Source organism: Lygodium microphyllum, chromosome 19, assembly GCF_053477565.2.
Source record: "Lygodium microphyllum isolate KBCC chromosome 19, Lygodium_microphyllum_v1.1.10, whole genome shotgun sequence".
NCBI lineage: Eukaryota > Viridiplantae > Streptophyta > Polypodiopsida > Schizaeales > Lygodiaceae > Lygodium > Lygodium microphyllum.
Window position 1 is genome coordinate 127,066,361 of NC_141153.1, and position 72,089 is coordinate 127,138,449.

A 72,089-nucleotide genomic window follows, 5' to 3' on the forward strand; every position below is an offset into this window, starting at 1 on the left:
GACTTTAAATAACTATTTGGAAAGGACTATTTTTAATTTTCTTTGTGTACACACCCAAATAGCATCCAACAAATATTGTATAAAGGGCTAATTAAGGAATTTGTTTTTATATGTCTTCATAGTATGGTGGGATTCTTAATTAGAGAACTAAAGATGATAGGTGCTAGGTGGAAAAGGGCGAATAGTATTCTTGATGACACTATCTTAAGGATGGGTGGATTTGATAAGTTGGGTGGCTTTTAACATGTTTAATTAGGACCAGAGTCCATTGATAGTGATTGCCTAAGTGCTAGGTTAGAATTGAGTTGATACGACTTAGGGGATTTGTGACTATTCTACGATAGAGGGCCAAATGTGTGAATAGAGGAATTGATGTATAACTCCCATCATTTTGCACTCTCTTTGAGCCAAGTGCAATATTAATTGCTCTTATATTTGATTGATTGCAAAGTGAACCCTTCTTAAATGGGTGTTAGATTGTTGTTAGGATGATCATAGAATTATAGGATTGCATAATGTATGAATTTCACGTATTATTGCACGTCTTCATAGTTCAATGGTGTATCATTGATTTTCATTGGTTAGGCAATGGCATTCCCCAAACTATTAAAAATGTAAATAAACTTTTGCCTTAGAAGGAGAAGTTTCTGAAAGAGAATGTAGTCCCTTATAACATAGTAAATTAATCCACCACATACAGGTGGTGGGCATTGAATAATCTCCTTTTGGCCTCCCAAAATACATCACAGAAGGCCCTCTTAGGTGTGGGGGACTGGGGTTTATAGGGTTAGTAATGGAAGTGTAGTCACGGGGAAGTCTATCTTTGCTAATCTCATGGCCACACTTAGAGTCTTTCAATAGTATTATAAGCTCGAACCTATAGTTTGTTAATGAATGTTTGTTGCAAGGATGTGATTGGTCGAGGCTACATATACTATCATTTCTAGCTAGCCGATAAAAAGTAATAGCACTCTTATGACTCTTGTAGCATGCATAACCTTTTTTCGTAGTGCTAAGAGGGGTATTAAGGATTTGGCGTGAGTAGTGAGCCTTGCTTGCCCTCCACACGATAGCATACCAACCGCCTTTACGTGTGCTGGGTGTGACGCGGCCCTTAAGGAGGACAAAAAATGAAAGAAATTTCATACTGGCGAAAAAAAGAAAGACAGAAAATACAATCCCGTTTAATTGCCGCCGGAATTTGAACGTTTCAATCGACAGGCCATGGTGATGGAGGTGCTATTCTCCTGCAGCCGTGGAATGCATTACCGAGGGCCTCTTCTTCTGCCCTTCTTGATCGACCTCTCTGCACAGCAAAAAAGCTCGGAGCCACCACGTCCTCAGGAATTTACGCACTTGCACGAATGTGAAACAGCCACAGCTCGTGTGGAGTGCCCGCAGTGTGGAGGCTCCGGTGAACCTCCGCGTTACTTCTGCTCAAATTGTTCGTCTGTCCTTCACTCGACAAAGGCACGGGCGCATCATGAAGTACGTCCCGTCTGCGGGTCGACTGTAGAGGGCCTGCAGGAACATGTGGACGGTCAGGGTAACGAAAAACCTAGGATTAAAAGATGTAAACATGATGCTGATGCCGAGAAGGGAGCAGCTACTTCGACCGACTCGCAGGATTCGCATGCAGTAGATTTGCAAGTACATGGAAATGGCATCACACAAGGTGGTTCTCACAGGCGGCCTTTGCAAGAAAGGGACCTACATTCTAACCATAGTGCAGGATGCTTGCATTCTGAGAAGTTAATCAAGAAGAAAGTGCCTCACAGTCATCAGAATTATGAAAATAAAATTGAACACAGATCCACATGCCAGTCAAATCGAAGGTCATTGCATCCTGACCCAAGTAAATCACCTTTGATAAGCCAAAGACAACGAGGAAACTTACTCAGATTACGTCAGTCCCCAGCAAACCAGGGCTCTTCTTCAAGCCAGGAAGATGAAGATGAAGATGATCTCAGTAGTGAAGAAGATACTAGTGCAGATGATGAGACTTATGGCACCAAAAATACAGGAAAGGTTCAGTGATGCTTGAAGCGTTTCTTGTGGATGCAGATGATCTGATCAAAGAGTGTGGTGATAAAGGTGAAGCCCTCCAACACCTCACTACTTTGTGTTCTAATTCTGCTTTAAATAACTTCCCAAGGCTATACTAACCACTTCATGATTTTTGTGACTGATATATGAATAGACACACTGTCTGAGCCACACCAAGATCATGAAGAAGAGGGTTTATTAGGAAGGATACGAAAGTTACTAGAGCTAGGACTTCATCCAGATACTCCTGATTTTGAAGCTCAACAGGCCCTAAAAAATGCTCAGAGATTTCTTACAAAACACAATCTTCAACAGGTAAGGGGCATTGTATGGGATTGTTTGTCTTAGACTTAAAGCTGTAGGCTCCTTGAAAGTTTGATTCCCAAGCAAGAACTTGTTTTAACTCTGTCTGTTTACTGAGGATGAAAAGAAAGCTGATTCTCACTTTTGATGAATGGGCACTGTACATTTGAGGAAGTAGGATGAACAACATCTTCCAAGTTAGGTCCAGCTTTCTGCAAGTCCTTCTCTTTTATCCACAGCATTTGCTACGGTTATGATGTACACTAGCAAGCATGCATGGGAGTTGCTGATGCAATTCACATGCTCAACTTTTAGAGGTGCTCCAGGTCAGTGAGAGTTATGTTCATAAGATCATTGTGCATAAATGTTAGTGGAATTCAAGTATGCTATCCTGAAAATGTGCTGGCTGAAGGCAAGTGATGCTGTCCACTGATGTGTGTTGACTGTCTGAAGACAAAATGCTTGCCTGTAATCGAGAGGACAAGCTAAGGTGGAAACAATATATATCAAAATATAGTTTGGTCAGTGATAGGGTAGCTAAAACTCAGATGAAATAATATGAGATTATGGGATGAGGCTAGGCTGGTCTACATACAGATTCTAAATGCTGAAGATGTAGCTGTTGAGCTAAAATATGCTTTACAGCTGATTAGCATTTTTAAATAGCCCCAAAACATGCTTAATTAATGAAAAATGCAAATTTGGTGTGTGGTTTGAGAGAGTCTCCGTGGTCCCCCAAAATCCTAAATTTTTGGGGCATCCTTCAACATCTATAAATAGACGGGCTGCCCACCATTCAGCCTCATCCTTTTGTGTAGGTTTCTTACTCTACCGTGCAAATTTTAGCCATTAGCCACCCACCATTTGCTGTCTAGCCATCGCCAATTGCAACCCATCACTATCTAGCTCTAGGTGGTCTATTTTCAATCATCATCATGTTGGTTGGAGGTCTCTATTTGTTGTGTCAACATAGCACTTGATCAGCCTACGTTTTTAGCACCTTGTGCTAGACAACAAGCTGTTGTTATCTCTCTTACAACTCTATAGAAACATAATTTGTATCCTTTTTCATTAATTTGTCTATATAATGATTTATTAAATTTGTTTCCTTTGCACTAATTAGATATAAAAAAAAGTGCATTGGAGCTGGCCACTGATGTGTGGTCACAGGTTATGGTGGACCCACGCGGTGGGTTAGAGAAAAGATAGTTCACACTTCCACGTATATGGCCCGATTGGGCGCCTGTGACCAGAACTCACGCATATCAGGGTTAGACTCGCACACAGAAAGGATTGATGTCTTGAAGTGTGGGCTAGATCCACCAGAACAGACAGTTACAATCAACAAGATGGCATGATCATGAAATGCTTGTACAATGTGTATGTGTGGGCTGAAAGCTTGAAATACACATTTCTTTGCATAGGAAAGTCACATGAAGATTCTGATACCGTTTTTGTGATGTACATGGAAAAAGCTTTCATATGACACCCATATTGGGGGGATCCCTAAATTTTAGGAGGTCCCTAAATTTTAGGAGTCTCGAATTAGCCTAAAAATGCTAGTCCTAAAAAATAGAGATGCCATTCTAAAAATAGTAAATTCTTTACTCTGACTGTGGTTACTAAATTTGGTTGTTTCTATTCTTGACAGTATTCAGTCCAAAAAGGAAGGCCATAGAGAAGAGACAAGTGTTAAGACACTTGTCACACAAGTTTTCAAGTGCTCCACCACTTGTCACATCTCATGACATGTGGCTGGAGTTGGACACTTGTCTTGTGCTACTTCACTTTCCCTTTTGTACTAGCTCTTCCCTCTCCTATAAATAAGAGCTCGTTTTTCTTCATTCAACATAATTTTTCTTTGCTGTAAACTCATGTACAACACCCAGAAATAGCCAGAAACTGGCCCATCCATCCCCATCATTATCTTCCACTTCTCCATTATCATATTAAATCTCAAAAACAAGCGAATATCATAATTGTTAATCATACTACGTAATTCGGGGTGTTTACAGTTGTATCAGAGCTTTGGCTCAGTCCTCACCCCAACACTGGTAGTGCTTACAATTATAAGTTTGTTTGTTTTCAGCCCTTGCATTGAGTGCTTGAGCATATTTTTCTTAGAGTCTCAATGGATCAATCGAGTGCTATCCTTCAAGCCATTCAAAGTCTTGGAGAGGAAAATCAACAAATTCGTGAGCAACTTCTCAAACTAGAAAAAGTTGAGAATCCCAAAGAATTCAAGGAAAGAAGCCCATCTGCTTCAAGGAGACAAAGCCATACCAATGAAAGGAGCCGATCAACAAGTCCAACTACTTCTAAGAGGCAGTCCCATTCTACTTCAAGACATGCGTCGAAGCTCATCCTCTTTTTCAAAGTCATATGGCGCCTACTCTGATGGACCCTCTTCTAAGGACGAAGAGTCACACCCTTCTCGGGGAAGACCTCATCATCGTCAAAGGCGTCGACATTCTTCACCCTCGTCTCCATCTTCATCCCCATCAAGCACTTCATCATCTTCAACCTCAAGATCCGGGCATGGACGAAGGCATAAGAAGAAGAAGAAGACTAAGTCACTATCTCAACTTGAAAAGAAGATCAAGTTCAGTATGTATGATGGTTCTCGAAATCCCGATCTTCTTTTGAAGTTTATTCGTCAATTTCAAATTTTGTATAGTCGTGATAAGAATAAAGAAAAAGAAAAGATTAAGTTTGTAGCTTTACATTTGACCGACTTAGCCCATACTTGGTGGACGGGATTGGAATATGATCATGTTGTCCCAAAATCATGGCGGTTCTTTGTTCGTATGATACAAAGCTAATTTCTTCCTGTTCATTTTAAAAGAGATGTAAAAATGGAATGGGATCGGCTTTGGCAAATGAAAAATGAGTCACTTGGGTGACTATACCAAGAGATTTTGGGAGCTACTTTTGAAGGTCCAACATTTCAAGAAGATCAGCAGTTCGGAAAAGCTTAGGAAGTTTCAAGGAGGTTTGCATTTTAAACTTCATACTGCACTTAATTATTATCATTGTTCTAGTCTCAGGGAACTCATTGACCATGCTGAGATATGCGAAATGGAGCACAATGGCAACAAATCATTCCAAAAGAATGATAAGAAGAGAGTAGCTGATGATGAGGAGTATTCAGCCCCAAATGAAGGACAAAAACAGTGGCAAAAGCAGCCATCAAATCAAAAGAAGATGAAGCCCTATGCACCTCCTAATGCTTCTCAATTTCGCTCCAATCTATATCCACAAGCAAAGCAACTTTTCGAAGAAGAAAAGCAGCGCTTCATGAAAGAAGAGAAGTGCTTTAAATGTGGACAAACAGGCCACATAGCGAAGCAATGTCCAAACAAAGGACAAAGCAAGGTTTCTGACAACAAGCCTAAGTCGCCAGTGAAAATCAATGCTATCAGTGATGTAGTTGCAAACACAACTCACACTCCAGAGATGCGCAAATTATTAAAAGCTTGGGGACAATTGCAAGGTAAGCAAGCACTATTCTTGATAGGACTTGGGGTGAATGAAAATGTCATTTCCTTGCAATTAGCTAAAGAGCTTGGATTAAAGAATGAAGAGATGGACACTCCGGCAGAAGTTCGCCAAGCTTTAAATGTCGATAAAGGTGACACAGTGAAGACCGTGACACTCTACATTGGCAAGCTCAAGTTTCAAATTCAAGGCTACAATGACGAAGATACCTTCTGTATCAGAGACCTTGATGGTTGCGAGTGAAAACCAAGAGCGACTTCAGCTCTTGGAAAAGTATAAAGATTGTTTTTCGGAAGATCTTCCTTATCAACTTTCCCCAGAAAGGCCAGAAGACCATCATATTGATATTATTCCGGGCAATTCTCCTCCTAATATAGCACCATAGTCCTCAACAAGAAGAAATCAGAAAGCAAGTCGAAGACCTACTCAACCGTGGGCTAATTAGGCCAAGTAGCTTACCATTTTGTTCACCAGTTTTTCTTGTTTAAAAGTAAGATGGCACATTCAAGATGTGCATTGATTATCGAGCCCTCAACAAAATCACTGTGAAGAATCGATTTTCTATTCCTAGAATTGACGACATTTTGGATCGTCTAGGAGGCTCAAAGGTTTTCAGCCGCATTGATCTAAAGAGTGGTTATCATCAAATTAGGGTAATACCACAAGATGTATACAAAATTGCTTTCCGCACTTCATACGGTCTTTATGAATTCTTGGTGGTTCCTTTCGGATTAACCAATGCACCACCCACCTTTAATCGAATGATGGAGCACATCTTTAGAGAGCATCGACAATATGTCGGTACTTTCTTTGATGATATTCTTGTCTTTAGCAAGAATGAAGAGGAGCATCATCAGCACTTGGAGATTGTTCTATAATTACTTCAACAAAATCAACTCTTGGTAAATGGTAAAAATAGTGATTTTTTCATGCATAAAATAAATTACCTTGGGCATGTCATCTCTTCTGAAGGGATTCAGATGAAACTTGAAAAGATTAAGATAATCTAAGAATGGCCTCATCTTCATGATGTACATGAGGTGCGATCGTTTCTTGGCTTATGCTCTTATTACCGCCGCTTCATCAAGTATTTTGCACATATGGCTTCTCCACTTCATGACCTTACAAAGAAAAAGACCTCTTTCTAATGGAAGGAAAAAGAGAAGGCAGCCTTCATAAGGCTGAAAATAGCTCTTACTTCTGGACTTGTTCTTATCATTCCAGATTTGGTAAAACCATTTGTGGTGGAAGCAGATGCTTGTGGTGATTGTATTGGTGCAGTGCTAAATCAAGAAGGCCATGCCGTAGCCTTTGAAAGTCGCCGTCTAAATGATATGGAGAAAAGGTATGACATTTATGAAAAGGAGCTCTTAGCAGTGGTTCATGCTTTGAAGATATGAAAACATTATCTTTTAGGCAATGAATTCCTTATTAAAACTGATCATCAGAGCTTGAAGTATTTCAAGACTCAAAAGCATTTGCAGGAGAAATATGCAAGATGGGAAAAGTTCTTATCTATGTTTCATTTTCAAATTATGTACACTCCAGGGAAACAAAATGTAGTTGTTGATGCACTAGAGTGCCTTGCATTGCAACTATTACAGTGGCTCATCATGAAGATTTTCAAACGATGAAGAATACTTATGATAAAGATACTGATTTTGCAGCAATTTGGTCAAATTTATAGCAAGGAGGTTCTCATCTAGATTATTCCATCAAAGACGGTTACCTTCTCATGAACAATCGCCTTTGTGTCACTCTTTCTGTTCGACAAAAGGTGCTTAAAGAAAGTCACGAATCCCCTTATGCAGGGCATAGAGGGAGGGCAGTTACTCTAAGTGCAATTGAGCGCTACTTTTATTGGCCAACATTACGAAGAGATACACATAACTTCATTGAGGCTTGTCTAGTATGCTAAAAATCCAAGTATGATAGGCAGAAGACTCCAGGATTGTTGCAATCTCTTCCAGTGCCCAAAGATCCATGGGAATCCCAGAACATCTCAAGGTCACGATTAATTATGATTTGGGTCATAATTAATCGATTCAGCAAGCAATCACATTTTATTCCATATCATAAAATATTGAAATCAACACAAGCTGCAAGACTTTTCATTCAACATATCTTCAGATTACATGGTATGTCTTTTGAGATCATTTCAGGTAGAGACTCTAAATTCACAAGTAACTTTTGGCGTGCTTTATTTGAGAATTTGGGAATCACTTTAAAGTTCTCCTCAGCTTTTCATCCTCAAACTGACGGCCAAACAGAGGTGATGAATCTCACTCTTTTGGATATGTTGAAAGCTTATGTTAGTGAACATAAGTCACAATGGGAGAAATATCTTCCATTATTGGAGTTTGCTTACAACAATACATTGCACTCATTCACAGGGAAAGCTCCAAATGAAATAGTACAGGGTAAAGTGATTCCTCCTCCAATTATTCGCACTAAAGATAAGATTTTTACTGCTGATGAGTTTGCTTCAGATTTAAAAACAACAATGGATCAAGTTCGAGCCACTATCAAAGTTGCCTAAGAGCGACAAAAGAAGCAAGCAGATAATCGAAGAAGACCTTTGGCTTTTGAAAAAGGTCAATATGTCTTGCTAAAGTTTGATAAAAGCAGGCTCAAACAAAGTTCCGGTCAAAATTCATCTTTTCCAAAGCTCTCCAGTAGATACTTTGGACCCTTCAAAGTGATTGAGAAAATAAATGAAGTTTCTTATCGACTTGAGCTTCCTGCTCATTGGAAAATACACAATGCTTTTCATGTAAGTTTGCTAAAACCTTACATAGGATCAGAATCAAAGAAACCCATTATTGAAGATCCCCTAGAAGTTGAAGAAATAGAGCAACTCTTGGAACCTGAACAGATTTTGTTTCACAAGAATCGAACCACGAGAAGTGGCCTTGTGACACGAAAATTCTTACTAAAATTCAAGAATCTACCCACAACAGATGCATAGTGGGTAGATGAAAAATTCATGAAGGATTACCCAGACATTCTTCAGCCATATCAAGAAGCTTTTCAGCTGAGGACAGTTGAATAAAAGCCAGAGGGCTGTTACAACTCTATAGAAACAGAATTTGTATCCTTTTTCATTAATTTGTCTATATAATGATTTATTAAATTTGTTTTCTTTGTATTAATTAGATATAAAGAAAAGTGCATCGGAGCTGGCCACTGATGAGTGGTCACAGGTTATGGTGGATCCACGCAGTGGGTTAGAGAAAAGATAGTTCACACTTCCACCTATATGGTCCGATTGGGCGCGTGTGACTAGAACTCACGCATATCAGGGTTAGACTCGCACACAGAAAGAATTGATGCCTTGAAGTGTAGGCTAGATCCGCCAAAATAAACAGTTATAATCAACAAGATGGCATGATCATGAAATGCTTGTACAATGTGCATGTGTGGGCTGAAAGCTTGAAATGCACATTTCTTTGTATAGGAAAGTCACATGAAGATTCTGATACCGTTTTTGCGATGTACACGGAAAAAGCTTTCATATGACACCCATATTGGGGGGGGGGGGTCCTTGAATTTTAGGAGGTCCCTAAATTTTAGGAGTCTCGAATTAGCCTAAAAATGCTAGTTTTAAAAAATAGGGATGCCATTCTAAAAATAGTAAATTCTGTACTTTGACTGTGCTTACTAAATTTGGTTGTTTCTATTCTTGACAGTATTCAGCCCAAAAAGGAAGGCCATAGAGAAGAGACAAGTGTCAAGACACTTGTCACACAAGTTTCCAAGTGTCCTACCACTTGTCACATCTCATGACATGTGGCTGGAGTTGGACACTTGTCTTGTGCTACTCCACTTTCCCCTTTTGTACTAGCTCTTCCCTCTCCTATAAATAAGAGCTCGTTTTTCTTCATTCAGCATAATTTTTCTTTGTTGTAAACTCATGTACAACACCCACAGATAGCCAGAAACTGGCCCATCCATCCCCATCATCATCCCCCACTTCTCCATTATCAAATTCCTCCATATTCCCTCTTCTATCACTGCTGTTTTACAGGACAACAAGCCTGTAGATTTATTACAACACCTCTTTTTGGAGCTCTTTCTTCCATTTTAGCAACAAGAAGCAAGCCCTATCCATGTATTGCTGATCAACGATGGAGAAATGCTGATTTTCCCTCTTTCTTCTCTTATACTGTAAAGAAAATCAGTTCTTATCATTGCATAATAGATAATGCATGTGTGTTTGTACATCTTTACATGATCTTGTGAGAGTGAGAATTACTTCTCCCTCTCAGGTTGATTGTAACTGAGCTCTTCCCTAAGGGACTTAGGTTAAGCAGAAATACATTCCTTCGGGGGGGGGGGGGGGTTTGCCCATCTTCAACCCTCAATCTTGTCTCCATTACTTTTACATTTTCATGGCTGTAATTTTGTGAGTAATTTTCATTTTCAGCTTTAAGTGTTCATTCTCTTTTATATTAAATCTCGAAAACAAGCGAATATCATAATTGTTAATCATACTACGTTGTTCGGGGCGTTTACAATCTCTCCCATTGAGAGCAACTACTGTAGCATTTGTGTTTTTGTTGTCTAGTAAGCTGTCTACTATTTAGTCCTAGGTGGTCTATTTTCACCCATGGCCCTTCTATTTGGAGGTCTCCATCTGTTGTGTCATCATAGTACTTGATTAGCCCACGTTTTCAGTATCTAGTGCCAAACGACAAGCTGTTGCTATCTCTTTCACTGAGGGCGACTATTGCAGTATTTGTGTTTTTATTATTTAGTAGGTTGTCTACATTGATAAATGTCTTTCTTGTTTTCGCCTCAATTCCTTGACACTTTGGTGATCAGTGTTTGGTGTTTTTCACACTATGACACGCCGATTGTTAGTCATAGCACTTGGGATTCATCTTTGGTGGATGTCACTCTTTGACATTACATTGCTCTGTCCTTGGGGATTTTGCATACTCTTACATTCATTTACAACATTCATTCACTTCAGAGTTTCTTCTCTTTGTGTTTGTCTTTGTGTTTAAGTTTTGAGTTTTTGCATTTTGCGTTTTGTGTTTAAAATTTGAGTTTTTCTTGTCTCTGTTTGAATCTTTGTGTTTCAGTCTTAGTCGTATATGTGTTTTCTCAGTGTAAACCCTAGCATATCTTCACATGGTATTAGAGTCAATGCTCTTCTAAAGAGTATCTTGTGGTGATAGTGAAGGCTAGTCTTTGTGCAAGACTCACAAGTGACTTGATTTTGACTCATAATGTCTCAGGCACCTTCTTCGGATCATATGATGCCTTGTCAGAGTTCTCCATGATGCAAATCACATTCTTGGCATGCGAATACTCAGAGATGAGTCAAAAGGATTACTCTATCTATCTGAGCAGGAGTATATCTCCAAGGTTTTGCAGCGTTTCAATATGGAGGGGGAAAAAACAATTGGGGTTCCATTGCCTTCATATGTGAAACTCAGTGCAGAGGAAAGCCTTACATTTGATGATGAGAAGGTTGAAATGACCAAGATACCATATGCTTCAATTGTTGGCAGTTTGATGTATGCTATGGTTGCTACACATCCTGACATTGCCTTTGCAGTAGGAGTGGTTAGTAGATACATGGCAAACCTTGGTAAAAAACATTGGGAAGCAATGAAATGTATTATGAGATACCTCAAAGGCACAAAGAATTTGTGCATTTGCTTTGAAAAGCAGAAGGCATATGTCGTTGGCTTTACGGATGCAGACTATGCTGGTCATGTGGACTGCAAAAAGTCCACTTTTGGATATGTGTTTACCTTCACAAGAGGAGCAGTCTCTTGGATTTCCAAGCTATAAAAGTGTGTTGCATTGTTTACTATAGAGACAGAGTATGTGGTTGCCACTGAGGCATGCAAGGAGGCTTTATGGCTTTCATGTTTGGTGGGAGAGCTTGGCATTATAGAGTTACCTGTTTTCCATTGTGATAGTCAGAGTGCTATCATGCTAGCATGGAATCCTGTCTTTCATGCAAAGACGAAGCACATACAGGTAAAGTATCACTTCATTAGAGATGTACTTGACAGCAAGAGCATTGAGCTTGTCAAAGTGCATATAGATGATAATCTTGCAGATCTTTTTACGAAGGGTCCTCCAGCAAAGCCGTTTGCTCATTGCCGACAGATGATGGGAGTTGGATAGGTATATGTATTTTAGCTTTGTACATACCTAGACTTAGCTGATTCTTTTCTGCTCTTAAGGCACATTGCCTTTAGGTGGAAGGTTGTTGGGAATAAAGGACCATCATGTCAGAGTGCAGCGGTGCGGAAGCGTAGGACTAAGAGAGAGAGAACGCAGAGAGAAAAGGGAGAGAAAGAGACAGTGTACAATGAAGATCTGCTGTATATAGAATGCTGAATACAAAGATATACATGGGCGCAGTGCGCTGGACTGCGTGTCTCCACCTCGACGATGCGACCTGTTGTCCACCTCGAAGTCTGCTGCAGTCTGCACTGTCTGCTGTCTGAAATCTGTGAACAGAGACAGAAATCTGCACGGCACCGGTCTGTAATCTGCGACAGAGAAGAGTGTATAGACTGCTGGAAACGTCGGCAATAAATAGGCGAAAAACCACCTAGAACGGGACGCCAAAATAGGGCGCAGCCTGGAATAAATCTGCAGCAGGCAGTCGGACTGCCACGTGGCAGTCCGACTGTTGCAGGTCTGACTGCAGCAGTCCGACTGGACTGCACCAGGCTGAAACCTGCCTGGCTATGATCTCTCTAACACCCCCTCTCAGAGCCTGGGCAGGGCAGAAGCCTGAGGGATCTGGAATGTTGCCGAAGTAGAGCCTGAGGAAGCGCCTTCGTAAACAAATCCGCAAGATTGTCCTCCGTCTTGCAATACTCCACAGTGATGGTCTCATCCAGAAGCTTTTCTCGGATGAAGTGGTACTGGATCTCAATGTGCTTCGTCCGGGCATGAAAAACAGGATTTCTTGCCAAGGCAATGCAACTCTCATTGTCACATCGCAGCAATGTAGGACGAGTCTGGGGGCACCCAAGCTCCTCCAACAATCTCCGAAGCCACACAACCTCGCATGTGGTGGAAGATGCGGCCCGATACTCCGCCTCAGTAGACGAAAGGGCTACCGTGGGCTGCTTCTTGCTACTCCATGAAATAACACCGCCACCCAAAGTAAAGTAGTAACCTGTTGTAGACCGCCTGTGGTCCACGTCACCGGCCCAATCCGAGTCGCTCCAACCTGTAAGTACAAGATCTGACCCATCTGTCCCTGCGGGGTAATGAATTCCCAAATCAGATGTCCCCCTCAGATACCGAAGTATCCTTTGAGCAGCCTGCCAATGCACCGTCTTAGGTTCACTCATGAACCCTGCCAAGAGCCCAACAGCAAAACATAGATCAACCCTCGTGTTGAGAAGCCAAATCAAGGACCCTATCAACTGTCGATAGCGGGAAGCATCCGCCAAAGGAGAAGTTGAGTGGGAAGTGGCCTTCCAGTTCGGATCCATAGGAATAGAGAGGGCCCGACAATCTTCCATCTCAAAAGTCACCAAGAGCTCCTGTACATATCTCTGTTGGGAGAGAAAGATCCCCCTTTGAGACTGATAAATCTCATGTCCTAAAAAGAAATGGAGTAGCCCCAAATCCGTCATCTCGAATGTCCGATGTAAAGCTGACTTTGTCTCCTGGACCTGTTGTGCATCATCACCTGTGACAATCAAATCATCAACATATAATACAAACAGCATACAATCTTCCCCGGAAGTGTGAACATACAGCTGCGGATCGGCCTTGGACCGCCGAAATCCCAACTGAGTCTGGAGGAACGAATCAATCTTCTCGTTCCAAGCTCGCGGGGCTTGCTTGAGACCATACAGGGCCTTCTTCAACCTGTAGACTTTCCCATCTGAAGAACCAAAGCCAGGAGGTTGCTCAACATAGATCTCCTCCTTCAAATCACCATTCAGGAAGGCTGACTTCACATCCAGCTGATAAACAGGCCATCTCCTATGGCCAGCCAAAGCAAGAACAGCTCTAATGGTTGCCATACGAGCTGTAGGGGCAAAGGTGTCATGACAGTCAATCCCTGGGCGCTGGGCAAAACCCTTAGCAACAAGGCGAGCCTTGTGCTTATCCAAAGTACCATCACTGAGGTATTTGGTCTTGAAGACCCACTTGACTCCAATCACCTTCTTCTTCGGGGGGCGTGGCACAAGTGACCAAGTGCCATTCCTCTCAATAGCCTCCAACTCAGCTTCCATAGCTTTCTTCCATGGGGCGGACTGTAAAGCCTCCTTCACGGAGGTGGGCTCTCGATCCTGCATAACTCGGGACATCAAACAATAATTGGAGCAAACAAGCTCCGAAGAATGCGCCAGGTGCCTCCGTGACCGCCGCGGACCATCCTGCGGTCCCCACTCCTCAGGAACCCCCTCGATCCCTGAATCACGGAGTGTGTCACGGGCCCAGCGAGGAGGAGGCCGAACCTCCCCTCGTCGTTCTCCATCAGTAGAAGACTCTGGAATGTCCACCGGTGGTAACTCCTCAGAAGGATCCGGTGGAACAGTAGACTCTGTGTCAGAAACAGAATCATAATCAAACGGCACAGGCTCCAGTGGAACTGTAGAAGGAGCCAAACGCTCCCCTGGATCTCCAAGAACGGGATGCTCCTCACCCGTTGAAGAAGCTGGAACCTCCACAAACCGCACATCACGGCTAGTATATACATTCCGCTTGACGGGATCATACAGTCGGTAGCCTTGGGACTGGGAGCTGTAGCCAACAAATACTTGTTTTCGGGAAGCCGCTTCAAATTTGTCACGGTGAGCCTTGGGAATGTGAACATAGGCATCACACCCAAAGACCCGAAAGTAAGAAACATCTGGCTTTGTCCCAAAATAAGCCTCAAATGGAGTCATCCCTTCCACGGCCGAAGTAGGGGATCGATTAAGGATGTGGACTGCAGTAGCCACAGCCTCGGCCCATAGAACCTGAGGGGTCTGTCGGTGCTCCATCATGGTGCGCGCCATCTCGATCACACTGCGGTTCTTCCGTTCTAGAATACCATTTTCTTGCGGAGTATTGGTATTGGCAAACTCCTGGTGAATTCCTCTATCTGCATAAAACCGAGCAAATTCATTAGACACAAATTCACCTCCCTTGTCGGATCGCAAGGTCTTCAACTTCTAGCCTGATCGGTTCTCCTCAAAGAGAAGCCAATCCTTGAAGTGCGAGAAAGCTTCTGATTTTAGTGTCAAAAAATAGGCCCATGTCATCCTGCTATAGTCATCCACGATCAGCATGAAGTACGAGCTCCCATGCAGGGACTCATTCCTCATAGGGCCACATAGATCCGTAGATACTAGCTCCATCGGTGAAATAGACCGCCGCGAAGCTGTGTGGGGAATGGCATCCCGATGCTGCTTCCCCCGTATGCAGGAGACACATGGATGCTGGCTCACCACTATATCCGGCAACCCTCGAACAAGCTGTCCACGTGACGCCTTCCGAAGATAGTCATAGTTCAGGTGACCAAACCGAGCATGCCATAATTCAGACTGTGACTGTGAGGTAAGAAGAAGAGAAGAGAGGGCAGTGGAAGACTTCAGTTTGTAAATGCCGTTCTCCTCATATCCAGATGATAGAACCTTCCTCGATTCACGATCAAGGACTCGCACAGTAGAACTGTCAAATTCCACCAAAAGACCAAGGGAGCAAATCTTATGAACTGAAAGGAGATGGTACCCCAATCCTGGTACATGCAAAACCTCTGAGGTATAGGTGCCACCTCGTCCATCCGGAATAAGCTGCATCTTACCCCGACCTGCAATAGAAACTGAAGAGCTGTCTCCAATGAGAACCTGCCCACGCGAAGGTCGCAGCTGGGCAACACCATCTAATGAAGGAGTCATGTGCCGTGAGGCACCACTATCAATAATCCACTCTCGAGATTGGGGAGCTGCCATCGCAGCATCAGAAGCATTCGGTGAAGCGTCCTCAATGACCACTAAATGTAGAAATGCAGCTGATGAGGGTGCAGCCACCACTCCAGAATCCTTGGTTTCCTTCTTCTTGGTGTCCTTCGAGTCTTTGTCAGGGCAATCCTTCTTCCAATGGCCAGTCTTTCCACAAATATGGCATGTGGACTCTTTGTCCTTGTCCTTCTCCTTGTCCGTCTTGGACTTGTTATCCCCCTTCTTCTTCTTTTGGTCCTTTCCCTTTTTCTGAGAGGCTTGACCTGTCAACGCCTCCGTCTTGGAAGCATTCTGTCCCTTTAACTGTTCCTCTTGGTCCAAGACCATAGGAACCAACTCTTCCCACCGAAGAGTAGACTCTCACCCCGACGCAATAAGGGCAGAGTAAAATGTACCGAATCGTGGCGGCAACTGGGACAAGAGTATAATCGCCATGTCTTCGGAGGAAATTGGCTTCCCCGCATTCTGAACCTGCATCTGTAGCTGCCTTAGCTTGTTAATGTGTTCCCTAAGCGAAGAAGACTTATTGACGGACAAGGTCCGCATCTGTACCTCCAAAGAAACCCTCTTCATCAGGGTCATCCGATTGTACATTTGATCAAGCTCTAGCCATATCTCACGAGCCACCGTCAAGTGCTCGATGTGAGCGATCACGGCTGTAGTGCATGATAGAAAGAGAAAGGATCGAATCCTAGCATTCAGTTTGTCCCAATGAGACTGGGCCCTGGCCAACTCCACACGAGCATCGGAAGAGAGTTTGGACTCATCTCTTACCGAAGGCCGGTCAATATCTTCCTGTACCAACTCCGCCAAATCATAGGACTCAAGAATGGCCAACATCATAACGCGCCAAATGCGGTAGTTGTCGCCGTCAAGCTTCTGATCTGTAGGAAGAGCCGGTAAGACAGGCACCTTCCGGTCCATAATCGCCTGGAACTCCAAGTCCATCTCTGTAGACATCTTCACCTGCAATGCCTTCTCAAACGCAAAAGCAGCCCCCTCTGACTGAGTAAACTCAGCCTGCTAAGGCTCTTCCGCGTCCCGAAGCTTCTTCACCCGCCGGAGGCGATGAAAAAGCAAAACCTGCACTTTTAGGTTGAAAACTCAAACTTCCTCCGTGTCAAACAGCAGTAAACAGCAGCAAATCCACCACCTGTACTCCTTTCCCGTGCGCCCACACTCGTTTCAGCCTTGTTCCAAGGCGCAGCCCTCCTGTCTGCCCTTAAACGCAAAAAACGCAAATTTGTGTCGCGATGGAAACTCCTCTTCAGGTTGATTCTGCGCTCAGTCAGCCCTCAAACACTGCTCTGATACCATGTCAGAGTGCAACGGTGCGGAAGCGTAGGACTGAGAGAGAGAGAACGCAGAGAGAAAAGGGAGAGAAAGAGACAGTGTACAATGAAGATCTGCTGTATATAGAATGCTGAATACAAAGATATACACGGGCGCAGTGCGCTGGACTGCGTGTCTCCACCTCGACGATGCGACCTGCTGTCCACCTCGAAGTCTGCTGCAGTCTGCACTGTCTGCTGTCTGAAATCTGTGAACAGAGACAGAAATCTGCACGGCACCGGTCTGTAATCTGCGACAGAGAAGAGTGTATAGACTGCTGGAAACGTTGGCAATAAATAGGCGAAAAACCACCTAGAACGGGACGCCAAAATAGGGCGCAGCCTGGAATAAATCTGCAGCAGGCAGTCGGACTGCCACGTGGCAGTCCGACTGCTGCAGGTCCGATTGCAGCAGTCCGACTGGACTGCACCAGGCTGAAACCTGCCTGGCTGTGATCTCTCTAACACATCATTCCTTTTATATGTGTACGGGTGTGAATACATCCTTACCACATTTGTACTTTCTTATATATCTATCTAAAACCTAAAGAGGTACACAACAAATTGTACCCAAGAATATCGTGCATCTCTCTTTGACTCTCACTCTCTACTCTTGCTCACGTTTTTCTCTCTACCTGGCATTTTCATTGCCGGACATTGCATCGCCACTGCGTATCACTCGCTTCGCTTTTTTCTACTTCTCTTCTGAATCCTCTCCAAATGGATTCTCTGTGCACGTCCATTGATAACAAGTTACGTGGACTTGATTATCTTACATGGAGTGCCATGATGAAGGCTTGGTTTATACAAAAGCGGTTATGGTACGTGGTGTGTGGAGCTATTAAACGTCTTCAACGGCCTTCTCCTGTTCTAGCTGATTTTGATGAAGACAAGTATGAGGAAGTGATGCGGACATGGGATTCGGATGATGCCCGTGCTTGCTTAGCCTTACTTTGGTGTATTTTCAAAGAAGTTCTACTGGCAGTTACCTCTTACAGGACATCTTTTGAAGTATGGACAAAGTTGCAATTGATGTATGTGGTCCCTTCTACCATGAGGGCAGTTATTCTTTATGGACAACTTTAATAAATTCCGTTTCAAATTGAAGATACTATCTAGTCTTTTCTACTTTGTGTGACCCAAATCCAAGATCAACTTAGGCAAATGCAGTCTGCCTTCCAAAGGCTCATCTTATTGGACTCGTACTCTCCGAACTCCCTCCGGTGTTTGATGGAGCGGTGAATGCTTTGAGGATACAAACATCATCAACTTCTTTCAGTTTTACACATACGACCTTGATATTGCTTGAGCATGAGGCATCATTGCGGTTACAGGTTTTGGGAGGCTTTCGTCCGGTTCTAGTGAGGCTCTTGCAGCTTCAGAGAGAGGTTCGAAGAAGAAGTCAAAGAGCCGGTGTTACCACTGTGGGAAGAAATGTCATTTACAAAAGGATTGTAAAGAGTTAGTGGCTTCCAAGTTGAGAAGTGTGGTTTACTTGCTCAAATGAAATAGATGATAGAGACATACTTAATGAACAATATCTATTTCGAAAGCCTCCTCTATTATGTTGGGATAAATACGCCTCTGCGTAGCCAACCATGTATTACTACATTGATGGTACCCGCGCTTGTATATTGCAAGCGGCAGACGCCCATAACTGTTACTTCATTCTTTATTCCTTCAATGACATTTGAATAAAGCGAAGGTTAGTCACACATTGTGACTATTGGAGTTTCCACATTTGGAGCCTCTCTCTCTCTTGCTCTTGCTCCTTCCACCATAGCTCTTGCTTTCACTCGTGCTTGTTTTGACACCCTTTTTGGTCATATTTGGTGGACAGCTGGTCATTTTAGCAATTTCTCTTATTTTCAACTTGTTTTGGCAATGTTTTTGGTATGTTTTTTGCTAATTACAGCAGCCTGTTTTTTGCATCGTCTACCTCTATTTGACTCATTATGATTGGTCATCTCAAAGATACGGCTTTGTTTAATATTGCCAAGTTGGATGGCACCAACTATAGCTACGAGAAGTCTCAAATGTGGCAAGTTTTGGTACAAAAATTGCAAATTAAGCCACTAAGAAACAAGGGTATTAAACTCGAGAACATGGATGATGATGATTGGGATGATTTAGCTGCACTATGCAAGTCCACTATCATTAGAATAATGTTGTTGAAGATGAAGATCAGAGTGTATGGCATCTATGGAAAAATATTCAAAAATTTTATCCAAAGCAAAGCCCTGCTTTTGTAGATGTATTGGCTTAAACAATTGATGGCAAGTTTTGGTATAAAAATTGCAAATTAAGCCACTAAGAAACAAGGGTATTAAACTTGAGAACATGGATGATGATGATTGGGATGATTTAGCTGCACTATGCAAGTCCACTATCATTTTATCACTCTCTGAAGAGGTCCAGAATAATGTTGTTGAAGATGAAGATCGGAGTGTATGGCATCTATGGAAAAAGATTTAAGAACTTTATCCAAAGCAAAGCCCTGCTTTTGTAGATGTATTGGCTTAAACAATTGATGGATCTCCGCATGAAGGAGGGGACTCCATTGTCTGCTCACTTTAGCTAATTTCATTCTATCATGAAGAATCTACTTCGACAAGATATTGAGTTTCAAGATAATCTACATCCTTTGTTTTTGCTTGGCACTTTACTTGAGTCTTGGGATGTATTTCACATTGCAATCTATACCAACAAATGTGATGGGTTGAAATTGAAAGATGTAGAGAGTGCTCTTTTGACTGAAGAAATTAACAAGACAAACAATGATACTTCTTGCAATTCACATGCTTTATCCATTAGAGGTGACAGAAGTGGTAAGAAAGATAATGATCGTTATGGGAAGGACTCAGAAGTCCTGGTCTAAGTCATGTGGATGTGGCAAGTCCCGTGGACATAAATTTGATCTTACATGCCATTACTGTGGCAAAGCAAAACACATATGGTTATAGTGCCATAAGATTCATGATGACAAGCGCAAAGAAAATGGAAAAGAGAAAGTACAGGAGAAATCCAATGATTGCAGTATTATACCTGGAAACTCCAACGTAAAGATTGAGGAGACAAATATCATATAGCCTGAGGAGTATGATGGTGACTACATATTAGTAGCCTCTTCATGTAATGCCTCTCAGTTGATCGAGGCTCGATCTATACATGCATAATGCTGACTCTTAGATTCGGATGCGTCTTTTCATGTGACCCTCTACCGTGAGTAGTTTCATACTTATCGCAGTGTATCTGGTAGGAGAAATCCAATGATCGCAGCATTACACCTGCAAACTCCAACGTAAAGATTAAGGAGACAAATATCATATAGCCTGAGGAGTATGATGGTGACTACATATTAGTAGCCTCTTCATGTAATGCCTCTTAGTTGATCGAGGCTCGATCTATACATGCATAATGTTGACTTTTAGATTCGGATGCGTCTTTTCATGTGACCCTCTACCGTCAGTAGTTTCATATCTATCGCAGTGTATCTGGTTTTGTGCGCTTAGATGATGATTGGTCTCTTGCTATTGTTGGCATTGGTGATGTCACCCTACAATTTTCCTCTAATGGTACTTTTGTTCTGTATAATGTAGTTATGTATCCGCACTGACTAAAAGCCTTATGTCTGTTGGGCAGCTTGATAATGTAGGTTATTGTATATGCTTTGGTGATTTTGCATGGAAGATAACTCATAGTAGACTTGTTCTTGTAAGAGATGCCAAGTTTGGCAACCTCTACCCCTTGGTTGTATCTGATACTATTGACCATGTTTTGTCGGTGGGTTCTATCTCACATGTATCTCTCTGGTATGCTCATCTTGTACATATGTCGCTTAAGGAAATAAAAATGCTTAGTGCTTTGCAGTATCTTCCACCTTTTGACTACTTGCATTGAGTCGTGCGATCACTGTTTATATAGCAGCCAAACTAAGAATTAGCCTGAAAAGTTCGGTATTTCACGCATGGATAAGCCTTTGGCTCTTATGCATTCAAATGTATGTGGATCCTGTGAGAGTGCGCAGCGAAAGAAGAACACAAACACAGAGGAGAGGAGAGAGGAAGCAGAGAATGAAGGAAGAAAGTCTGCACTGACTGAGATGAATGCTGAATACACTGGAATGGACAGAACTGTCCCTGCACGCAGCCCGGAGCGTCAGTGAGGGAACCAGGACAGACTGGAAGCAGAGGCAGCACCAATGCCGGAGACGGAGACGGAGGGAGCAGTGCTGTACCTGCAGAGAGTGAATGCTGGACTGACTGGGGGGGCTGCTATAAATAGCCCCCAGCCAGCAAACTGGCCGACCAGCCAAACTGGCCGACCTGGCCAGATTTGGCCGACCAGCCAGATCTGGCCGACTGCCCAAAATAATGGGCAGTCAGCCCAGAAACAGCCCAGTTTGGGCTGTAAAATGCCCAAGGCTGCATGCTGACTAAAGCAGCCATAGAAACACACTGACAGAGCTCCTCTGTCTCCTGTCAGACTCTGACAGGAGCTCACAACCAGGAGATGACAGACTGAGATTGAAGAAGAGCAGGCTAACACCCCCTCTCAACTCCTGGGAGAGTCTGAAGACCCAAGAACCGCATGTGATGAAGCAAAGAAGCCTGTGGCAACGGCTTCGTAAAGAGATCAGCTGCATTGGCCGCCGTAGGACAATAGACCACCACCAGCTGCGAATCCACGATCTGCTCTCGAACATAGTGATACTGAACCTCAATGTGCTTCGTACGAGCATGAAACACCGGGTTCTTGGCCAGAGCAAGAGCACTCTGGTTATCCACGCGCAGTTCCGTAGGTCCGGTCTGGGAAAAGCCAATCTCCGCGAGTAAGCGACGGAGCCAAACTGCCTCCATAGCGGTCGAACATAGGGCCCGATACTCAACCTCTGTAGAAGAAAGTGCCACAGTAGGCTGCTTCTTGCTGCTCCAAGAGACAGCACCAGATCCAAGGGTGAAAGCATAACCTGTAGTGGATCGTCGCGAATCCACATCACCTGCCCAATCAGAATCAGTCCATCCAGAAAGGGTAATTCCATCTCCATACATGATCCCAAAGGATCGAGTCCCCTGCAAATAGCGAAGAACCCGCAAGGCCGCCTGCCAGTGATCCTGGGTAGGAGTCTGCATAAAGGAAGACAATAAAGCCACCACAAAAGAGATATCCGGCCGAGTGTGAAGCAGCCAGATAAGAGAGCCGACAAGGCACCTGTAACGGGTGGGATCGGTAAGAGGAACTCCAGCTGTCAAAAGCTTGGACTCAGGGTCCATAGGGCATGAGATAGGCCGACACTCAGCCATATCAAACTCCGAAAGAAGCTCGGAGATGTACCTGTGCTGCGAGATAAAAATGCCCTGTGCCATCTGATAGATCTCCAGACCTAGAAAGAAGTGAAGGATCCCTAGATCCGTCATGTCAAACTCCTGCTGTAGAATGGACCGTGTATGCTCCACCTGTTGAGTGTCGCTCCCTGTAATGATAAGATCATCCACATACAAGATGAGGAACACCGAAAGAGAATCCACAACCCGTAAGTAGAGGTTGGGATCATAAGCGGAGCGCGCAAAGCCACTCTATAGAAAGAAGCAGTCAATCCGCTGGTACCAAGCACGAGGAGCTTGCTTTAGGCCATAAAGAGCCTTCCGCAGCCTGTAGACATGATCCTCCTTCCCCTGCACAAGAAAACCAGGAGGCTGTGAAACATAAATCTCCTCCTCAAGAACGCCATTCAGAAAAGCAGACTTGACGTCCATCTGGTAGATAGGCCAACGGTGGTGAGCAGCAAGAGCCAAAAGCACTCGGATGGTGGACATCCTAGCTGTAGGAGCAAAAGTCTCAAAGTAATCCAACCCTGCACGTTGGGCAAAACCCTGGGCAACAAGCCTAGCTTTATGCTTGTCCAAGGAGCCATCTGCAAGATACTTGGTCTTAAAGACCCATTTCACACCAATCACCTTCCGTTTCGCGGGACGCGGTACAAGCTCCCACGTATGGTTTCGCTCGATGGAGTCGAGCTCGGCCTGCATAGCCTGTCTCCAAATATCCTGTGCAAGAGCCTCCTCCACAGTGGAAGGCTCGGAATCCTGAAGAATCTGTGACATAAGAGCATAGTTTACACATAGTGAACTGTCCCGCTGGGCCTGTAAACGGGCTGATCGACGTGGACCTGAAGAAGAAGCAGGAAAGTGAGTAACACCTGAAATGCATGAGCCGGCGATACCACAAAGGAATCCTGAGAGACTCCTGTTGCTGTGAGGGAGACCGGGGGGTCTTCGGAACCTGTAAAGCACCCAAATCGAAGAGGGACTCCCCCTCATCGAGTGAAGGTAGTTCCTCCGCATCTGAAGAAGGCTGTATATCCCGTGAAGATCCCGAAGTGGCGGTAGAAGAGCTCGTAGAAGACGAAGGCACATCCACCAAAGGGGAAAGGGAAGCCGAAGGAAGGGGAATGGGGGGGTGCTAAGAGGCATCTTGGAAGGAAGTGAAGGCAGAGAAGGTGGGGGGGGGGGGGTCCGTCGATGATGAAGAAACATCTGAAATAGAACCATCAATCGGATCCTCAGAGGCTGAAGCCTCATCAAAGATCACATCCCTGCTCACCTCAACCTGCCGCGTCGTCGGGTCGTAGAGCCGATATCCCGTCGTGGTCGTACTATAACCAACAAAGATAAGCTTTCGCGACTTAGAGTCGAACTTCGTCTTCCTCTTCTTCTTGTCCACATGGACAAAAGCATCGCACCCAAAGATGCTAAAATGGGACACGGAAGGCTTCTTCCCAAATAAAACCTCATATGGAGTCATGTCTTGTAACACCGAAGTCGGAGAGCAGTTGCGTATATGCACCGCTGTAGCCACCGCCTCACCCCAAAGGAAATGAGGAAGACTCCTATGCTCGGGCCATCTCAATCATGGTCCGATTCGCACGCTCCACCACACCATTCTCTGATGGTGTGTTCGGATGGGAATACTCCACCCGAATACCATGATCCCTGCAAAACTGAGAGAAAAGGTGAGAAGTGAACTCTCCACCGTGATCAGCTCGAACACCACGGACCTTGGAAGTTGTTTGGGTCTCCACAAACACCTGCCACTCACAGAAACGGGAGTATGCCTCGCTCTTGTACTCCAAGAAATAAGGCCACACATAACGACTAAAGTCGTCCACAATCAGCATCAAATACTTGGCCTTCCCAAGGGAGGCCGTGCCCATAGGTCCGCAAAGGTCGGTATGAACCAACTCAAGCGGAGAAGTAGCCCGCCTAGAAGCAACCTGCGGGTGAGGCTGCCGGTGTTGCTTGCCCCTCAAGCAGCTAGGGCACAAAGTGTGAAGAGAAGCGAAATCAGGAAGTCCCTCCACCATCTTCCTCCTAGAAGCCCGGCGAAGAGAATCGAGGTTCAAATGACCATACTGAGCATGCCAAAGCAACCCAAGCTCATGGGAAGTCCGCGCAGCCAAGGCTGTGAGCTTATAAAGCCCACCCTCCTGTGTACCTGTCCAAAGAGCATCACCTGTAGAAGCATCCTCCACTGTGACTGCATCCTGAGTAAAAATGACTCGGGTACCTAACTGAGTAAGACCATGCACAGATAATAGGTTAAAACCCAAATCTGGCACATAGAGAACTTTGGCGGAGGAAGACCGCCTGTCAGAAAACATAGGTAAAGTCCCCACTCCATGAACAGGAACTGTAGAATTGTCACCAATGGTGACTGTACCCCCTCTGGAACGAAGATCCTGAAGCCAATCCTGACGGAAGGTCATATGTGAAGATGCTCCACTGTCGACGAGCCAAGGCTTCTCCTGTGTGGTAGAAGCTAGGGCAGTGTCTTCCTCAACAAAGAGATGCACAAACGCAGATTCTGTTGTGGTTGGGGCTGCCTTCGAGTCCTTCTCCTTAGGCTTCAAATGGGGATACTTCTGCCAACACTTCTCCTCGGGATGAGTGCCCTTCCCACAATGGGGACACTTGGGCTTCTTCTCCTTCGCATCCTTCTTGTCCTCCTCCTTCTTGTCCTTGGCCTTCTCCTTCTTTTGTTTCTTCTTCTTGCCACCACCTGTGCCAGCCGTAAATGCCTTGGTGGAGCCACTGGCTCCCACCTCTTTGAGTCGCTCGTCATGCTCCAAGACAAGTGGGGAAAGCTCCTCCCACAGGAGTGTCTCACGGGTTCTCGAAGTGATGAGGTTGGTGTAGAAGACATCATAACGGGGTGATGGCAGCTGAGTCAACAGAATCATCGCCATATCCTCAGACGATATCAGATGACCAAGAGAGGCTAGCTCGCCTCGCATATCGTCCATCTTCGTGATGTGCTCCTTCATGGAAGAAGAACCATCAAGACTGAGCATCTGCAACTTCTTCTCGAGGGAAATCTTGTGGACAAATGTCTTGTGCTGATACAAAGACGCAAGCTTTGTCCATACTTTTGTGAGAGTGCGCCGCGAAAGAAGAACACGAACACAGAGGAGAGGAGAGAGGAAGCAGAGAATGAAGGAAGAAAGTCTGCACTGACTGAGATGAATGCTGAATACACTGGAATGGACAGAACTGTCCCTGCACGCAGTCCGGAGCGTTAGTGAGAGAACCAGGACAGACTGGAAGCAGAGGCAGCACCAATGCCGGAGACGGAGACGGAGGGAGCAGTGCTGTACCTGCAGAGAGTGAATACTGGACTGACTGGGGGGGCTTCTATAAATAGCCCCCAGCCAGCAAACTGGCCGACCAGCCAAACTGGCCGACCTGGCCAGATTTGGCCAACCAGCCAGATCTGGCCGACAGCCCAAAATAATGGGCAATCAGCCCAGAAACAGCCCAGTTTGGGCTGTAAAATGCCCAAGGCTGCATGCTGACTAAAGCAGCCATAAAAACACACTGACAGAGCTCCTCTGTCTCCTGTCAGACTCTGATAGGAGCTCACAACCAGGAGATGACAGACTGAGACTGAAGAAGAGCAGGCTAACACCCCCTCTCAACTTCTGGGAGAGTCTGAAGACCCAAGAACCGCATGTGATGAAGCAAAGAAGCCTGAGGCAACGGCTTCGTAAAGAGATCAGCTGCATTGGCCACCGTAGGACAATAGACCACCACCAGCTCCGAATCCACGATCTGCTCTCGAACATAGTGATATTGAACCTCAATGTGCTTCGTACGAGCATGAAACACCGGGTTCTTGGCCAGAGCAAGAGCACTCTGGTTATCCACGCGCAGCTCCGTAGGTCCGGTCTGGGAAAAGCCAATCTCCGCGAGTAAGCGACGGAGCCAAACTGCCTCTATAGCGGTCGAACATAGGGCCCGATACTCAGCCTCTGTAGAAGAAAGTGCCACAGTAGGCTGCTTCTTGCTGCTCCAAGAGACAGCACCAGATCCAAGGGTGAAAGCATAACCTGTAGTGGATCGTCGCGAATCCACATCACCTGCCCAATCAGAATCACTCCATCCAGAAAGGGTAATCTCATCTCCATACATGATCCCAAAGGATCGAGTCCCCTGCAAATAGCGAAGAACCCGCAAGGCCGCCTGCCAGTGATCCTGGGTAGGAGTCTGCATAAAGGAAGACAATAAAGCCACCACAAAAGAGATATCCGGCCGAGTGTGAAGCAGCCAGATAAGAGAGCCGACAAGGCACCTGTAATGGGTGGGATCTGTAAGAGGAACTCCAGCTGTCAAAAGCTTGGACTCAGGGTCCATAGGGCATGAGATAGGCCGACACTTAGCCATATCAAACTCCGAAAGAAGCTCGGAGATGTACCTGTGCTGCGAGATAAAAATGCCCTGTGCCATCTGATAGATCTCTAGACCTAGAAAGAAGTGAAGGATCCCTAGATCCGTCATGTCAAACTCCTGTTGTAGAATGGACCGTGTATGCTCCACCTGTTGAGTGTCACTCCTTGTAATGATAAGATCATCCACATACAAGATGAGGAACACCGAAAGAGAATCCACAACCCGTAAGTAGAGGTTGGGATCATAAGCGGAGCGCGCAAAGCCACTCTGTAGAAAGAAGCGGTCAATCCGCTGGTACCAAGCACGAGGAGCTTGCTTTAGGCCATAAAGAGCCTTCCGCAGCCTGTAGACATGATCCTCCTTCCCCTGCACAAGAAAACCAGGAGGCTGTGAAACATAAATCTCCTCCTCAAGAACGCCATTCAGAAAAGCAGACTTGACGTCCATCTGATAGACAAGCCAACGGTGGTGAGCAGCAAGAGCCAAAAGCACTCGGATGGTGGACATCCTAGCTGTAGGAGCAAAAGTCTCAAAGTAATCCAACCTTGCACGCTGGGCAAAACCCTTGGCAACAAGCCTAGCTTTATGCTTGTCCAAGGAGCCATCTGCAAGATATTTGGTCTTAAAGACCCATTTCACACCAATCACCTTCCGTTTCGCGGGACGCGGTAGAAGCTCCCACGTATGGTTTCGCTCGATGGAGTCAAGCTCGGGTTGCATAGCCTGTCTCCAAATATCCTGTGCAAGAGCCTCCTCCACAGTGGAAGGCTCGGAATCCTGAAGAATCTGTGACATAAGAGCATAGTTCACACATAGTGAACTGTCCCGCTGGGCCTGTAAACGGGCTGATCGACGTGGACCTGAAGAAGCAGGAAAGTGAGTAACACCTGAATCCTGCATGAGCCGGCGATACCACAAAGGAATCCTGAGAGACTCCTGCTGCTGTGAGGGAGACCGGGGGGTTACCGGAACCTGTAAAGCACCCAAATCGGAGAGGGACTCCCCCTCACCGAGTGAAGGTAGATCCTCCGCATCTAAAGAAGGCTGTATATCTCGTGAAGATCCCAAAGTGGCGGTAGAAGAGCTCGTAGAAGAGGAAGGCACATCCACCAAAGGGGAAAGGGAAGCCGAAGGAGGAGGAATAGGGGGGGTGCTAAGGGTGATCCTGGAAGGAAGTGAAGGGAGAGAAGGTGGGGGGGGGGTCCGTCGATGATGAAGAAACATCTGTAATAGAACCATCAATCGAATCCTCAGAGGCCGAAGCCTCATCAAAGATCACATCCCTGCTCACCTCAACCTGCCGCGTCGTCGGGTCGTAGAGCCGATATCCCTTCGTGGTCGTACTATAACCAACGAAGATAAGCTTTCTCGACTTAGAGCCGAACTTCGTCTTCCTCTTCTTCTTGTCCACATGGACAAAAGCATCGCACCCAAAGATGCGAAAATGGGACACGGAAGGCTTCTTCCCAAAGAAAGCCTCATATGGAGTCATGTCTTGTAATGCCGAAGTCGGAGAGCAGTTGCGTATATGCACCGTTGTAGCCACCGCCTCACCCCAAAGGAAATGAGGAAGACTCCTATGCTCCAGCATAGATCGGGCCATCTCAAGCATGGTCCGATTCGCACGCTTCACCACACCATTCTCTGATGGTGTGTTTGGATGGGAATACTCCACCCGAATACCATGATCCCTGTAAAACTGAGAGAAAAGGTGAGAAGTGAACTCTCCACCGTGATCAGCTCGAACACCACGAACCTTGGAAGTTGTTTGGGTCTCCACAAACACCTGCCACTCACAGAAACGGGAGTACGCCTCGCTCTTGTACTCCAAGAAATAAGGCCACACATAACGACTAAAGTCGTCCACAATCAGCATCAAATACTTGGCCTTCCCAAGGGAGGCCGTGCCCATAGGTCTGCAAAGGTCGGTATGAACCAACTCAAGCGGGGAAGTAGCCCGCCTAGAAGCAACCTGCGGGTGAGGTTGCCGGTGCTGCTTGCCCCTCAAGCAGCTGGGGCACAAAGTGTGAAGAGGAGGGAAATCAGGAAGTCCCTCCACCATCTTCCTCCTAGAAGCCAGGTGAAGAGAATCGAGGTTCAAATGACCATAACGAGCATGCCAGAGCAGCCCAAGCTCATGGGAAGTCCACGCAGCCAAGGTTGTGAGTGTATAAAGCCCACCCTCCTGTGTACCTGTCCAAAGAGCATCACCTGTAGAAGCATCCTCCACTGTGACTGCATCCTGAGTAAAAATTACTCGGGTACCTAACTGAGTAAGACCATGCACAGATAATAGGTTAAAACCCAAATCTGGCACATAGAGAACTTTGGCGGAGGAAGACCGCCTGTTAGAAAACATAGGTAAAGTCCCTACTCCATGAACAGGAACTGTAGAATTGTCACCAATGGTGATTGTACCCCCTCTGGAACGAAGATCCTGAAGCCAATCCTGACGGAAGGTCATATGTGAAGATGCTCCACTGTCGACGAGCCAAGGCTTCTCCTGTGTGGTAGAAGCTAGGGCAGTGTCTTCCTTAACAAAGAGATGCACAAACGCAGATTCTGTTGTGGCTGGGGCTGCCTTCGAGTCCTTCTCCTTAGGCTTCAAATGGGGATACTTCTGCCAACACTTCTCCTCGGGATGAGTGCCCTTCCCACAATGGGGACACTTGGGCTTCTTCTCCTTCGCATCCTTCTTGTCCTCCTCCTTCTTGTCCTTGGCCTTCTCCTTCTTTTGTTTCTTCTTCTTGTCACTACCTGTGCCAGCCGTAAATGCCTTGGTGGAGCCACTGGCTCCCACCTCTTTGAGTCGCTCGTCATGCTCCAAGACAAGCGGGGAAAGCTCCTCCCATAGGAGAGTCTCACGGGTCCTCGAAGTGATGAGGCTGGTGTAGAAGACATCATACCGGGGTGATGGCAGCTGAGTCAACAGAATCATCGCCATATCCTCAGACGATATCAGACGACCAAGAGAGGCTAGCTTGCCTCACATATCCTCCATCTTCGTGATGTGCTCCTTCATGGAAGAAGAACCATCAAGACTGAGCATCCGCAACTTCTTCTTCGGTGAAATCTTGTGGGCAAATGTCTTGTGCTGATACAAAGACGCAAGCTTTGTCCATACTTCCGCCGCGGTCTTTAACCTGTGAACATGTACAAGAACAGAATCATGGAGACTCATAAAAAGAAAGGAACGGGCTCGAGAGTTGAGCCTATCCCATAAGGCTGCACGGTCCATAGAGGTGCCATCGGACAAATCCACGGGGGGTCGGTCGATGGGCGAAGAAACAAGCTCCCACAGATCAAAGGTATCAAGGATGCAAGCCACCTTGCATGACCATAGGGAGTAGTTGGAACCATCCAACTTGTCTTCCTTCGGAAAGGAAGGGAGAATCGGCACCTGTATAGAGGGAATCAAGGAAGGCATCCGCACATCTGATGCAGTCTTCACTGAAAAAACCTTCGCAGTAGATGGAACCATCTGAGATGCATGGACTGAAGATGGATGAGTGCGAGGAGGGTCTTCCCGATGTCGAACTTCACGATAGTCCCGCCTCCGCTCAGAGGAATGATGAGAAAGAAGCTCATCCTCTGAGTCTTCAAAGCCTGAAAACTGGTAAGACATCTTCCAATCTGCAAAATACCAAAGAAAGTTGTGCCGTTGACGAAATAGGACCAGCAATGTGGTCACCAACCACCAAGACGTAGGCAGAGAGTGCCTAGAAACACCTGGATCTGCAAAACGCAAATAGATCTGATGTCGAACACCAGAAAAGAGACCACCAGTACTGGGAACCAGCCCAGACAGAGGTCGCCTGCAGGAAAGGAGCAGCCTGGGGTAGAAGCGACCTGCAGAGCAGCAAAACGCAGCCTGTAGGAAGGTCGCCCTACAGCAGAAGAGGTCACCTGGCAGCAAACGCAGGGTTGCTGCGTCATTGGATGACGTGGCAGCCCCTGTGTACAGCAAATGCAGGCTGTACAGCCTCCTGATGCAGTCGCCTAGCTGGGAGGGACTTGTTGGCAGCCGCCTGAAGCAATCGTCTGGCTGTTGTGGATCTGTTGGCAGCAGCAGTAAGGTATTTCTCTCTTGAAGGTCGTCCTCCGTGCTCTGAATCAGGCGATGATACCATGTGAGAGTGCGCAGCGAAAGAAGAACACGAACACAGAGGAGAGGAGAGAGGAAGCAGAGAATGAAGGAAGAAAGTCTGCACTGACTGAGATGAATGCTGAATACACTGGAATGGACAGAACAGTCCCTGCACGCAGCCCGGAGCGTCAGTGAGGGAACCAGGACAGACTGGAAGCAGAGGCAGCACCAATGCCGGAGACGGAGACGGAGGGAGCAGCGCTGTACCTGCAGAGAGTGAATGTTGGACTGATTGGGGGGGCTGCTATAAATAGCCCCCAGCCAGCAAACTGGCCGACCAGCCAAACTGGCCGACCTGGCCGACCAGCCAGATCTGGTCCGACTATGGCCAGATCTGGCCGACTGCCCAAAATAATGGGCAGTCAGCCCAGAAACAGCCCAGTTTGGGCTGTAAAATACCCAAGGCTGCATGCTGACTAAAGCAGCCATAAAAACACACTGACAGAGCTCCTCTGTTTCTTGTCAGTCTGACAGGAGCTCACAACCAGGAGATGACAGACTGAGACTGAAGAAGAGCAGGCTAACAACTTCCGCCGCGGTCTTTAACCTGTGAACATGTACAAGAACAGAATCATGGAGACTCATAAAAAGAAAGGAATGGGCTCGAGAGTTGAGCCTATCCCATAAGGCTGCACGGTCCATAGAGGTGCCATCGGACGAATCCACGGGGGGTCGGTCGATGGGCGAAGAAACAAGCTCCCACAGATCAAAGGTATCAAGGATGCAAGCCACCTTGCATGACCATAGGGAGTAGTTGGAACCATCCAACTTGTCTTCCTTTGGAAAGGAAGGGAGAATCGGCACCTGTATAGAGGGAATCAAGGAAGGCATCCGCACATCTGATGCAGTCTTCACTGAAAAAACCTTCGCAGTAGATGGAACCGTCTGAGATGCATGGACTGAAGATGGATGAGTGCGAGGAGGGTCTTCCCGATGTCGAACTTCACGATAGTCCCGCCTCCGCTCAGAGGAATGATGAGAAAGAAGCTCATCCTCTGAGTCTTCAAAGCCTGAAAACTGGTAAGACATCTTCCAATCTGCAAAATACCAAAGAAAGTTGTGTCGTTGACGAAATAGGACCAGCAATGTGGTCACCAACCACCAAGACGCAGGCAGAGAGTGCCTACAAACACTTGGATTTGCAAAACGCAAATAGATCTGATGTCGAACACCAGAAAAGAGACCACCAATACCGGGAACCAGCCCAGACAGAGGTCGCCTGCAGGAAAGGAGCAGCCTGGGGTAGAAGCGACCTGCAGAGCAGCAAAACGCAGCCTGTAGGAAGGTCGCCTTGCAGCAAAAGAGGTCGCCTAGCAGCAAACGCAGGGTTGTTGCGTCACTGGATGACGTGGCAGCCCCTGTGTACAGCAAATGCAGGCTGTACAGCCTCCTGATGCAGTCGCCTGGCTAGGATGGACCTGTTGGCAGCCGCCTGAAGCAATCTCCTGGTTGTTGTGGATCTGTTGGCAGCAGCAGTAAGGTATTTCTCTCCTGAAGGTCGTCCTCCGTGCTCTCAATCAGGCGATGATACCATGTGAGAGTGCGCAGCGAAAGAAGAACACGAACACAGAGGAGAGGAGAGAGGAAGTAGAGAATGAAGGAAGAAAGTCTGCACTGACAGATGAATGCTGAATACACTGGAATGGACAGAACAGTCCCTGCACGCAGCCCGGAGCGTCAATGAGGGAACCAGGACAGACTGGAAGCAGAGGCAGCACCAATGCCGGAGACGGAGACGGAGGGAGCAGTGCTGTAACTGCAGAGAGTGAATGCTGGACTGACTGGGGGGGCTGCTATAAATAGCCCCCAACCAACAAACTGGCTGACCAGCCAAACTGGCCGACCTGGCCAGATTTGGCCGACCAGCCAGATCTGGTCCGACTATGGCCAAATCTGGCCGACTGCCCAAAATAATGGGCAGTCAGCCCAGAAACAGCCCAGTTTGGGCTGTAAAATGCCCAAGGCTGCATGCCGACTAAAGCAGCCATAAAAACACACTGACATAGCTCCTCTGTCTCCTGTCAGACTCTGACAGGAGCTCACAACCAGGAGATGACAGATTGAGACTGAAGAAGAGCAGGCTAATAGATCCATCCCTGTCGATCACTAGAGGCTGCAAAGTACTTTGTCACATTTATTAACGATTATTCACGTAAGGTTTGGACTTATCCCATAAAGTAGAAATTTTATGAAGGGAGGTAAGCCTTGAAGTGAAAGCAGAAGTGAGAGCAAGAGCTATGGTGGAAAAAGCAAGAGCAAGAGAGAGAGAGAGTCCAAATGTGGAGACTCCAATAGTCACAATCTTTATTCAAATGTCATTGAAAGAATAAAGAATGAAGTGACAATGATAGACACCCACCGCCTGCACTGAGCAGGTGCAGATACTATCAGTGTAGTAATACACACGTGGCTAGGTAGAGGCGCCTTTACCCTCAACATATTAAAGTTAACATATTGAAAACCATCCAGCTCCTGTACACCAAAAGAAGAAACAAGAAAGGGTTTTGGCTCATACGACTCAAAAGAATTATAGGAACCTAATATAAGAGCCAGCTGAGATAAAGGAGATGGATTGCCAAACGCATCAAATGTCATGGTTCCTCCAAGATCAAAGAAATAGCCAGTCTCACCAATTGGTCAAAATGCAGTAGTAGCACTTATTGGAGAAGTGTAAACCGAACTATACTAGATGTGCAAGTACTCAAACTCTTCATTTTACAGAGTTTGAGGAGTACTTTGTCACATTTATTAACGATTATTCACATAAGGTTTGGACTTATTCCATAAAGTAGAAATCTGATGAAGGGAGGTAAGCCCTGAAGTGAAAGCAGAAGCGGGAGCAAGAGCTATGGTGGAAGAAGCAAGAGCAAGAGAGAGAGAGAGACTCCAAATGTGGAGACTCCAATAGTCACAATGTGTGACCGGCCTTCCCTTTATTCAAATGTCACTGAAAGAATAAAGAATGAAGTGACAATGATAGACACCCGTTGCTTGCACGGAGCAGGTGCATATACTGTTAGTTTAGTAATACACACACGGCTAGGCAGAGGCGTCTTTATCCCCAACATATTAAAGTTAATATACTGAAAACCATCCCGCTCCTGCACACCAAAAGAAGAAACAAAAAAGGGTTTTGGCTCATACGACTCAAAAAAATTATAGGAACCTGATATAAGACCTAGCCGAGATAAAGGAGATGGATTGCCAAATGCATCAAATATCATGGTTCCTCCAAGATCAAAGAAATAGCCAGTCTCACCAATTGGTCCAAACGGAGTAGTAGCACTCATTGGAGAAGTGTAAACCAAACTATATGTGATGTGCAAGTACTCCTCAAACTCTTTATAAGATAAAGAGTTTGAGGAGTACTTTGTCACATTTATTAACGATTATTCACGTAAGGTTATAAAGAGTTTGAGGAGTACTTTGTCACATTTATTAATGATTATTTACGTAAGGTTTGGACTCATCCCATAAAGTAGAAATTTGATGAAGGGAGGTAAGCCCTAAAGTGAAAGCAGAAGCGGGAGCAAGAGCTATGGTGGAAGAAGCAGGAGCAAGAGAGAGAGACTCCAAATGTGGAGACTCCAATAGTCACAATGTGTGACCGGCCTTCCCTTTATTCAAATGTCACTGAAAGAATAAAGAATAAAGTGACAATGATAGACACCCACTGCTTGCACTAAGCAGGTGCAGATACTGTCAGTGTAGTAATACACACGCGGCTAGGCAGAGGCGCTTTTATCCCCAACATATTAAAGTTAATATACTGAAAACCATCCCGCTCCTGCACACCAAACGAAGAAACAAAAAGGGATTTTGGCTCATACGACTCAAAAGAATTATAGGAACTTGATATAAGACCTAGGTGAGAAAAAGGAGATGGATTGCCAAATGCATAAAATGTCATGGTTCCTCCAAGATTAAAGAAATTTGCACGGTAGAGTAAGAAACCTGCATTTGTGCAGGTTTCTCACTCTAATTAAACCCGCATGTACATAAAAAGACCAAATGGCGCACAAATTTCACCTAAACAGCAAATGCCCCAAATTGCACGGGATCCAATGTGCATCAATGTTGAGAAATTGAGTAAATTTCAGCCCAATTCTTGCATGTATATGAAAATCCCTAAATGTCAGAGGCAAAATGTCACACATTCCTGCAACTTTTGAGACAAATATCAATGTTATATCTTGCTTGCATCAACTTTGGACAAATCCCCAAAATTTTGGCACAAATCTGCCCAAAATTTTGAACTGTGCTTACATACATGAACGTCGTCAAAAATATTTGCAAAGGAAAGTGACAATTCTGCCCCGTTTACAGCCACCAGCCCGTCACCTGCTTACGTGACTTGGGCTTGATTGAAAACGACGTTTTTGACTTGCGCTTGACTGAAAACGACGTTTTTGACTTGTGCCTGATTGAAAATGACGTTTTTGACCTGTGTTTGATTGCACGAGCTGTCACCTGTTTGTCCATTGACCTGCGCCTGATTGAAAACGATGCTTTTGACCTGTGCCTAAAGTGCCTGACCTGTGCGTGGCTGTGTCTGACCAGGAAATGACGATTTTGATCTGCGTGCAACTTGGAATTGTTGCCTGACTGAAAACGTGACATGTTGACTTGCACCTGACTCTGAGAAACGTGAACACCTTAGTTGCAGCTCTAATACGAGTTTGAAGTGAGCGATGTGCAGTGGCAATGTCCGGCGATGGAAATGTCAGGTAGAGAGCAAAACGTGAGCAAGAGTAGAGAGTGAGAGTCAGAGAGAGAGATGCATGATGTTCTTGGGTACAATTTGCTGTGTATCTTTTTAGGTTTTAGATAGATATATATGAAAGTACAAATGTGCTAAGGGTGTGTTCACACTTGTGTAAATATAAAAGGCACCACTTGTGTAAATATAAAAGGCACGATGGCCCTTTATTCCCAACAAAAAGAAGGGATTTGGAGAGGAAACACAACCAAATCAGAAGCATAGAATACAGAAAATGAGAGTTTACATACAATATTCACCAAAATTTGACCCAAACAAGGCGAAATCTGTTTGTGAAAAGGCAAAAAAATTAGCCAAAAACTACTTGAAACAGCAAAAACAGCTTGAGAATGCAGTCGCCCAGCCAGGAAGAGATGTAGAGACACCAAAACGTAGGTTGGAATTGACATGCAGATAGTAGAGGGGTTGACACATGTGTTACAGATGCTGACACTAGCAAAACGCAAGAAAAACAGGTCTCCTGGTCGGAGCAGCAATTGCCTGATTAGCAATGGTCAAAACAATCCTGAAATCAACAAAGAAAACATAACAGGAGCATAGGATCTGAAATATGATACTATGTCAGAAGTGGAGGAGCAATGGAATTGTAAACATCTATTGTAATAAATAGTTGAAACACAAGATAAAAGAGAAAAGAAAAGAAGGAACTTTGAAGAACACAATACAGATGAGAACTCAAATGTATGCTCGGGAAATGGAATCCATATATCAAACACGAGACAATCGTATATAACAGTGAGTCATTGGCTGCGTGGGCATCGGTACTAGCTTCTCTCTCCATGGAGTCTCCACACGTATGATGGTGGCAGATGAGTGATTGAGTGAGGAATATGAATATATAGGACAAAATATGTCCTCAATATGATTAGGTTGGCTAGCAATAAGTGCTAAATATGACCAAAATGAAGACCATAAAAAATGCCTAAAATATACTAAATAATGTGCCCAGTCCCTTGCATGCACAGACTCACATATGAGCTGACATATCTGCTAACACCTTCGGCCAATAGGTTGTCGAAGTTGTGAGAGTGCACAATGGAAAGACGAAAGTGAGCACGGAGACAAAGAGAATGCAGGAGAGAGAAGGAACAATGTGATTGCAATGGTTGAAGATACAAGGTTGCAATAGTGAGTCCCAACACACAACTCTGTCAGAAGTGGAGCGGCAATGAAAGCGTAAATATATGTTGTAATAATCTGTTGAACATAAGACAAAAGAGAAAAGAAAAGAAAGAGAGAACACAATATAGATGAGAACTCAGATGTATGCTCGGGAAATGGAATCCACATATCAAACAAGAGATTGTCGCATACAATAGTGAGTCAGTGGCTGTGTGGACACTGGCATCGGCTTCTCTCTCCATGGGACCTCTGGTGAATTGACTAAGGAGCAAGAGCCCAGAATATATAGGCATGAATAATGCCATAAAATATGTCAGGTCCGTTGGTCGATTGGTAGTAATAAATGCTAATAAAGCATAAAATGCTACACGATAAAAATGCCTAAAATATCTACATAATGTGCCTAGTCCACAATACATGTTCAGACTCACACATGAGCTGACATACTTTGCTAACATCCTCTCTCAGATCATGGGTGATCTGATACAATACAATGATACAATGATAAATGACTCATCATAGTCTATACAATAGAGAACCACCAAGTAGAACCATGGATATCTAGGTAGTGGGTGATCAAGCCACCACCAAGGTGCCTCAGAGAGAACCTAATGTCGTTGTCGATCGTACCAGCTCTTGAAAATAGAGAAGATCATAGCAGCTCTTAATGTTTGTCAACAATGCCTCTGATGTAGCACACGTGACCATCATGTCACCAATGTTGCAGGGCATAAATAACCATGGATTCCCCTTCTTTGGCCAAACCGCCAAAGTGTCTCCTCATATGAGCTCCAAACAAAAGCCATCCGCTATTTGTCAAATAACCAGCCCGTCATGAATCTCAATGTCAATCCTAGCTCCAGGATTTGAACTTGTCAAACTTTGGTCACGATGCGTCAGGGACGTCCCTCTTTGGATCCTATGCATCTATATAGAAATACAGATGAGGCACGGCTGCCCCATCTCACTACCCTTTCACACTCCCTCTTTCGCATTGGAGAGTTGTGAGGGATGACCTCATCACCACCACTAGAAAGCAACTGAGGAAGGAGCTACCAAGCTCTTTCCATGATCCGAAGAGAAGAGGATTCCTTTTGCACCTTAGACTTCACCTTGGTCAAAGGAGTTGAGTTGGAATTTGAGGCAGATGACGACTTGTCAGAGGAGTCCGCATCCTGCTTCGTCTTTTGCTCCTGTTTCTTCTTGGAAGTTGCTAACTCTTTGCAGTCCTTCTGTAAACGACCTTTCTTCCCACAGTGGTAACATTGGGTCTTCGACTTCATCTTCTTTGAACCCCTCTCTAAATTTGCAAAAGCCTCACAAGAACCTCCATGTAACTTATCATCAGTGGATGTGCACGGGGGAGCCATTTGTAGAGACTGTAGAAGAGAAGTAGAGAAAAGAAGAAGGTATTTGGAAAGAGAACACAGTCAAACCACAAGCACAGATTGCCAAAAATGAGAGCTCACATGCAGTATTTAACGAAATTTGACCAAACAATAAGAAAATTGCTGTGAAAAGTCACTAAATCAGCCAAAAATTGCCTAAAATAGCAGAAATGGCCTGAAAATGCAGCCGCTCAGCTAGGACGAGATGCAAAAACACCAAAACACAGGTTGGAATTGACACACAAGCAGTAGAGGGGTTGATGTAGGCTGTATGGATGCTAACATCAGCAAACACGCAGGTAAAACAGGTCGCCTGGTTGGACCAGCAGACACTCGATCAGCAATGGTCAGAATAATCTTGGAATCAGCAAAGAAAATACAGTAGCAGCACAGATGCTGAAATCTGATACCATGTTAGAAGTGGAGCAGCAATGGAAGCGTAAATATATGCTGTAATAAACTGTTGAACACAAGACAAAAGAGAAAAGAAAAGAAAGAGAGAACACAATATAGATGAGAACTCAGATATATGCTTTGGAAATGAAATCCATATATCAGACTCGAGACTGTTGCATAAAACAGTGAGTCACTAGCTGCATGGGGACTGGCACCAGCTTCTCTCTCCACGGAACCTCCAAGTGGTGAGCTGACTGATTGAGAAGGAGCCCAAAGGCATGAATAATGCCTTAAAATATTTAGGTCAGCCAATATTAATGCTGGCTGATTGGCAGCAATAAATGCTATAAAGCATAAAATGCTATGTAATAAATGCCCAAAATATCTACATAATGTGCCCACCAGCCCACAATACATGCTTAGACTCACACATGAGCTGACATACTTTGCTAACAAGCTCTACGCATCAATGTGGGCACTAATGAGAATGGGAGGGTAGGTCGCCTATAAATAGGCAAGCTGGGGCCAAAAGTGGCCATGTTCAATATAGAGCATCAAGGATAGCGAAAAGTGCCTAAAAAGAAATGCACTAATGTGCCCTTCATCTAATGTGTTTAGAACACATAAAATGACAAACAAATACAATGCCAAAGCTCTTAATGTCCTCATTTGACTCAGATTAAGGCTCACAAGTAGAAGATGACCGCACAAGTCATACATGATTGCTAATAGAAGTAATGATTGGAAGTGGAGGATAACTATTGAGGGAGCGGAATGCAGTCCTAAGAAGTTGTCGGTAGAAGATCACTGGCTATTGGAGATTGATGTTGAAGTTAGGAAGAGTGCCAGACTATCAAACATAACTATCAAGATGACTCTTGGAGCAAGGAGACTACTATTTGATGGAGAAGTAGCCTTTGAATTTGCAAATGCAAGCTAATGAGTGACGCCAACTATTGTGGAGTGATGCGAGGTGATGAAGAAGGTGCTAGGCTGCCCAAATGCAAGCAACAGTGGCCTTTGAGGTTGATGCCAATTGGAGAAAGTGGTCGTCCATGCTGGAGGAAGCACCAATATGTCAGGGGATGAAGTATAGATTGCTGAATGCAAGCTTCTGTAGCCTAAGGAAGTAGTTGCCAATTAATGATGACACCAATAGGGAAGAAAGAGATCGCCCTTGTAAATGTAGCCCTATAGATGGAGGGGATTAGCGTTTGGTAGCAAGAAGGGGTGGAGTTTGGAGATGGTGGAAGGAGAGAAAAGAAGAGTGTTTGATGAATGAGCGAAAGTGTGTGTGCGCGTGCGCCCATGGGAGGAGTTAGTGTGATATATAGGTATAGACAATCTCGAGTCTCGCCCATCGAAGTCTCTCAAGTGGCACCCCGACTCTCTTGGAAGGTGCTTTGAAAGACTTTTTAGGGTTGGATATGGAAACAAAAAATGGGAATGGAGGGAAATTGTATTGAATGATGTGGTTTCTCAACACCCCCTCTTAGGCCCAAAAAGGAGCACAACAAAGGAGTGATAGAGAGAAGAAGATCCACGTTGTAATCTGAGAATGTGATGTGAAAGGAGACATGTGAAGAAGAACATGAGATTAGATGAGCAGAACTTGAAACATATTCTTGAGAGAGAAGCCACTAGCTTCGTGACTCCATGCTGGAAATACAAAGGCCTAGCCACCAAGTCTTGGTTGAAAATCCAAGGTCCCAATCTAGATAGGTCCTCTAGAGATTGGTTAGGAGAGAAAGTGATTGCTCGAAAGAGAACCACTTCTTGAAATTAAATGGTGGTGTGAAGAAATTCAGGGTGAGTAGGGATCCCTTGTGAGATTGGAGAAGTAGGAATCCCCTCTAAAGTCATAGAAGGACTAGCTGTCCCTTTGAGGATGAAATAAGATGGTTCCCCTTTAAGATAGATAGGGAATCCAAACACCAAACACTCATGGATCACGAACTCTGAAACATCTAATGATGAAGGAAGTGTTGTCTCCAATGCCGTGGCCCGTAGGAGATACTTGGAGTTGTAGTGGAACAAAAGCCGAAGAGCAATCGAAGGTGTCCTTGCGAACTTGAGTAGAAGAGGGTGGGAAAAGTGAAGGGGGTGTGCGCAGGAGTGCAATGTGTGCAACGGTAGAGAGTGCAGAGAGCAAAAAACGTGAGTAGGGTGTGTATCAGTGTGGCACCCACAGAATAAAAGAATGTATTTATACTTAGGATACAATGCACTTATATTCGTAAGGGTGCATTCACACGTACAAGTAAATATATACATGCGAAGCATAACGAAGGGTGTTTACATCCAACAACCTCCCACTTAAAGGTCCGAGGAGTGAACCTTTAACCAACTCCCACTAGTCGAATGCAATGCTCATGTTGAGCCTTTGCAAGACTCCGAGTGAGAACATTTGCAAGGTTATCTCATGTTTTGATCTTAGTGTGTGTGACTAGACCATCATCCAGAACTTGTTTGATAAAGTGGTACTACACATCAATATGTTTGGTATATGCATGAAACATGGCATTCTTAGCCAAGCATATAGCACTTTGGCTCACATTCAAGTATTGGTGTTTTGGTGGGCAGCCCGAAATCCTTACCAAATGGCCAAGCTGAAATATATTTAGCCTTAGTGGTAGAGAGTGCTACTATCTTTTGCAATCTAAAGCACCTTGAAATTGCCCCACCAGTCAATGTGAAAATGTACTCGCTAGGAGACTTGCGAGTATCCAAGTCCTTGCCATGTTTGCATCACAACATCCCTGTAGATCTAATATATCCTTTCCATAGCATATACATTTTCTTTGTGTGCCCTTAAGGTACCGGAAGATGCATTTCATTGCCTCCCAGTGCGCTTTGCCAAGGTTTGACATACACCTGCTCATGACTCCTATTGTATACACGAGTGACCCCTCACAAGCTAAAGCATAGGAACACCCCTCATAGTATTAGTTGCCTTATCATCTTTTGGGTAATTTGCTTTGCTAAGCTTAGTGTATAGCAAGAGGCTTAGCATTAGCCATAGAAAGCTTGTCAAGTACTTTGTTGATGTACTTTTTTTGTGAGAGGAATAAGAGCTACTGCTTTCTATCTCTTGTTACATGCATGCCCAAAATTTGTTCAGCTACATCCAAATCCCTCATGGAGAAGGCTGAATTCAGTTGTCTTTTCAATGCATTAACATGGCTCTTATACTTACCAACAATAAGCATATCATCCACATAAAGCACAATAATAATAAGCCTTCCATCATCAACCATCTTTGTATACAAGCAGTGATCTACATTGCTTCTCTTGAACCCATGTGAGAGTATGAAGGCATCAAATTTCTTATGCCATTGTCTAGGAGCCTGCTTTAGACTATACAAGCTTCTCTTAGGCTTGCCCACTAAATGTTTCTTTCTTGGCATAACAAAGCCTTCTTGTTGCTTCATGTATAGCTCTTCTTCTAAATCACCACGTAGGAATGCTATTCTAACATCCATCTGATCAAGCTCTAGATCCATAGATGCTACAATGGCAAACAATACATGGAGAGTGGCCATCTTGACAACAGGTGAAAACACTTTTTGAAAGTCAATCCCCTCTTTGACACTGTGGTGTAGTATTAAATACCATCACCTTGGTTTTACCAAGGTTCATTGAAAGCCCATTGTCCAAACTATAGGAGTGTAGTGCATCCAAGTGTCTCTGTAGATCCTCTAGAGAGTCAGCTATCAATACAATGCCATTTGCATACAATAGGAGGGGTATCCAAGTGCCAGCTAGTGGAGCTTCTCTATCTCCTTCTTGTGAAATGTAATGAGCAATCCTATCAATGTACATGCCAAATAATGTCAGAGAGAGGGGGCATCCTTGCTTCACCCCAATGGTGGAGTAAATAGGTATCGAAAGGCCCTCAGGTGTCCGGACTCCATCCACAACTCTCTCATACAGTGCCAAAATACCCCAACTGAGCTCTTTCAGTACTCCCATGGTATGCAATCTATTTCCCTGCTTCACCCCAATGGTGGAGTAAATAGGTATCGAAAGGCCCTCAGGTGCGCGGACTCCACCCACAACTCTCTCATACAGTGCCAAAATACCCCAATTGAGCTCTTTCAGTACTCCCATGGTATGCAATCTATTTATCAGCCTGTCTCTCGGTACTGTGTCAAAGGCTGTGGAAGTCCACAAAGCAGCAGTAGGTCCGTTGGCCATGGGCTCTTCCCTCCTCATGATCGCCTTGAGTGTGAGGATGTGATCCAATGTGGAGAAGCCTCTCCTAAAGCTAGCATGTCCTTGTGCTCTAAGATCCCACATCTTTGCCCACTTGCTTAACCCATGCTCAAGGATGGAAGCATATAACTTAGCCAATGTATGCCCAACCATGATAGTCCGATAGTTACTGGGTAGAGTAGGGTCCCTTGACTTAAGGATAGGCACAATAGTGTTCGTGCTCTAGCTTTTTGGTAGGCCTTCACACATGGCTCTGTTAAACATGTAAGCTAGGAATCTTGCCACCAAATCTCTAGCATGGATTAAGTGCTCGACTACTAATCCATCATGATCTTGTGCCTTTCCTTTGCTAAGTCTGTCAATGGCCTCTCGGACCCTACTTTCTGTAAAGAAAGTGGTGGTCTCTGGACAAGGCTTAGGTGGGTCAGGAAGAGGTGGTTGACCCTCCACAGTATAAAGGCTAGTTGCATACTCCTCCCATACAGCAGTTTGGACGTACTAGGTGTGGTCGGGCAATGCTCTTTGAAAAGCCTCCAAGCCTCTCTAGAGTCTTGGCTCAAGAATAACTGATATGGATCTTGCTCCAGTTGGGCCAAGAATGTTCTCTTCTTCCGCCGTGTGAGGCGTCTAAAGAGTATATGTGCTTGTTTGTGGGTAGTGGATCCTAGTGCTATCTCTCTCTGTAGTTGTTCTTTGGTCTCACGACACTCATCATCATACCAGCGGTTTCGAGGTGTCACCCCGGTGGAGGCTCTCTATGTGGGTCACGAGTGTGGGAAGGTTACACCTGTAGCGATGTGTAGGGCCTCATTGAACTGTTGAGTTAGCTCCTGTAATGGAACGTCGGGGTCTCCATCATGTAACAATCTAAGGATCTCCGCCTCATAGGTATCCTCAGTCTCTCTAGAAAAGAGGTATCTCGGGTGCCGGTGAGTTGCATGATGGGTCTGTGTGTTAGTGAATTGGAGGTCGATGGTCAATGATAGGTAGGCATGATCCACTGCAACTCCGAGAAGGCGTCGGGATACTGAGAGGTCGTGGATGTGAGATATCAGTATCGGTGTGGCAAGAACATAGTCTACTATGTTGGCACGATGTCGGTGAGGATAACATGTGAAGGCGCCGAATAGGGGGTATCTAGCCAGACCATTAAGAATGGCCAACCTGTGTGCTGTGCCCATCTCCACAAGGTATCTCCCGTATTGGGTGACTTTCCCCATATCCTGAGATGTCCTCTCCAGCTATAGCTCTGACACATCCTGCTCTTGCAGCATCTCCTCGGATGCATCAAAGAAAGATACTTGATGGGAGGCTGTCCTGGCATTAAAGTCTCCTAGTAAGATAACCTCTCCCTCCTTTGTCGAGAACTCCCAAATATCCTCATCCAAAGCCACATATGGTGATTGCCCCTTGGGTGGGGCATATCGAGACGTTATAGGAGGAAAATAGCATATGGCAACATACAAAGTGCATTCCTCACCATGCACTCTCACCCACATGTATCTAGCCTGCTCATCTTTGCGGACTACCTAGATCATTTGTTGTAGCTTCTCCCTGAATAACACTGCCACTCCTCCCGACCCGCGATTACTGTGGTCTGTGCATGTCTCCTTCCTGCAAGCTGATTTCCACCTATAGCCTGTCACCTGTGGAAGTATAGTATGTGGTCCCTGATGTGTCTCTAAGTAGAACACTATATCTCTCTCTCTGAATGTCTCCTCAAAAGCTCCCACATCCAATCGGAGGGCTCCATTACAGTTCCAGATTGCCACTGCAAGGCTGGTCCCATAGGTCCCATAGGTCTCACGCCATCATTTGTGGCTCCTCTCCATGACTACCACTCTCCCCCCTCTGTAGAAGGCGAGCTTGCCCTCCTGCCTGGTTGCCTTAATTTTTGGTATGCACTCCCTCATGTGGGCTAGTTGGGTTGGTGTGAGATCGTCACTCAAAAACACACCGATCCCCTTCAATGTACGGCGTTGAGCTAGGAAGTCTCTCCTAGCCTCCATGGTGGGGAAGCGGAGAATGAGTGCATGCTCTTTTGAGCTCTCCCTTTCTGTGCTTTTCTTGTCCACTCTCCAAGCGGAGACATGCGCGTCTTTCTTAATATTCATTAACGTGTATAGCACCTTGGTGTCCTCATCCACTTTTGCATGCATCTTCAGCCCCGTCACCCGAACATGGAGTGCTCTCATTTTCCTTTTTTGTTCCTCCTCCGATGTGTCATTGATTATGGTTGTTGTAGGTGCGTATGCTAGGTGTTTCCCCTTCTTTGCAATTTGAATCCATTGCTCCGCCTCCTCTACTTGCTGTTGGGTTTTCTTGAGTATCTCTGCCCAAGAAACAACCTTCTTTGTTGTCTCCTCCTTTTTTTGGAGTTGTATTTCCTCTTTGATGCGGGTGAGCTCCTCGGTCATGCTAGGTTGAATTTCTCCTTCCTCTAGCTTGGGATTGAGTTGAATGTCAGTCAATAGCTGCCTAAGTGATTGAATCTCCCCATCTTGGGCTTCTATCTTCAATTCCAGCTTTTAATCTTATCGTTCAGCTGCCTCTTCACTATGCTTAGTCCGTTGTCATACTCCTTCTTGACTTTGTTGATGGCATTGGTAATCATTTGTTCTATCTGGACCTCCATTTTGGGGGTGAACTTTGTCTTGTTGTGTTGGGCACAAGTTGATTACGACATATTGCTCCACTGGTGTGATCACAATTGAGGGCCTTCGAATATAATTCCAACGCCCTTCCTATTTGTGGAGTGATGTGATCTTTGCCCTTTTCCTGGAGTGACGTGATCGACTGACGGGCAGTGGCGGCAGTGATGGGCGGCAATGACGGGGCAGTGAGACGGGCGATAGTGATGACGGGCGACAGTGACGGGGGAGCAATGGGCGGCGGTGATGACGAGTGACGGTGACGAGGCAGTGGGCGGTAGAGAGAGGGCAAGTGATGGACAGACGGGAGAACGGACGGGGTAGTGACAGAGAGAGAGAGAGAGAGAGAGAGAGAGAGAGAGAGAGAGAGAGAGAGAGAGAGAGAGAGAGAGAGAGAGAGAGAGAGAGAGAGAGAGAGAGAGAGAGAGAGAGAGAGAGAGAGAGAGGTTGATACAATGATGATGGATTGATGAGTCCTTGCATGTAGCCCACATTGTTAGTGAGGCCACCAGATTAGGCTGATGATGACGGTAGTACCGAAGACGGAGGAAGATGACGGAGTTGAAGTGTGCACTTGCTAGGCAAGAAGGAAGATGATGTGCACTTGCTAGGGAAGAAGGAAGATGATGATATGACAGATTGCCAAGTGGGAATGACTATAAATAGCCACAAAACCCCTAAATTGGTCTATTGAAATTTGGAAATGCCATAGATGCTGGCGGACTAGCATTTAATATTGATTGTGGCATAATAAATGCCTAGAAAATGCCAGTTGGCCACCAAAAAAATTGATTGGCAAGGATAATGTCCGGCAAGTGTGGACAGCCTAGGAATGTAGAAACTGTCTCTAGAAAACACACTAGATCCCGACAAACAAAAGAAATGCAGCTAAATAGCATAGCTATTCTAGAATGAGTAGCCTCTCCCATCAAAACACATGATGGACCTGTCCGAGCTCCAAAAGTCCTCATCTAACTCAGAGTGAGGCTCACATGCAGGAGATGACAAGGCATAACAAACATGACTGCCAACAAGCATAACTTTCTCGTGGTTTCCCTCTTCCCAATAAGTTGGAAGAGGAGTGTGAGACTGAGGATGATCAATAGCTCGAAAAACAATGTACCGCAATTGCTTCTGCACAAACCATGTTTTCATAACAACACTATGTTAAAGGATGATCAATAGCTCGAAAAACAATATACCGCTTCCAGCAAGGTCTTTAGCCAATGCAAGGATTGATTGTCATTCATAGAATGGGTTAAGATTTTGTTGCACAAACCATGCTTTCATAACAACACTCTATGTTAATAGTCCAAGCTGTGAAGTTTGTCATTATAAAAGTAGGGAGGGACATTTTTTGAGTTAGGAGTTGATGCTGTGAAGGATTTGTAATTAAAAAAAGAAGCCTTTTGGATGACTTATGAATTGGAGTATGATGTGTGAGGTTTGAGGGAAAAGTTGGGATATGGATGTGGAAACATGGCAAGTGCCCCACCCCTAATGAAAATTGAGTTAGAAAAGAAGATGATGTTGATTGAAGATAGACAAGAAGAGTTGAAGATGAATTTGAGGAGTGTGAATGAGGAGATTGAGGAGTGGATTGAGAAGATGATGAGGATGGGTGAGTGGGATGCCCTTGATGTGGAGAGTGTTTTGGAGAGAAAAATTGCTTTGGATTTCGATGCATCTATTGCTATTGGTGGGATGTCGGGGATGAAGGAAGAGGTTGGTGGTGTGAAGAGAAGTGTAATGAGTTGGTGGGGGTAAGGAGAAGATAGAAAAGAAAGAGGTTGGTGTCGTGAGGAGAAGTGTGGATGATGTTGTTGGGAGTAATAAGGTGGTGGAAAAGTGTGAAGTTGAAAAGATGCCTATGAAGAAACATGTGCCTAGTCCTGTGGATGCGCTGCTGCGGCGGCCCGTGCCTTCAAAGTGTAGAGAGCTGACTTCAAGCTCTAGTTTTAAAGATGAGGATGATGAAGGGAGTGATGATGAAGATGATGAAAGGGAATAGGCTATGAGGTCCCAACTTGAAAACTTGATGAAAATAATGCAGAAGGGTTTGAAGAAGCGTGTTGGGACGAAGGATGCCAAGGCTAAGAGTGCCTCCCTTGTTGATTTGGTTAAGAAGTGTGTTGATGTGGGCAAGTGCCCGGCGGGAAACGGAGTGATGCGGTGCGTGAAAACTTGCTGAAAATAATGTAAAAGGGTTTGGAGCAACGTGTTGGGATGAAGGATGCCAAGGCCAAGAGTGCCTCCTCTGTTGATTCGGTTAAGAAGTGTGTTGATGGGCAAGTGCCCGGCGGGAAATGGAGTGATGCGGTGTGTGCTGAGGCGAAGTTGCGAACCCCTTGTTCAAGCAAAGTGTGTGTTGATGCTAAGGAAGTGAAGGTGAAGTGGGATGTATGTTTTGTGATGAAGCGGGATGCGGATGCTCTGATGAAGGGGAATGTGGATGTGGTGATGAAGCAAAGGAAGGATGTTGTGTTAAATTTGGCTAGTGCGCGAAAATGTGTTGTGGATGATGTGGTGATTGAGAAAGTGGATGAGGCAAAGGAGGCCAAGTCCAACACTTGTGTTTCTAGTGTGCTGCAGGTTTGTATGCTCCATGTCTTGGAGAGAATAGAAGAGGATGTGGGAGAGGAGGTGAAGGAAGGCTTGTCCGGCCTAGCGAGCATAAAGGAATTGGGACCATCTGTTTTCTCTTGTACCAATGTTAAGTTGATGAAAAATGAAGTGTTGTGCATTGATATTGAGTCAAAGAGAGATGAAGAGTTGAAGAGTGCTAATGCGCATGTTGAGCTGAAGTGTGGTGATGATGATGGTGAGTTGAAGAAAGATGAAGTGTTGTGTAATGATGAAGTGGTGAAGAGCTCATCCAATGGCCCAGCAAGCCTAAATGAACTGGGACCATTGGTTGATATTTGTGTTGATGATTCTTGTATTGGTGTTGGGAAGGAAATGAGTGGTGATGTGTGTGTGGATGACTCCTTGTGTCGGGAGGATGAAAGAATGGGCAACCCTGTTGTTGAAACTTGTGGTGCCGCAAGTATAAATGAACGTGCCTTGTGGGAAGATATGTCTGTGGAGGACTCCTTGCACTGGTGATGAGACTCGTGGTGCCGCGAGTATAAGTGAACGTGCCTTGGGTGATGAGGTGTATGGGGAAGACTCCTTAAGCCGAGAGTATAAAGAAACGGCCTTGTGTGTTGATGAGTTGAGAGGTGATGTGTGTATGGAAGAATTCTTTAGCCGAGAGTATAAAAGAACGGCGGTGTGTTGGGTTGAGAGAAGGAAGAGGTGTGTTGGAGTGGAAGGTAGAGGTGAGAAGATGGGAGCTAGTGAGGGCTTTTCTCAAGAAGAAGAGAAGAATTTGGAAACCTGTGAACACCTTGTCTGTTTTGGGGGCGAAGGAGGAGACAAAGATGTCTAATCCAATGCCCCTCAAATCCGAATCGGTTAGTAGGCGACAACGGGTTAGCTTTCGCAAGGAGGTGAAGTCCCATTGCTACGAACCCGAGGACGAGTTAACTACTTGTGCTACAATGATTGATTTTGAGGATGAAAGACCCTCACGCAGCGAGCAAGCGTGCGAAGCAAAGGCCGATTTAGAGGGTGAAAAACCCTTACATGGCGATATGATTGGGAGTGTTGGGGCGTTCTAAGTGTGGTCCGACCATGGCGAGCAGATCTTCTTGAATGAAACCCAAGTGGTTGAGTCAAGGGATGACATCGAGCCTGTGCTCGACATGAAGGTGAACTTCAGGGAGGTGTAGGAGTTATAAAAGCCCACGTGTGCAATCAAGCCCATTCTGATCTTTGGGCCAAAGGGATGCAACTTTCTTGGGAAAGTTGAAGTAGTCGAAAGTCTACAAGATGAAACCAAGGAGGCCTCACCCTCCAAAGTGTTCGAAGAAGATCTGGTTCATCAAGGAGCAAGTGTGGAAGGAGAGGGCAAGGTGTGAAGGCTTAGCTCTTGTTGGGGCAACCGAGATGGATTCAGGCATGCAAAGGCCCATTCATGAAGCAAAAGCGAGGTGTGGTGATCCCTCATCTAGAGTTGATCAAGTGGATGGGTGTCTTCTTGATCAATCAGGCCGTTGAGGGTTAGTTCGAGGTGACTACGACAAGGGACATGTCCCTCACGATGCAAGCTAGAAGGTTCGATGCTATGAAACGGACTAGACTAGCTTTAGCATGGATTGTAGAGATTGATCTGGCCACCAAATGATGAGGCGTATGAGGAGATACGCCATTTAGTTGTGACGAGGTGGAACTCCTATAGCTCACCTATGCATGCAGTTGCATTTGTTGTGGATCCTGAGTTCCAGGGCAAGGGTCAGGAGAATGACACTGAGGTTATGGATGCATGGAGACTTATATTGTCTCGTCTAGTTCCTGATCATGGCACTAGATGAAAGATCAGAGATCAGCTTTCATGTTATAGGACCTTTTTGGGGTTCTTTTGGTTGTGGGGATGCATAGGAGGATCGTTGTAAGATTGGGACAGCTTTGTGGTGGGAGGACTATGGTTCGGATGGTCCTAAGTTGCAGCAACTAGCCATCCGTATTTTGAGTCAGTCTGTTAGCTCCTCTTGTTTGGAGCAATTGTGGAGTACATACGCTCACATTGCTTCAAAGAAGAGGAACTGTCTTGGTGTGGAGAGGGCAAACGATCTAGTATTCGTTAGTGCTAATTTGAGGATGTTATGTAACAGTATGACAACAAAGGCCGATTCATTCACAGAATGGGAGATGCAGCAAGAAGAGGAGACACATGCTGATGTTGAGGGAGATGCAACAATTCATGGTACACATGATGATGAGGCTAGCACTTCAGGAGTAGCTAGACCAGCCTCAGATCATGATCATGATCTTTGATTTAGTTTACTTATCATGAGTCTCATGATACATAACACATTTACATTGGATATGATATTATGATCATTGATGATAGTGTGACACTTGGGTTGTTGATAGTTGTGCCATGCCGATATTATATTTGTACTTGAGTCTTGTAGTCTTGCAGTTGCCCTTTGGGCTATTTTGGCATGCCGCATTTTGCTTCAGTCTAGAGATTAGACTTTATATTTGTAGTCTTTTTTGGGGCAATGAGCATGTTCTTTCAAAGATTAGACTTCAATTTCATATTTGTAATCTTTTAAGTTTTTTGGCAATGGGACCATAGGCATGTTCTTTTAGCTTAGACTTTAAAGTTTAGTTCATTGTTCATTGTTTTATCATTTTTGGCATATGTATTATGGATTTTATTATTTATAATTGAATAGCTTACCTCTTGAGTCTTGCAAGTTGCAATTCAATTTCTAGTGAGTAGTTTTAGAATGATGCATGCATGATATCTTAAAGTTAAAACTTAAAATGATTTGTCCTTGTGGATTACATACCTTGGTTTTAAGTTTTAACACTTCAGAGTCCACATGGATTATGAGTGAAATATTAATTTTTGTGAATTTTAATTTTTTAAATGCCGTTCCCGTTCCCGTTCCCATGTCCCCGTTCCCTAGGTTTGGTGTTTCCATCCCCATCCCCATCCCTGTTCCCCGTTTCATGTTTCTATGATATTGCATGCCAAAGCACAACAAAGATTGCACGAGAGAGAGAGAGAGAGAGAGAGAGAGAGAGAGAGAGAGAGAGCGCTGAAGCACAGCAAAGATTGCACTAAACAGAGTTCACACGCATTGAAGAAAGAAGCTGATCAGTAAACAATTGCTGCATAAGAAAAAATCAATTTTGATAGGTGAAATCAATCAAAATCAGCAAGAGCAGCCTGAAAACATTCTCACCCAGCTTGCAAGAGATGAGAAAACTGAAAACATTGTCACCCAGCCTAAAAATAGTCACTCAACCTGCAAGAGATGGGAGAACTGAAAATGCAGGTGCAAAATGCCAAAATACAGACTGTTACATTATTAAATGCAGTAAACATAGGTTTTGCTGATTAAAACACATGATTGGGGGTATCAGATAGGCGGATTGACAGCATATTGATATTGCCCAGGCTAGGAAAAATAGATAGCAGACATAGATGATCGGCAATCAGCAATAGACATCAATAGGAACGTAGGCCTTGAGCTTTGATACCATGTTAGAAGTTGATGTAGCAATGGAAGCATAGAAGAATGCTGAAATAAACTACCGAACACAAGACATGAGAGAGAGAAAAGTGAAAACACAAGAGTAATGCAAAGAAGAACTCAGAGGTATGCTTAGGAAATGGAATCCATGTACCAAACATGAGAGATGCGGACAAGAGTGAGTCAGTGACTGCATGGGCATTAGCCCTGGCTCCATCTCCCCAACAGCGAGTCCACCCCTCTCTCTGAGCAATATTCTCACTCACATACATCTGGCATTGACTTGGGGTAGCCATCTTGTATCGTGTTCATGCTTTTGCCAGGTATGGAGTTCTATGATTTCTTGTGTTGTTAACTTTCATTCCTTCCTCCACTGCACACTCTGTTGGTGCATCTTGCGCTTTCTGTTTAGATGGAGGTTGCCATCAACTAGGTGACATGATAATGCTCATCAGAGTCTGCTGCTTTAGATTGTGTGTGTGTGAGAAAAGGGGAAGAAGCTATGATAAATGACATTGAACTTTTTGAGAACCAAAAGGTCCCCTGTTAGTTGTCCTTGACAGGGGGATGGGGGATATCCCATCCTCTTTTGCTGTCCCTTCTAGCAAATTAGTTTGGGATGGCCGCCTTACATCCCGGGGGACCTGGGATGGTTGTCCCCTCTTCATATGTCTACAACATTGTGGTGAGTGAGGCATCCATGCCCACAACCCCCTCATCAATGACAGGTTGAAACTATCGTCGCACCACATCGAAACAACATTGTGGTGAGTGAGGCATCCATGCCCACAACCCCCTCATCAATGACAGGTTGAAACTATTGTAGCAGCACAGCGAACACACATTCCTTGAGTTTGGGCACGTGTGGAGAGTCCTAACTAACCAAATATTTTGATCAGTACCATGGGGGAGACGCATTAGCCTCTCTATGCGACAACGTACTCTGAGATGCTGAGATGTGCAAACTCAAAAGCATTCATATATCAGCTACGGCTTACATTCATCGTATAGGGGAGAGCGGGTCAAACTGAGAAGCTCGCATGATTAATGCTCTTATACTTAAGTGACGGTAAGTAATTAATGTGTGCCTGTAATTATAGTTACAAAACATAAGTGATTTGTTACTTTCAAGTAATTCCCTTCTGATACATAAAGCTGGCCCAGAGCAGGCAGACGTGATGGAAGGAAGACTAAAAGCTAACCACGCCCTGAGAGGAGGGATGAGAATGGTGGAGCTGAGGTCTAAGAAGAGCAATAGTTGTGGCCGAGTTGAACATTGGATTCCTCTTCTAGGTATGACAGTAGTGAAGCACTTTGACACACAATACTTGTATCAAAAACGCTCCTCGCTTCAGGTATGTTGATTTCTAATGCTGCAACTAGTCTTTGTTTCTGTCAGGTGGCCATCTGATCTACGAAACTAGCGCGTCTCTATTTCAGGTTGTCTTCTATGGCATAAAGCAGAATGCAGATTGTGCTGAGTACGCATTCGCCACAGGAATGGCCTTGTGGAGAGATTGTTTGAGACCGTGAAATCATCAAAACAATCTCATCCGAAGCCAAACTTTGCGAATGGAACAGATAAAACCCACACCTCAAGTGGCAAAGAGGAGGTGAAATCAGACCCCTTTGATTCCGACACCGAAAGCTGCCTACCTCAATGGGAGTCTGAATTGTGCAGCAGTGAAGATGGCAATGGAAAGGAAAATTGCAGGTGGGAGAGGCCTCAACAAGGAGAGTAGCGACGATCTGCAGCTCTCAGTGCCATCATCTTGCATTCACAGAAAGTGGGTGAAGATTTCCTCAAGGAAAAGAAAATCAAGGTGAAAACCAGGAAGATGGAGGGGCCTGTGATTTGGGATGGCGATGCCTTCCTGAAGGGTAAAAAGGACTCCAAAACCATTAACATTGGACAAAGGGGGATCACAGCAAAAGCAAGAAAGGCATAAAACTTTCCTCCTCGAGATCAGCATTCTTCATTCACCTTCGATCGCTCGCTACGTTGTTCAAGTTTTGCTCAGGTCTGAGTAAGTTTTGCAGTGATGCAAGGATGGGGACTCACGTTGATCGTGGCAACATGCAAGTCAGCACCCACGTTGATCGTGGCAACATGGAAGTCACGCATGCTGCATTGCCGCAAGTACATGCAATCGGCGAGTACGACCAAGTTTTTGGCAACCGAAAGAGTTGGACCACTTAATAACTCAGAATTCTTATTACTATCATCGTTGCATCCCATCACAATCCGAGACTTAGTATTGGTCATCGTTGCATCCCATCACAATCCGAGACTTAGTATTGGTCACCAGTTGCAAGCACTTCTGGATGTATAGTAGAGGGACGGTTGATAATATTGGGTCAAAATTCGAGACACAAGGCGAGGCTCTTAACGCTTACGCTGTGGTCGAATATATACAAACCACATAGATGAGGTAAAACTACGAATAAGAAAGTTTAATTATCGTCAAGTCGCTTAAAATGGTTAAGCTCACATTTTAATGATAGGGACGAATTTGATTAGATTTGTTTGGCATAAAGTGGATGGGTGATGTAAAATTGCTCATAGGAGACAACGATTGCAATTGCTTTATAGTTGTTGACGAAAGCACCAAAAGAATTGACATGATCATAAGGATAGAACAAGGTAACAGTAAGGCATTCTTATTCTTTTAGCTTATCGAAACTTAATTGCTCTCGAATTGCCCATGTTCAACATATCTTTGCTTGCTTCTTGAGTAGCTTGATCAAAGGTGTAGTTATCAAGGTATAATTCTTGATAAAGATCTTGATCTATGAGGCTTGAAAATCGTTGGATTTCTCTAATGTTTTGAGGTGAAGGCTAATTCTAGCGATGTGCGATCTTTGTAGGGTCAATAGCTATGCTTCTTTTGTGATATCATTCTTTTGAAGAATGTGCATTTAGTCTTTTTGGCAAAAAGCTTATTTGTGCTTAGCTCTTTAAGACAATCTAAAGATAACATGGATAACCTTCCTCTTCGTTGGAATAGGTTAGGATATCATCCAAAAAAGTAAGGACAAATTCATGAATGTACGGCTTGAAAATGACATGGATCAACCCCTTGAAGTTAGCAAGATTATTGGGTATTCCGAAGAGCATTGCGGTGAACTCACTGTCATACTTTTGAAAGATTTTTGAAATGTCCTTTTCTTTGATCAAGATTTGGTAATATCAAAATCTTAAGTAAACCTTTGAAAGGATCACATATTGTAGCCTATCCAATAACTTGACCATCTAGGAAATCAATGATACTTATTTTTGAGTCACTTGATGAAGTTGCTTGTAATCAATGCAAAGCTTGAGTATTCCATCATTTTTCTTTTGAAAGGTAATAAGAGCATCTCAATGCGAGTTTTCTCTCTTCATATTTGAGTTTCTTTTATTGAATGTAAAGATTTGACTCAATAACAAATCTAATAGTGTTTATATGTTCAAAAGCTCAAATATATTAGTATAGTAATAGCACAAAAATTCCTTATCATTTTGGTAATTCTTGAGTTTGTAATAAATAATCCATTAGATAAAGTTTTTCACAAAAATATAGAAGCAAAATGTCTAATTGTTAAAGATATATGTGATTATAATTGTAATCTTTAATATTTATTGAAAATGATTAACATTCAACTTGTAAATTTACATGAAAAGTACAATTAGGTAAGACAAAAAAACGTGTGCTTTTATGTTCTTGTGTTTGGTGCTTTGCTCTAGGTTGTTTATGTTCTTTGCTTTATATAATAATAGATCCCATTATAGTAAAATACTTGCAAGAAGGAAATAGCTTGTTTAGAATATTCTCTTAAACCAATTCAATGATAAACTAATGAGAGATGATCTCGAATGATCAGAGTTATGAATAACATATTAAAAACTTCAAAAAGTATATTAATGTAAGATTGATAATGTACCAATTTTGAGATTCATCTTGTTCATGATCACAATCATTTGTATATCAATCACTGTCATGGTTACCAATATCGTCAAGATGATTAGAACCATCATAGTCCACAATCAGAATAGTTATAATAGCATAATCAACCTTAAACTTGTCACCAATTCTATAATGAAATGGTTGTCAAAATCTAAACCATGAAAGATTGAGTGTTGACAATAATCATAATCATATTGATGAAGGTAAAAAAAGTTATAATTATTCTAATTTAGATGCTTAACAAATCTAAAAACACTTGGATTACAAGTGGATCATAGGTACCAAAGGTATGATAGAAGTGATACACAATAATACTAAGACGGGGGTTAAAGTCTACCTACAATACCACAAGTATATTCATCTTCATAGTATCTAACATTTTAAAAGTATATTCATCTTCGTAGTATCTAACAAAGTGAAAAACTCCATGGGTAGCCCATAAGCAAGGTGATAGCTCTTTTAGCTTAGTATGAAAGGACGATTTTTGGATTGATGTAATGTATTTGAGAATTGCTATAGTTATTAACAATAACCATAATGTGTTGTTCCAATGCTACCATGGTCATTGAAACAATGGTGTCAATAGTTACCAAGTGGTGTTGATTGTGTCTATGATTGGGCATGATTATCTTGATGAATTCGAGTATGATGATCTCAATAATGAAAGAAAAGAAGGGTGAAATCTTATTGCTCAGGTAGTAAATAACCGAACTTGCAAGAAAGAGAATTTGATGCACCACATCAATTCACTTGAAAAAACTTATAATTTTAGAAACTTTTCTAAATGCCTTATCTCATCGATGTAAACTTGATGCAATGCATCAAGTTGGCCATAAAATATACGAGATTCATCACTTTTCGAACTTGTAGTAGACCAAAAAGCAAGAAAGCACAACGGAAAAGTAAAAAAGTAGAGTGGAAAAGAAACCAAAAAAAGAAAAGAAAGTCTATTAAAAAAATTACATCAAAATATCATCATTAAATTTCAACAAAATTTGGCTATGGGGAAAGTGCTTTTGAATCCCTGTCTGAGGGGGAGAGGGGGGTAGGGGGAAGGGGTGCAGTGAACCAGCTTGGCAACAGTTGTAATAAAAGAAGAAAAGAAAAAACTTGGTGAACTAATTTTGGGGTTTGTTACTAGACATTTGATGCACTATAGCAAGATTGAGAGAACTCAATTAGACTAGTTCATGATAATTTTGTGTACTACAATCAAGTTATTAAAATGGAATAGAACTTTCTTGGAAACTTCATGTGTTGCATCAAGCTTATCATAAACTTGATACATTTCATCAAGTAAGGCAAATTAAAACGATCCAAAACTAAAGAGAACTTGATGCACTACATCAAAACTTGATGGATTCCATCAATCTAGCTTAAAAAGTACTAAGATTTCAAAGAGATTTGATGCATTGCATCAAGTAAGACAAAATAATTATATTAAAATTTAAGTAAGCATGATGCACCACATCAACTGAACCAAAATATTAGCTAAAATTTAAGGAGACTTGATGCACTCCATCAATTCAGTAAAGAATTAGCAAAGTTCATGAGAAACTTGATGCATTGCATCAACTTGGTTAAAAAACTAATAAAACTTGTAAGAAACTTGATGCATTGCATTAATTTAGCCAAAGAATTAGCAATGTTTATAAGAAAGTCAATGCATTGCATCAACTTAGGTGGGAAAATTAGCAAAATTTTTAAGAAAGTTGATGATTGCATCAACTTGGCAACTTTGTGAAAAATTTAACCAACTTTCTAAGCAACTTGATGAACTATATGACCTTAGAAACAACTTAATAAAGTTTTTTTGAAACTCAATGCACCATACCAATTAAGATCCAAAACTAATACAAAGAGTGGGTTTAATTAATGCACTACATAAAACCAAATGAAATTTTAGGAAAAGGCAACTCAATGCATTGCATCAAGTTAGCTCTACAACATTTAACAAAATTTTAAGGAAACTTCATGTAATGCACCAAGTAGGAATAAAACTTGGTACAATATTTGTGTGACATTGATGCATTGCAATTGATCAATAGAAATATTAACAATGATTAGAAGTAACTTGATGTATTACATCAAGCATACCAACTTATTAACATAATTTCTAAAATCTTTATTGCAGTAAATCAAGTGAAACGAGATATTACAACATACCTCTACTCAAAATTGATGCATTGTATCATATGGTCTACCATCAAGTTGTCTTTAAGAAGTTAGAAGTTTCTTAGAACATTGATATAGTGCATCAAGTTTTCTATACTCTTACGAAAATTTCTTGCTCAAGTGATCAAACATGTTTATTATGTTTGCTATAAGTTGATGCATTATATTAAGTTGACCTACTTTTATTAATCATTATTCTTAATCCAATCATTATCAAAATAGAAGGCCTATAAAATCCAACTATTTATACCTCTTATAACTCAATTGCTTACTTGAAAATTTTTGATAATTTATTGTTTCAATAAAAAATCTTTTTGAAATATGTTAACACCAGCAAAAAATCACTCTTATTGGCATTTTCAAACATGGAGATATTATCCAATGCATGTAGCCCAACTCGGATTATACAAAAAACTGATGTGAACATTGTTAAAGAACAAGATTAGTTGCCTTTTGATTCATTTGATCCCAATAATTTGGAGGACATCAGAGATTTCGTGAATGATGCAAAGGTGTAATCATCAAAGCAAGTAGATCGGTCATACTATCAATATCACAAATCATCTAAAGATGTTTCATGTATGCAAGAAGGATGTGGTGGTAAAACAATTATGTATTTCCAAAAGAATAGAAGAAATTATGGTATGGAGTGTGCTAAGTTAGTTGTAAGTGATGCACAAATCAAGTATGCATTGTAATGTGATTATTGCCAAAGGAATTATCTTACTACATATCGTTATAAAAAATTGAAGGCACTTTGACAACATTATTTTTCTTTGACATATAGCTAGTAGGATGCTTTTCTTTCATCAATGTTGATACCAGGGGTATGTGGAAAGTTTGAGTATTGTTTTTATAACATAGTGGTTTGTAGGACATAATTTAAAATAGACTTGAGCCTATTTTAAAATAGGTTGAAGCCTATTTTATAACATAGTGGTTTGTAGGACATCATTTAAAATAGGCTTGAGCCTAGGCAATACTTTTCTTGAAAGAGTCAAATGCAGAATGTCTAAGTATGATGGGTATAAATGTTACCATTGGTCCTCTAGGCAAGGTTGCAGTTACTTGGATGGGAATATACTTTAAGGCACATTGTGGAGTTATACCAACACTAGGAGGTGGCATCTTGCAAATAACTTTACTAGGACTCAAGTATATTCCATCTATAATCAAGCTAGGCTTCAAAATGCAGAAAAGTGTTAGCTATCTACATTTTACCAAATAGTGAAAGTCATTCTTGAGTAATGTGTCAATCCCAAGGAAAGTTAGAATGGGAGTATATCGGATCTATGAAAATTTAAAAGATCAACGAAAGAATGCAAGAGATGATGAGAAGCTTGCAATGGCAAAGAAAGCACTACAAATTTATTGGGAAGAGCAATCAATAGAGAGGAAAAACACCGTGCACCATAGGTATAAGTGTTTTGCTGTACCAGAAATATATATTGGAATTGTCATTGATGATATGGGCTAGAAGGAGTCATGCTTACCTCATTTTTCTTGTCTTCCAAAGGATGTTAGTGAAGAAACTCTTGTACAAATGCATTTTGTGGGATGCCTTATATGTACCATGGAAGAGTTCACCTTAGAGTGCTCTTTACTTATTGAAATGTTCATAATGATCCTAACCTTACAATCACAATTTTGAACATTGTACTCTTTGGTTGGGAGGGTGCTTTACCACTTGTTCTTTATTTACAGTTGGATAACATAGCAAGAGAGAACAAAAATTAGACAACTTTGGGCTACCTCAATATGCTTGTACACATGGGGGTATTTCAAAAAGGAAAAGTGAAATTTTTGATGGTAGGCCATATATATGATTATATTGATAAAATGTTTAGCACATTGTCTAAGCAACTATCTCTACACAATGCTTTAGCTTACCTGAAATGATGTGTATCATATAGGATGCTTATACATCAAAACCAATTGTCATGCACCTAAGAGAAATATATAACTTCAAGCTTTTTAAATGACCTGAGCTTCAAACATGCATTTCTAACGAAGAGATAAAAAGAAGGTGGTAGAGTACATCTATATGGAAAGCAATTCTCTTTCAATAAGGAGTGGCAGCTTTCAAGGGGACTTAAGTTCTTGAGATATATCTTTGCACATGTTAAATGACCTCATCTTCCAACATGCATTTCTAACGAAGAGATAAAAAGAAGGTGGTAGAGTACATCTATATGGAAAGCAATTCTCTTTCAGTAATAAGGAGTGGTAACTTTCAAGGGGACTTAAGTTCTTGAGATATGTCCTAGATATTATAATGCTTGGAGCAAAAAAAGAAACCCTAGATTCCTCAAAGAAGACAACAAAGATGCATCCAAGAAGGGATAAGAGATCGACCATATCAAATGTATATAAAAACAAATGCAGTCAATTGAAAAAGTAAGAAAGTATGTAGGCACACATGATGTGACTTGGTGGGACGATTTTTCCAGGACCAAGAGAAAACACTTACAAAAATACAAAATGATGATTGGCATCTTACAGAAATCATTGCATGGATTAAAAGTTTAAGTATTACAAATCCTCTTGCAAGGAGCAATGTACAAATGTCAAAGGAGATCCAAAAGATCTTACATCTTAAGGAGTGGGAAATGTATATTGGTAGTAGAAGATCAAGAACAATACTTGAGAAGCTACAATAAATATGGCAGGGTGATATTAATGATACTAAGGTAGGCTCACTTGCGGCAACATTGCTTGAGGATGATGAGATGATTCATCCATTTTGGATAGCAAAACTTTTGGAAGGATGATACTTTAGGTAAGGTATGCTCCATAGAAGTGCACTAGTTTGAAATAAAGCATAAGGATGCACTTGTAGCTAATTGCACACTAGCCATGAACTCTACATGAAATCCTTAACAAAAAGAAAATGAGCAACATCAACTGATGCACAAGCATATTGACACTTAATGGGGTGGATATATTAGTATATGATTTTTCCCTTACAACAACTGGATATCTTAGGAAGTCACCCATTGCAATTCTTAAAGAGAGAGTTCCTAGTTTGGAGAAAGATGATGATGATGGTGATGTTGATCATGATGAGCCTAGGGAAACAAGATGTACTAGAGGCAAAGCCAAAAATTGGGAAAAGCAAGGTCTACATTTAGATGAAAGCAATGCTCTTGTTGATAGCAGAGAAAAGGATGCATCAACTAGACTTTCAAAAGGTGGATGGACAAAAGCTAGTGATACTATTGGGGCAACACAAGAGGAAGATGAAGAAAAGTAAATGTCGTACAACAAAAACTCACCAACATGTGTATATGGAGTCTCATAGTGAATAGTAAGTTTTACATGATGGATAAATTTTATGTACTTCTCTTATGGTCCCCTTTTAAATGTTCTTTCAAAATCAAGGCACTTTTCAAGATGACAAATATGATACTATTAAATTTTTTTAGTCATTTTAATATCATTTTTTAAAATATTAACTCAAAAAAGTGTGTTTTTGAATAATAATATGAAAAAACGGTAGTTTTTAAGGGAACCTTTGAAAAGATTCCAAATGTTTCCCCTAAGAGAAAATACTTCTTAAAAGGTTTGCAAGTGTATTTAGGAGAGAGGGTTACTTTGATTTTCTTTGAGTTGTCCTTCCAATGGAGCTAACACACACACACACACACACACACACACACACACACACACACACACACACACACACACACACACACACACACACACACACACACACACACACACACACACACACACACACACACACACACACACACACACACACACACACACACACACACACACACACACACACACACACACACACACACACACACACACACACACACACACACACACACACACACACACACACACTCTCTCTCTCTCTCTCTCTCTCTCTCTCTCTCTCTCTCTCTCTCTCTCTCTCTCTCTCTCTCTCTCTCTCTCTCTCTCTCTCTCTCTCTCTCTCTCTCTCTCTCGACACAATCCTTCCTCTTCATCATATGTCTATCATGCCTACCCAATGTAACAATCCAAAGCATAGTTCTTTGTTTCTTAAAACCTTTCTTACTCTCAAATAAGATCTTGCTCATACACATAAGTGTCATAAAAAAATTTCAATCTTTTCATCACCTCCACCTATGATTCAAGGGTAGCACCTAGAGGGTTAGACTTGAATTCTCACCCTAATAGTAAAAAATGTGGCCTTGAAGGGCTCACTTTCTAAGATACATATGTGCTTGGATCAACTAGAGGAGATGAGATTGTGTGAGTCATGCAAGGAGAAAACCCTAGACACAACCAAACAAGAAGAGACAAGGAGTACATGTTATAGTGTTTGTGGCTTGGTGTTTGAACTTAATAGGTACAATTTTTTTGCAATCACTACCCTTGAGGCAATCTTGGTAAAACATGTTAAACTAGAAAACTCTCCCCACACACTAAAATCACCACCCAACCACCCAAATAAATTATTGCCCTTGTACTAGAAAGTCAATATAACAAGAAATTTGTTCAAGTGTTAAGAGGAAAGTGTAATGAATCATGTACTAAGATCCTTCCCACTACATAGCATTAACAAGATTCTTATATATCTAGGAACAATCCACTACACCCTTTATATATCTTGATACCATGCACCAACACCAAAGCATCATAGTTCACCATCCATGTCACGAGCATCGATATTAAGCACGAACCATGAGAACCCATAGATCTAACACATTCACTTGTAAACAAATCCAATAAGTACTATAAGCCTTATACGTTCATCGAGTACCAAGAATAACATGATGAAACCTCCAAGGTTCATGGGGCATCCACTTCACCCTAACATCATGACACTTAGTTCTAGTGAGAATAGCACTTAGAACACCAATATCATAGATGAAAAGACTTCTTTTTTTACATTTTATCTATCCCAACATGAGTACACGAGCATATTGACGTGCATTATAAGCCATTTTAAGATTAAAAAAGCAAGTTAGAAACAAGAATACCTAAAGTAAGAGAACTTCATAAAATAATTGGGGGGGGGGGGAGGGAGATGTTATCAACAGCCTTCTTCAAGCATGATAACAATGATGATCTTAGGACGTATTAATTCCAGCCCAATCATGATGACAATGACGATATTTCTAGCTAGTAAGAAGACTAGCTCGATGGATTCTACCATGCCATGTCGCTCTTATTTAACTTTAGCTGTGATCAGGGAAGGGAAAGTAGGCTTCTATTAAGGTCATCAACCATATAATCAGAAACCTACTCATGCAAGCGGGGACCGTCTAGCTTCTCCTGCTCCCGAAAATGAGATCATCACCGTCAGCTAGAAATCATGTCCTTACCCCACCGCTCCAAAATCATGATGTAGCTGCCCAATGAAATTCTATTCTAGTTTTTGTGGGGCGCGTGCGCCTCGGAGGTTCCGAAGCTGGTTATGGTAGCTCGGCCAGGAGGGCCGATGGATCAACGACGGAGTCCTCCCGGCCAATGGTAGCTATCCGATAGGGCATCAAGGCCGCCGTCTCATGATGATCACCATTGTTAGGTATCAAGCCGGCCGCCTCATGGGTATTACCACCACCATAGCCATGGGTGCTCAAGATCTGACTCAGTTGTCTCAGATCCACCGCTACCTTCTCATCACCCCCCTCTCCTTCTCCTTCTCCTTCTCCCTCTCCCTCTGCCCCCCCCTCCCTCTCTGCCTGCTCTTTAGCTCCATCTTTCTCTTCCTCTTTGTCTTCTTCCTCCCCTCTCTCCCCATCACCCTCCCATCCCTCCCTACCCCTCATCCCTCCCCCCTCATCCAAATCTCTGATAGATCCCGTTCCAGTTTCGGCCGTGTCCTTCTGGCCTTCTCCTGTGATGATGATGATGATTGTCTTGGATGGATGAGCACTCCAGGTGATTACTTTGGAACATCAGCTTATCCTCATTGCAACATTAGCATGGAAAATTTGCTGCAATATGGGACATCACTCAAGAATCGTTGCTATCTCAGCCTTGTATGGCCGCATGATTATGGCCATGTCTTTGCTCTAAAACCTTTTGCAGTCCACTCCTCCTGATGACTCCTTTATCATGATGGCAACTCCTTTAACACAAGCAACACTACAATAATTTTTTGGCAAAAAATTGTCACATGGTTCTGTTATCCAATTTTGTTGCGGCCCCTACATGCAATAACGGTGTTGTTCCGCACCACCATGAACCCTCCCCTTTAAAATTCATGATTGTGGCAGTGGCTCTATCTCTTTTGGAGTAGTGGGCAACTAGTTTTCCTTTCAATTAGACATCCATGCAGTGAGCCCTTCTTTTGGACGATGCCACCTTCTCTATCAATCTTTACTTCCATGCATCCATCCCTTTTTTCCTTTGTTTTTCCATCTTTGCGGCTTCAATTCTAAGGCTAAAATTTAATTATCTTGACCTTCATACAACCATGTCTTAATGTGATCTCAAGTCTTCTCTCATTATTTACCTTGTGCTATATGAGTGTACCTATAGCCATAGGAATTTGTCACTTACCCATAGGACTTTGTCTCTTGTCCCTTCGTCAAGGTATGCCTTCAAGTGGATGGACTATGTTTTACCTCACTCTTAGATGTACATACAAGAGAAAAGGTTTGCTATACATTGTTTTATGCATACTAGTATATGGTATTAGCCCTTCATTGGGGAAGAGTTTCATGCTTATTTCAAAAGATATCATATGCACATATACTTGCAACCATTGATTTACCCTTTTTGGATTGGATAGGAACAAGTTAGTAAGTAGGAGAATTAGTATCAAAATAAGAGAAATTGACAACAAATCAAGTGAAATGTACACCATACCCTCAATGCTAGTCCACATGATAATAATGAGCTCTCTATAGAACACTCTACCACTAACAATTCCATATGAGCCACCTCAATGTTAATATGAGTTGATTAGAGCAGATGAGATTGAAACACAACAGGTCTTAGTGAACTTGAAACCCTTAGAAGATCTTTTGGGAGGTGCAAAAGGGAGCTAGAAAAAGTGCACGACTTGAACTTCATGTATAATTGAGCACTTGCTAGTAACCAAAGATTCCAAAAGGATAGTGGGAATTTCATATGAAACATCTTTTGATAAAGACCTAGAAGAGGAGTCCAAAGATGAATTAGAGGATACAACATACTAACTAAATACCATAGACTACCACACCAATTGACTACTCATACATTAGATTCTAGCTGATCCAACTCCAAAGGAAGCAACTAGATTTTGAGTCCATATTAGAGTGGTATAGATGGACTCAAACTGAGTTCTTAACTATGAAAAGTAGGACTCGACTTTCCAAATCTAACCACTTCACTCATGTAGAAGCACATGAATGAAGCACCACTCTTAGAGAGAATGAGTTAGTATGTGGCGCTTTTGAGACACAATCAAAGCTAATAATTAGTAGTGATGAAAAGTCCTTGATCTACAAAGGATAAAAGAATAAAAAGATATTTTCCATGTGACTTAAGTTAAAGGAATCTTATGCAAACAAGGAAGAGAAAAGAATCTAAGGCAAAAGCATTTAAAAAAGTAATACATCTCCCGAAACAATTTAGCATATTGAAGAGAGAAGATTGGTAGCAATAATACCAAGGGCCAAGTGAGAAAGTGATACTAGTGAACCCATAAAAGGTTATGCCAAGGTGACAAAAGTAAACTTGTTTAGAGAAGGTGAAAACCCATGATGGGCCTTCAAAGCTGACAACCTTAAGGAGGAGGAGAGTAAATCATTGGACCTACTTAGGGAATTCTCACTTATATTTTCATGGTCGTGTAAAGACTTGAAAGGAATACACCTTGAGATTGTTACTCATATCATATCAATGATTCTTGATGTAAAGCCTACCAAAAAAAGAGCATGTGCAATGAACCCAAAGTCCATGCATCCAATTAAGGAGGAGTTGGAGAAGCTTTGCAAAGTAGGGTTCATTTATAGAATCAAGCACACCGATTGGGTATCTCACACAATGTAGTGGAATCGAATGAGAAGTATAAAATCTAAGCGTGTAAACTATAAGAAAGTGAATACTGCAATGGAAAGAGACGACTATCGACTTCTATGCATGGAGCATATGTTTGAATGGAGGGAAGGAAAGCATCCCTACAACTTAGCTTTACCATCTTTGGGAGTTTCCATGCATATAGTCATACCCTTGAATAGGACCAATGCATTGACAACTATTTAACACTTAATATTTACTATATTAAAGGTTATGTTGTGTTAATTTCTTAAAGATCATTATTGATAATTTGTGTCAACTCTACCTTAGACTAAGCCTAGTCTTTAAACAAGGTATGCAATACAAACCCTCATTAAGCCCCTTGAAAGACCAAGTTTAGGTGAAATATACTTGTATTTTAAGATATCAAATATCAAAAAATGAGATTTCCATGGATTTCTCAAAAGTAAAAGGTTATTGTGAATCTACCATATCCAACCAATCCCAAGGGTATTTAGTGCTTCCTTAATTGTACAAGCTACATAGGTAGTTTGTTCTAAACTATGTAGTCATTGTTGGACCATTTTAGAACTATAATCTTTAAATGGGCTAAGGACTTTCAAAGAAGGGAGAAGAAGCTTCTCTCTCTCTCTCTCTCTCTCTCTCTCTCTCTCTCTCTCTCTCTCTCTCTCTCTCTCTCTCTCTCTCTCTCTCTCTCTCTCTCTCTCTCTCTCTCACAATTGAGATGCGCTTTCCTCTCCAAAAGAACAACCCTCAAAGGACAAAAAATATATCTGGAAGACGACCTCACCCCAGCCCAAGTGGCCCATAGACGGGAATGCATGCCACAAATCATCGAGGCATGCAAAGCAAGCAAATGGGCGGTTTATAAGAACAGGTGCATCATCATCATGGAGAAGTTCCAATGACGGGGTGCGGCCTATGAGACACAATTGACATTTATAGTGTGGAACTATAATGGAGCCACGAGAATAGGTGTTGGGCTCTTCCAGGAAACCTTCATGGGCAGGGATATCATCATGTATACAGAGACCCACCAGAGCTCGGGCACGCACCTACCAAAAATGAGAGGCTACAAATGGGAGTCAGTGTGTTGCCCCCAAGCTAGATCCCGAGGGGGGACTAGAGGATTGGGGGGAGTGGCAGTATTCTATAGGGAGGAGCTACAACACATCGTACAAGTCATGAAGAGCCACATGACAACTACCGCTACCCTCTTTAGGACCAAAAGGGTTTGTGATGCCATTGACAGACTCTCGAATGGTCGCCACGTGGGACTAGTAAGCAGAATACCTCTCATTCACTAGAGATACAATCGCCCCCCTCTTAGTCCACCTATTCAATAGGGCATTACGTGAAGGCTTCCTAGCTAGTTGGTCAGCTAGTACAATAGTACCAATCTTGAAGGCTGGAGACCCCATGGTTCCCACAAACTACTCAACGGTCATGGTCGGCCATGTGCTAGCTAAGCTCTATGGATCCATCTTGGAGCATGAGCTAAGCAGATGGGTGGAGACACACCAACACCAAGCACGAGGGCAAGCCATCTTTAGGAGAGGCTACTCTACACTTGACCACATCCTCACACTTCGAGCCATCATTGAAGAGAACATGGCACATGGAAAGCGGGTGTGCTGCTGCTTTGTGGACTTCCACAAGGCCTTTGATACAATTTCATGAGCCAAACTCATGCAGAGACTATAGGTGCTCGAAGTCCTGGCAGAGATGAGATGGGGAATCCTGGCTCTGTCACTGGACAAGTTCGAGCACCATGAGGGCTATTAGAGGAGATTATTAGCACTATTGGGGTAAAGAAGGGATGCCCCCTCTCCCCCACCCTGATCAGGCTCTACATCGACGATATATTAGATTATGCGGACAGACTTGGAGGGGAGGGGTCCTACATGGGGGGGACACTGATACCCATGCTACTATATGCAAATCATATAGTTCTCCTCTCTAGCACGCCGGAGGGATTGCAATGCTACCTAAATGCATTACAGACCTTTTGCCAAGACAGGGACCTCACAGTGAACCTGGAGAAAACCAAGATCATGGTATTCAACACATCCACCCAATGGATTTTCCGGTTAGTGCCACACTTCAGATACGGAGAGGATATAGTCAAGGTGGCCCAAAAATATGTTTACATGAGGATCACATTCTCAGGGTCGAGATTCACCTTGAAGAAGGCTGCAACGGACAGACTGACAAGCAGCTACACTACATTGGGATCCATGGAAAGCCAATGTGCACATCTACAATTTCACGAATCTTAGACAAAGCTATGGCTCTTTGATATACCTTAGTTGCCAAGAATTGCGTGGTGGGGGGGACTTGCTCAAGATGTTGCGCTGAACACACACAGAATGCACAAGGAGAAGCTCACTCAAGAGACAAGAAGAGAGATGAAGGCCAAAACGTTTTCTTGCTGGTTTCTTCTTCTTCTTCCACATACTTTACAATGTACACAAGGTATAGATAAGATACAATATAAAGGAAAGTGGCCTACTAAGTCAAACAATGCATAACCGACTATACTACTCGATTGGCGCTATAACTATGCCAGCTGTAAATAGGTGTAACAACCTGAATATAATAAGTAATGAGTCAGTGGCCACGTGAGAGTCATAATGACCACTGACGTGCTAAGTGTAGACGTGTGGACCCATCTAACCAGGCGGTCCATCCATAATGTCCGCATGTGTTGAGCTTGTCATCCCAACACTCCCCCTCAAGCTCAACTGCATCTCTGCAACTCCAAGTAAGCTTCGAAACTTTTGAAGCTTCTCTGTACCCAATGCCTTCGTGAAGATGTTAGCTATTTAATCTTGTGTGCTGACAAACACCTAGTCAATCTAACCTGCTAGTACCTTCTCTCTCACAAAGTGGTAGTGTACCTCAATATGTTTTGTCCTGGCATGGAACACAAGGTTCCTAGCCAACTGTATACTGCTCAAGTTGTTACAATAAATGACAACTGGACCTTCCACATGCACATCTAAATCAACCAATAAATTTTACAGCCATACTACCTCACATGCTACAATAGCAGCACCTCTATAATCAGCCTTTGCACTCGACAAAGCAAACGTAGATTGCTTTTTGCTGCTCCAAGTAACTGCTGCACTACCAAGAGAGAACATGTATCTGCTGGTAGATCTTCTATTAGACATACTACTAGCCCAATCTGCATCTATATATCCAAACACCTGTAAATTTGTACCTGCCTCATAGAAAAGTCCATAATGTAATGTGGACTTCACATATCTCAATATGCATTTGACTGCATCCAAATGTGTCTTTCTAGGTACTTGCATAAACTGACTCACAAGACCAACAGTGTAGCTCAAGTTTGGCCTTGTAATGGTCATGTAGATCAAACTCCCCACTATCCTCCTGAGCATAGTAGGGTCTTCTATCTCATTCCCAACATCAGCACTCAACTTTACATTTTGCTCTAACGGAATTGAAAGTGGTTTGCATGCTGTCATACCATACTTGGACAACATATCCAAGCCATACTGTCTTTGGGACACCCATATACCATCATCACATCTGATCACCTCAATGCTAAGGAAGTACCTTAGCTCACCTAAATCCTTCATCTCAAACTTCTTCTTTAAAAAGTACTTGACTTCAGCAATCCCACTATCACTATCACCTGTAATAATCAAGTCATCCACATAGATGACTATGATTTGCCAGACTGTGAGAAAGAATTGTAATTCCCTTTTTTTTTTAACACCAAAGTGAGTTATTATCAGGTATACAGGAAGCCGTCTTGTACCGGATGATATGACTCTAGGTGCTTGCTTGAGCCCATAGAGCACCTTCTTCAACCTGCATACATACGTGGGATGCTCTATATCTTCATAACCTGCTGGCTAATCCATATACACTTCTTTTTGCAAATCACCATGCAAGAAGGCATTCTTCACATCCATTTTCTGCAACCTCCAACCTTTGGCTACTACCAAAGCAATCACACATCTGACAGTTGCCATCCTAGTAGGCTAGACTGAAAGTTTCTTCATAATCTATGCCATATGGCTAAGCATAGCCTTTTGCAACCAGCCTAGCTTTGTATCTACTAATAGAACCATCTGCATTGTGCTCAATCTTATCAACCCACTTACATCCAATAGCTTTCTTGCCCTTCGGCAATGATACTAGATCCCAAGTCTTATTGGCCTCTAATGCAACCATCTCCTCATCCATTGCTGCATCCCAATGAGTATGACCAACAACATCCTCAAAACAAGTGGGCTTAATATCCTCAACTAGGTTCACCATATAAGCATAATGGTGAGCTGCATAACCTTCAAACCAAATATTTTAACAGGGTATCTGACCCTACTAGATCTGCGTACCACCGGATCACTCAATGGAGTCTTTACATTACTATGAGCTCTCTATACACCTGGTGTCCTGACATAAGGAATACCAAGCTCATCATCCAAGCTCTGTGATCCACTGGAGTCTCCATCAAGAACTACATCAATGCCATCTGACACTTTATTCTTTCCTTTGTCTTTACCTGTAGTGCTACTGGATGCACTTGAAGTTGTAGAGCTACTCCTTAGTCTCCCAGACCAAGGACTACCAGATGATGTCTCTGGTCCACTAAGAGTCCGTGATTCTTGCTTTTTAGCCTGCACATGAGTGTCATAATCATCATCATCATCCAATGCATCACCACTAGATGCATACCAACTGCTCATTTCATCAAAGATGACATCCCTGCTCACTCTGAACTTACATGTGACAGGGTTATAATAACAATACCCTTATGCAATAAAGACATATTTTTGTGCCTTTGGATCAAGCTTCTTCCGTAGCTCATTTGGCACATAAACATATGCAACACAGCCAAATACCTTCAAGTGCGATACATCAGGCTTCTTGCTAGTAAAGCATTCTTCAGGGGTCATACCATGAACTGCAGCTGTGGGAGTTCTGTTCATAATATAAACAACGGTATGAACAGCCTCAGACAAAAAATGCTTAGGCATATTCTTTTCAGCCATCAAGGCGTGTGCAACTTCTGCAATATGCCTGTTTTTCCTTTCTGCAACCCCATTTTACTGTGGGATATAACTGCATGTGAACAGTCTCTTTATCCCATGAGACCTCAGAAAATCATTGAACTCATTCGAGAGGTACTCTCCCCATCCATCTGACCTCAAGCACTTTACTTTCAAGCCTATTTCTCTTTCAAATGCAGCCTTGAAAGTTCTAAAGTGCTCAAACGCTTCACTCTTTTCCTTCATAAAATATACCCACAGCTTTCTAGAACAATCATCAATGAATGTGACAAAGTATGAACTGCCTCCAAGAGATACATTTTGTGTAGGCCCCCGAATATCTGTATGCACAACATCAAGGATATTTCTGCTTACATCTCTGTCATGTGAAAAGGGTTGTCTTGCCTGCTTACCAAACTGACATGCTTCGCATACCTTATGAAATTCTACAACTCTAAATGTAGGCAAACCTGTAACCAACCCTTTGGACTGCATTAATTTCAGCCTTTGTACATTTGCATGTCCAATGCGTTTGTGCCAAATTTCAACATCTGCAACAGCACCTTTTTCTTTAGCATACATAGCCGCATTCATAGAAGGAATTCCAGCATCTAGAGTAAACATACATCCAACTCTACTTCCCTTTGCAACTAACCTGCACTTGTCATTGAAGTCTTCTACAAAGCAGCCCTTTGCATTAAATCTCACTTGTAGCCCTTGCTCTACCATTTGACCGACTAACACCAAGTTCTTTGTAATAGATGGCACATGTAATACATCTAAAATACTCTTTGTCTTACCATCATGCAAGGACAAGGAAACTTTTCCAATGTGTGAAATTGGGTGGCATGAATCATCACCCATCTGTACATAACCTGCATTTTGTAAATCGTGCATCTCTCCAAACCATTCTGCATGGCTGGCCATATGATTGGATGCACCTGAATCGACATACCAAGCATCATCATGTGTTCCCTTTCCTGTAACAGCATTTAACATATGCTGCATAACAAACAGATGTTCATTTTTGTCTTCATTCTGTCGTGAAGACGATGCATAGTTTCCTTGCTACAACTTACCACTGCGGATATCATCTTTCTTAGCATAACATTGGGCTGCAATATGACCTGCTTTGCCACAGTAGTGACACACAATACTAGAGTTGTTAGAACCTATGTTCTGCCATCCACCTCTTCCTCTAAAGCTCCCCCTGCCTCTAAAGTTACCACGACCTCCTGAAACCTGCATATCGCCAAATTGCTGATTCAATCTATTTTGCTGGTTATCACTACCACGTCCTATACCACGGCCTCTTGAAGAGAACCTGCCAT

General features: G+C 43.2%; 2 pseudogenes across 1 annotated transcript; one reads left to right on the top strand and one right to left on the bottom strand.

The window, feature by feature from the left end:
* Window positions 1–1,087: 1,087 nt before the first annotated feature.
* Window positions 1,088–53,533, top strand: LOC148020357 (uncharacterized; annotated as a pseudogene). Its single transcript, XR_015694954.1, has 4 exons — window positions 1,088–2,094; window positions 2,201–2,361; window positions 52,808–52,993; window positions 53,079–53,533. The product of XR_015694954.1 is annotated as an uncharacterized LOC148020357 (transcript).
* On the bottom strand, window positions 43,660–44,394 carry LOC148020358 (uncharacterized; annotated as a pseudogene).
* Window positions 53,534–72,089: the final 18,556 nt, after the last annotated feature.